This window comes from Lutzomyia longipalpis, chromosome 3 (assembly GCF_024334085.1).
Source record: "Lutzomyia longipalpis isolate SR_M1_2022 chromosome 3, ASM2433408v1".
Classification (NCBI taxonomy): Eukaryota; Metazoa; Arthropoda; class Insecta; order Diptera; family Psychodidae; genus Lutzomyia; species Lutzomyia longipalpis.
Window position 1 is genome coordinate 19,644,640 of NC_074709.1, and position 70,206 is coordinate 19,714,845.

The 70,206-nt window shown below is 36.1% G+C and overlaps 11 protein-coding genes across 11 annotated transcripts in view; 2 read left to right on the forward strand and 9 right to left on the reverse strand.

Moving 5' to 3' along the window:
- LOC129792292 (uncharacterized) overlaps positions 1 to 742 on the forward strand; it is a 1,119-nt gene extending 377 nt beyond the window's left edge. Inside the window, exon 1 of the mRNA XM_055831200.1 lies at positions 1 to 742. This exon is cut by the window's left edge and continues 377 nt beyond it. Within this exon, the coding sequence (XP_055687175.1) occupies positions 1 to 742 (742 nt within the window).
- A 27,728-nt stretch (positions 743 to 28,470) lies between these two features.
- LOC129792505 (alcohol dehydrogenase 1-like) lies at positions 28,471 to 29,377 on the reverse strand. The gene is made up of 2 exons (XM_055831603.1): positions 28,693 to 29,377; positions 28,471 to 28,635 (listed from the first exon to the last, which is right to left on the reverse strand). The coding sequence occupies exons 1-2, from the start codon at positions 29,337 to 29,339 to the stop codon at positions 28,518 to 28,520; spliced, it is 765 nt and encodes a 254-aa protein (XP_055687578.1). The 5' UTR covers positions 29,340 to 29,377; the 3' UTR covers positions 28,471 to 28,517.
- Positions 29,378 to 29,905: 528 nt separating this feature from the next.
- On the reverse strand, positions 29,906 to 30,732 carry LOC129792293 (alcohol dehydrogenase 1-like). The gene is given in 2 exon segments (XM_055831202.1): positions 29,906 to 30,023; positions 30,089 to 30,732. Coding segments are annotated over 2 exon segments (762 nt in total).
- Positions 30,733 to 31,543: 811 nt separating this feature from the next.
- LOC129792506 (alcohol dehydrogenase 1-like) lies at positions 31,544 to 32,530 on the reverse strand. The gene is made up of 2 exons (XM_055831604.1): positions 31,806 to 32,530; positions 31,544 to 31,751 (listed from the first exon to the last, which is right to left on the reverse strand). The coding sequence occupies exons 1-2, from the start codon at positions 32,456 to 32,458 to the stop codon at positions 31,634 to 31,636; spliced, it is 771 nt and encodes a 256-aa protein (XP_055687579.1). The 5' UTR covers positions 32,459 to 32,530; the 3' UTR covers positions 31,544 to 31,633.
- A 426-nt stretch (positions 32,531 to 32,956) lies between these two features.
- Positions 32,957 to 33,956, reverse strand: LOC129792507 (15-hydroxyprostaglandin dehydrogenase [NAD(+)]-like). Its single transcript, XM_055831605.1, has 2 exons — positions 33,252 to 33,956; positions 32,957 to 33,188 (listed from the first exon to the last, which is right to left on the reverse strand). The coding sequence occupies exons 1-2, from the start codon at positions 33,902 to 33,904 to the stop codon at positions 33,071 to 33,073; spliced, it is 771 nt and encodes a 256-aa protein (XP_055687580.1). The 5' UTR covers positions 33,905 to 33,956; the 3' UTR covers positions 32,957 to 33,070.
- A 1,995-nt stretch (positions 33,957 to 35,951) lies between these two features.
- LOC129792508 (alcohol dehydrogenase 1-like) lies at positions 35,952 to 36,825 on the reverse strand. The gene is made up of 2 exons (XM_055831607.1): positions 36,169 to 36,825; positions 35,952 to 36,107 (listed from the first exon to the last, which is right to left on the reverse strand). Exons 1-2 carry the CDS (start codon positions 36,819 to 36,821, stop codon positions 35,990 to 35,992), a joined length of 771 nt encoding a protein of 256 aa, XP_055687582.1. The 5' UTR covers positions 36,822 to 36,825; the 3' UTR covers positions 35,952 to 35,989.
- Positions 36,826 to 37,298: 473 nt separating this feature from the next.
- LOC129792509 (alcohol dehydrogenase 1-like) lies at positions 37,299 to 38,301 on the reverse strand. Its single transcript, XM_055831608.1, has 2 exons — positions 37,594 to 38,301; positions 37,299 to 37,532 (listed from the first exon to the last, which is right to left on the reverse strand). Exons 1-2 carry the CDS (start codon positions 38,244 to 38,246, stop codon positions 37,415 to 37,417), a joined length of 771 nt encoding a protein of 256 aa, XP_055687583.1. The 5' UTR covers positions 38,247 to 38,301; the 3' UTR covers positions 37,299 to 37,414.
- Positions 38,302 to 38,931: 630 nt separating this feature from the next.
- On the reverse strand, positions 38,932 to 40,560 carry LOC129792510 (alcohol dehydrogenase 1-like). The gene is made up of 2 exons (XM_055831609.1): positions 39,884 to 40,560; positions 38,932 to 39,797 (listed from the first exon to the last, which is right to left on the reverse strand). The coding sequence occupies exons 1-2, from the start codon at positions 40,534 to 40,536 to the stop codon at positions 39,680 to 39,682; spliced, it is 771 nt and encodes a 256-aa protein (XP_055687584.1). The 5' UTR covers positions 40,537 to 40,560; the 3' UTR covers positions 38,932 to 39,679.
- A 6,085-nt stretch (positions 40,561 to 46,645) lies between these two features.
- On the reverse strand, positions 46,646 to 49,090 carry LOC129792511 (uncharacterized). Its single transcript, XM_055831611.1, has 4 exons — positions 48,930 to 49,090; positions 47,792 to 47,922; positions 47,584 to 47,725; positions 46,646 to 47,390 (listed from the first exon to the last, which is right to left on the reverse strand). The coding sequence occupies exons 1-4, from the start codon at positions 49,058 to 49,060 to the stop codon at positions 46,697 to 46,699; spliced, it is 1,098 nt and encodes a 365-aa protein (XP_055687586.1). The 5' UTR covers positions 49,061 to 49,090; the 3' UTR covers positions 46,646 to 46,696.
- Positions 49,091 to 51,341: 2,251 nt separating this feature from the next.
- LOC129792512 (uncharacterized) lies at positions 51,342 to 56,463 on the forward strand. The gene is made up of 2 exons (XM_055831612.1): positions 51,342 to 51,414; positions 51,508 to 56,463. The coding sequence occupies exon 2, from the start codon at positions 51,522 to 51,524 to the stop codon at positions 56,103 to 56,105; it is 4,584 nt and encodes a 1,527-aa protein (XP_055687587.1). The 5' UTR covers positions 51,342 to 51,414; positions 51,508 to 51,521; the 3' UTR covers positions 56,106 to 56,463.
- A 7,197-nt stretch (positions 56,464 to 63,660) lies between these two features.
- On the reverse strand, positions 63,661 to 66,410 carry LOC129792513 (organic cation transporter protein-like). The gene is made up of 3 exons (XM_055831613.1): positions 65,546 to 66,410; positions 63,988 to 64,817; positions 63,661 to 63,910 (listed from the first exon to the last, which is right to left on the reverse strand). The coding sequence occupies exons 1-3, from the start codon at positions 66,273 to 66,275 to the stop codon at positions 63,749 to 63,751; spliced, it is 1,722 nt and encodes a 573-aa protein (XP_055687588.1). The 5' UTR covers positions 66,276 to 66,410; the 3' UTR covers positions 63,661 to 63,748.
- Between the last annotated feature and the right edge of the window lie 3,796 nt (positions 66,411 to 70,206).

Sequence of the window (70,206 nt, forward strand, 5' to 3'; positions counted from 1 at the left end):
AGGTCGGATTCTCAATTTTGCATCTCTCCATCCAATGAAACAAAAAATTAACACAGCTGAGGGGCTCATACACAGAGTGAAGTCTCTCACGACTGATCCTCTCACCAATACTGATGCAACCATCACTCATTTGCTAAAAAAGAACAACTATCCGCAACACTTGATTGTGAAGCTGCTGGAAAAGCAAGGGGGAGTGAGACAGAGAAATGGAGTTGATGACTCTTTCAACACGATCGCTGAGACCAAATTCTGCTCAATGACTTACATAAAGGGACTAAGTGAGGGGATAGCCAAAACTATTAAGAGACACTCGAAGGATGTGACGCTTTGTTTCAAGGCTGACAACACCTTGGGACGTTCATTCACGAACATGAAGGATCGTACCCCTTTGCTGGAGAAATCCAATGTTATATATCGCATTCCTTGTGGTGGCTGTCGTAAATACTACCTCGGCAGGACCTCGAGAAAATTGGGTACAAGGATATCGGAACATGAGCGATCTACCAGGGATTTTTCTAAGATGGCATCTTCTCTTGTTTCTCACATGCGTGAGGAGCATCATAATTTCGCCTTCAATGAAGTGAGTGTAGTGGACTCCACCAATAGATCACATCAACTCAACTACATGGAAGCCTTTCACATCAACGCTCACAACCGCGCGGGGATGTGTGTGAACCATCGGCATGAGGGCAATGACCTCAACCACATCTTCAGTGCACTCATCCCATTGGCCGCAACTTGACGTCATGTCATCTGCTCCTCGACTTGGCGTTTTCTTTTTCTTGTGCAGTTCCTTCTGACTGTGTTATGTGCATTTTCTTAATTTTCTTTTGACAAAGGTGTCACAATACAATTGTAAGTGCACCTGTGTAGCTACATTTTTTTCTTTTTTCGTTCAAAACTGTTTGAAATTAAGTTTCAATTTTTGTGATTTTTTTTTTTTTTTTTTTTTTCTCTTACAATTTAATTATAGAGCCTGATTGTAGTCAATTTTTTTATATACATGAGAGTGACTGTGATAGCCAACCCTCTTTCAGCGTAACTGGTCCTCTCGGCATAAAGGCTCACGAGAGAATGACCAACGCATGATAAGCACCGCTAGGGCAACGCTTATCAACCATCACAGCCCTCTCCCAAAGAGGTTTACACACACAACAGACCATGGCACGGGATAATATTTTTGGCCTTCGGTCTCAATGCCTACAATTCGGCCAGCCCTGACATTGTTGCCGTCCCTTGGCAACGTCATGAGTCTAGGGTGGCATGTATGGCAGTTAAAATGTTGGCATTAGGGTCCTCACTAATGCCTTAACTAACTAACTTCTACTAGGGTCCTCACTAGCAGATCGCACTAGTTCCAAACTAATGCTTTCCTCAATTTTCCTTCAACTAGGGTCCCCCCTAGGAATTAACATTAGGGTCCACACTAATGTATTAGACACTCATGTTATCTACGAGCGTCTACCAATAGATTGCATTAGTCTTTCTCGTTGCTAATGCTCACTTCGTCTACTAGGGTCCACACTAGTAGATCGCATTCGACTCATGCCAATGCCTTGGCCAGTATCCACTAGGGTCCACACTAGCAGATCACATTAGGGTCCACACTAATGTCTTAGCCAATATCCCTCATCCACTAGGGTCCACACTAGCAGATTGCATTGGACTTTCACCAATGCTTTGGCCATCATTCGCTAGGGTCCACACTAGCGGGTTGCATTAGGGTCCTCACTAACGCATTGGCCAACTTCTCATGCTCTCTATTACATATTCCCAACTTCAGTCGTCACCATCGTCATTATCTCCTTTTACCATCAGCACTGTATTACTTTGTGCCAAACATGACGAAATTGATGACCGTAGCAGAATCTTTCAGATTATTCCTCATTATCTCAGAGTCATCCTAACCTTTCGGATTCATTGATGACTCTCCTGTACTTTTCGACAATCAATTCCTGTACAAAGCATGAGGTCTACCAATGCTACGTTTTCTGTCCTTCACCACAGGAGTGCACTTTATCTTTCAGCCGGTTAGCAACACGTGCTATCTAATTTCCATTCTCTTGGCTCCGATTAGCTGGCAGTTTTCCCCACGAGTGCTTGAAGACCCAAATCCACTAGATTAAACTTTTCTAGTATGGACCGTCTTCCTCCTTGCCCATTTGGGTATCTACCAGAGATGTCTTGAATTTCTCCTTAATCGTCAGCTACTCATTTCTCTCCCAGAGCGGCAATAAAACTTATCGAGCCTCATCTGATCCCAGTCGTAGTATTTGTCACTACATGTCTTCCTGGAGGAAACTGACATTCTCTTTATCTCTAATGTCAAGGAACTCATGCGGCCATTCGATTTGCCATTCTTGCCCTCTGCCCTCTTCGTTTGAGGTGGTTAAGTTTCTGACTGATATTCAAGAGTCCCTTTGGCTCCCGTTGTAACAACTCTTCCACACAGAATGCCTGTTTAATTCACGAGCATTAATTCACACGCAATCTCAGCTGATTCTCCGGTGTTGCACCCACAGCTCCCTAGGGCCCGGAAATACTTAAATCCTTCTCATAGTTCTCAATCAATTGCTTATAGCAGTCACGCTCCTTGGTCAACAGGAGCATTCTCTTCTGCAACGCTGACTAATTCTCTGACGATTCACACGGAATTTTTGAAGCTCCGCATTAATCTTCAGCATTCATTCTGTGTACGCAAATCGTGATTCTGTACCTTTAGACTCTTCCCCTGTGTCTTGAGGTGCTCAACTTCATTCTCAAGATCCACTTGCTTTGAAAGTCGTGCCATCGCCGATGTGGATACCTCTTTCCATTCCCCTTAGCCAGAAATCTCGAATTAAAATTCCCTTCAGACGCTTCAAGTTCCTCCTTCACTCTTCGATTTCTGCTGTAGTGTCTCATTGAGGGCAAATAGCCGGGTATTCTCCTCCTCCACGCCCGTCATTCACTGCACAACCTCTCTCAATTGTCGTTGTAGATCACTCACATCATTATTGTAGTCACTACTCGCTGTCTGGAAGTTCTCCTCCACCGTTTCCAACTTGCTTTGTAGCAAATGAATAATCTCCTCGTGCTTTATTCTCTCGTACTTGTTCTCATTTCTGCACTACACGGGACCTTCCTTGGAAATTGCCTCCCTCTTCCGCAAATCCGCCAAGTGCTTCTCAACTTCATGGTATTCGCTCTCAAAAACACCCTACTTGATCCTTAAGCCCATCAATCTTGGACGTATAATCCTTCTCCATGTTCTTCCGGATGAGATGCTAGTGCTCCACTTCACCTTGAAGCTGCGTTATATTCGCCTTTATTATTTTCATCTCCCAACGGAAGAATGCGCACAACTCCACCCGTCGAAGTACCTGACCATTTAGCGGATGATTTGTGATCAGAATTTATGCACCGTTCTTTCATCCTGGGCGTGATACACGCAACATCCAGTTTAGCATCACTACCGCCTCCGCGGCACGTTGAGCAATTCCCAGCAACCGCCAAACAACACTAATATTGCGACCCAATTTCCGTCATTGTGATGCTGGAACCGCGGAGGAGCTCTCTATGGTGACACTAGCAGTCCTCCGAATGTCATTCCACCCGCAGCCGACGATCCTTTCCTTGGAGATTGAAGAGCTTAAGTCGCTATTGCCGGGGTCTCGGGATTTCTGCGCCTTTAACTTTCTGTACACATCACTACACAACATGAGGATCTTAAGGAGGGAGTTACTTTTGTCGCATAGTGCTGCACAACGGTATCGCAGTCATACTCAGTAGATCTTCTAACTGATAAACATCCGCAGTCTCCTGTTTATCACACTCGAGGACTCTCCCGAAGTCCGGAACCGTCGCAAAGAGCACATCAATACATTACGGGACCTAACCACGGGATCACGAGCCTTACAGGGTGTCACAGCGCCAACCGCTGAATCTCTCGGATATTCCGCTTGTATTCTGCATTCTCCCATCTGGAACAGCTGCTACTGTGGAGTTGGATTCCGTTTTCCTTCTCTGTGAGTGGCATCTGGTGGTTTGATTTTATTCAGACACTTGTGAGACACGAAGTTGACCGTCCTTGCAACATCTTCCTCGGATGAGTGTGAGTCATCCCGCACTCTTCATCTGTGCCTATTAATTTCTCGTTTACTTTTCTGTCTCAGTTAACGTTTGAGACTATCTACCGTGCTCTTCATGAATTCTTATTGGATATCTGACATCTCTTGGGTGGCTTGCATGAACTCCGCTCTATTCTCTTCTCAGATTGGGAGTTTCACAATTTGCTATACCTAACACTGTGACTTAAATGATACATCTCTAATATACTCATTTGCGAGTACATCTTATCGTCTAATAAAGTGGACTAAGAAAGTGTATCCCGCACTTTCGTGAACACCGATACCTCATAAGAGTGCATACATAATCACCCTAAACTTCCCCCACCTTAAGTTTTGTATCTCAAGATGCTTTATGGGGTTAGTGATTATGTATAGACTCACATAATATTTCATGGTCAATCTTATAATCTACTAGGGTCCACACTAGTAGTTCACATTGGATCATTGACCAATGTTCTGACCAATTAGTCCACCACCAATCATAAATATGATTGAGATAGACTCAACATTATAATAAAAGCTTGGGGAATTCATATAAAACTTAAGTCGCCAATGATTATTCTTGGCTTTACACTATATTTCCCCCTTAAATAATTAAGTCACATACCTTTATTTTGATGAACTTAACTGTATTTTGCTTCCGTCGTCGTTCCTCATTCTGGTAGCTCTGTAGAAAACCCCGTTGATTTTCTTGCAGCAATTCTCAGCTGCTCCGCCTCATTAGACACAAACGAGGCTGCTCATAGCCACCTGAAGAATCTGGAACGCCCGTCACCTGCAAATAAAACTTGCCACCTAATTTTACTAATCTTGTATTTTATGATATGGATTTTCCCGCAGACAATCTGCAAAATCCTTCCTACAAGATCAATCACACGTGATACACACACACATTCAATTGGGGCCCCCAATCACACACCATAAATGGCACACTAAATAATTTAGGTAATAAAATAGGCTCACTTGAGCCGTATACTTCACCAAATTTTTACTTGTTGTCTCACACCATCTTCCTGGTGATCCGTCTGCCTGTCAGTGACATGCTTCACCAGTTGACGTACCACGACCTCCACGCTGCTTCGGGAAGGAAGAGCCTTTTCTTCACTGATCATCTTTCTAACTCTGGTGCTCTCGCCATGATGTTCTCTGGTTCACTTACTGACGTTTTCCGGCACTCAATGGAACATTGATGCACTCTGGATGTTACTACGGTTGATCTCCCTGCCGTTTAGTGAAGTTGGGCTGCGCTGATCTCATCTCCTCTCTTCCAAATTTCTGAACAACGCGCCAACATTATTCCTTCCAGCCGATCCCATCACAAACTCTGGCTCTATAATGCCAATCCACTAATCACGTCCATGTACCTTCACAGCACTCCATTTTGCATTATTTTCACCTGTTTCAGTATCATGCACCATTATCCACAAGCAATAGGATCACTCGTAACATTTTGATGCCAACGTTACGCACGAGATACTTCCTTGGACCCACAACGGGAGCAACGTCTACCTAATTGTAGCTTGAGACACTTTTCCGTCTCCCCATCATCCACAGATCATCTTGTTCCCTCTCAGAAGCCTCCAGACTCTCACTCTGATGCTTCCGTGGCGGTCTTGAGGGTGTTTTGGATTGATCTGCTTTACTTTTCCCCGTTGGACGGCTTTTCACGGATTTTTTTTTCACCCTCACCTGATGGCTCTCTAACATCTTATCGCATCTCCTCAAGCATTCATGCGCCAAACAACCCTTTAAGGCACATGATGTGCACTTATTCCACCGAAATTGTGCACTTTCGTGATTTTTCTGTCTCCTCTGCACATTTTTCGGCACATATCGGTGCTCACGGCTGGAAAAATAAGTAAATCCGCTGGTCTCGCATCGTGCATTTTTCTTTTCCTAGCACGGGACATTTTCAGGGCCAAATTGCTCCGCATTTCTCAGAAATGTAATAGCCGCCATCTTGCCTCGTGATCACTCTCAGTCGGGCCCCATGAAGTCTTTTTTATTCCTCTGAACATGCCCCCATGATCCTCACATTCCTCACCCACTTGTCATGGCGTGTCCGGACATGTTGCGACGTGACACGGAGCACCTGCACTTTTCATGCTCACCTGGAGATTCCTTTCTTTTTTTTCCTCCGGTACTCATCCATAAAAATGGGCACTTGAACACACTAACTTGCTGGGAAAATCTTCCAGCACTTCTTGGGCTTATGGGGGCTCATTTTTTTCACACACTTCTATGGATACAATATGGTTGTATCCCACTTCTGAATTTGTAGTCAATTTTTTTATATACATGAGAGTGACTGTGATAGCCAACCCTCTTTCAGCGTAACTGGTCCTCTCGGCATAAAGGCTCACGAGAGAATGACCAACGCATGATAAGCACCGCTAGGGCAACGCTTATCAACCATCACAGCCCTCTCCCAAAGAGGTTTACACACACAACAGACCATGGCACGGGATAATATTTTTGGCCTTCGGTCTCAATGCCTACATGATGAAGATCATAAATTGATCGCAACGTAGCTACTTATGTAATAAAAAACACCTGAGAACAGACTGCAACCGATTCTTTTCCTACATATACACCTCACAGTCGTTAATACTTCTATCAGTGTTGTGTAGTATTTGTTTGACTATGTATTGCAATGTTTAAATTAAATTATCACTTCAATGGTGAGTTTAGTGGGGAATTCAGTGGCCTAGTCAAAGAGGGAATTTGTGTGCTTAAAATGCCCTAAAACGTTAGCCCATTTAGGGGTTAAAATAAAATATTTTCAAGCTACAGGAGAAAGTTAAAAAATTAGATATGCCAAACGTTACAGATAAACGTCATATAGTTTGAATAAACGTCAATCATTAGAATTGAAACATTAAAAAAAGAATTGTCAAGCACGCATCAGAAAAGAACATCGAACATTAGATAGATTCAGATTTGTTTGGAGTGGCCGCGACTAAGATCGCTTCCAATCCACTGCAGCTAAAGCAAGCTTATTCTGGGTCAAACATTAGATAAGGAGCAACAATCCTTTTTCATTTTTTAGCCTAACTCTGTGGAAAATTACAAAATCCTTCAAATCTTTGCTGGGGCATCCTATGCAACATAAAATACATCTGATGAACCAGACTAGACATTCCTGGAACGCTGCTAAATAACGAAAATTGAGTGTAACGGATAGAAATTTTTTTCATTTTTTAGTGTAACGGATAGGATTTTTTTCCATTTTTTTAGCGTAACTCTGTGGAAAATTACAAAATCCTGCAAATCTATGCTGGGGCATCCTTTGCAACATAAAATGCATCTGATGAACCAGACTAGACATTCCTGGAACGCTGCTAAATAACGAAAATTGAGTGTAACGGATAGAAATTTTTTTCATTTTTTAGTGTAACGGATAGGATTTTTTTTCCATTTTTTTAGCGTAACTCTGCGGAAAATTACAAAATCCGGCAAATCTATGCTGGGGCATTCTATGCAACATAAAATACATCTGATGAACCAGACTAGACATTCCTGGAACGCTGCTAAATAACGAAAATTGAGTGTAACGGATAGAAATTTTTTTCATTTTTTAGTGTAACGGATAGGATTTTTTTTCCATTTTTTTTAGCGTAACTCTGCGGAAAATTACAAAATCCGGCAAATCTATGCTGGGGCATCCTATGCAACATAAAATACATCTGATGAACCAGACTAGACATTCCTGGAACGCTGCTAAATAACGAAAATTGAGTGTAACGGATAGAATTTTTTTTCATTTTTTAGTGTAACGGATAGGATTTTTTTTTCCATTTTTTTAGCGTAACTCTGCGGAAAATTACAAAATCCTGCAAATCTATGCTGGGGCATCCTATGCAACATAAAATACATCTGATGAACCAGGATAGACATTCCTGGAACTTTGCTAAATAATTTCATAATTCCAGATTCCTTTGTTTTTAACTATTTTACTTAATTTAAACGTTTTTTAAGTAAAAAAAATATTTTTTAAAAACAACATCTTGAATAGATTTCTTAATACGTCCCTTGGGGAAATCTGGCGTATAGAAGAATTCTTAAAGTGAGATTGTTTGAGCGTTTGAGGATAAAAGTTGTTGCAAAAAATATTTATTTAAGAATTTTTTTTCAACTGAAAACAAAAAAAAAAATAAAAAAATGGCAAAAAAATTATTATATTGTTCTAAATTAACATTCTTATAAAATCTAATTACATAAAATTAGTGAGCATAAATAAAGAGTTATTTGATTTGAAAATTTCATCATTGAAAGCAAAGAACAGCATAGGTGGAAAATTCCATAAAATAACTCTACTATTTCCACTCCGAAGGCACTCGGCACAGCGTACAAGTGGATGAAAGAATTTTAATTCAATTTGCCGTTAAATTAAACATGAAAGTGCATTAAAGTTAACACATGTAAGTGGAGGTAAAAATTCAAGTGTCTGAATGTAACATTTTAGCATATATTGCAGCATACTCAGGGGTGGATAAGAAGGTGGAAAAGAGAAAAGGACAAAGTTTCCATTTTGTTCAAGTGGACACTTTCCGTATGTTATAAATTTAAATGCTCTTATTGCCTCTTCAGCCTTCGGCTCTCACGGCCATTGACGCATCACTGGGGTAAACCCCACCCACCCACGCAAATCTGAGGGTGTGGGCGATTATTTTGATATGCGGTGAGCACTGAGAAATGTGCGGGTCCATGTTTTTGGGATCGTGGATTGAGAAAACAGATTTTCAACAAGAAAATTTCCACAAATTCCAATTTTGAAGCTTTATTGTGTTTGAAGGTGTGTGCGGACAATGGCCCTGGTGTGGGCCCGATGTTTGGGTTTTGCAGTTGAGGTGTGTGTATGCTTTGCAAAAGGTAGATTAGAGTGGTGGAGAAGGTCAAAATTAAAGTGGTCTCCTGTCTAATGTTGTAAATATATTGACGGTACATTTGGCACGCAGAGGAGCTTTTTGGGGTTTGGATTTGTTGGAAGTAGTAGGGGGGGGTTGTGAGTGGAAATGATGAGCCAGATATCCATGTAAGATTTTCAATCCTTCTCTCCACATTTGTTTCGTTTTGCTCCTTTTTTGGTATATTATTGCCAGCATTCAGAGAACAAGCCCGGATATTCCCCTAAGAATTAAAGGCAGATTTTAATGTACTGTAAAGTGGGGTGAATTTGGGCAGTATATAAAAAGAGAAATTTTTCTTTAAAATTAAATTCAAAAGGATTGATTTGATTGTCGATAAATGCGCTAATAACGTTAGTTTTTCGTTAACGTTTTAACAAAAAATTAGATTTTTAATAATTAATTGGAAGAAAGTAAGAAAAAACGTCGTTAAATGGCTTTTTGATAATCTACAAATTGATTTGTAATGTTTTAATGATTAAAACTTTGATTCCTGCAAAATGACTAAGAAATTACGTTAGAAAATGACGTTAGAATTTAGTTAGCTAATGAATAAATTCTGATCATTTTTAACGATAATCTAACGTTATTATAACGTTAATAAGTATAGTCAGAAAAATCAAAGTTATTCTGTGTTAGGTTTTAACACTTATATAGGATCGAGGTTCTTAACCTCAAAAGTTTGACCTTCATTTTATCTTAAAAGAACATTTTTTTCCAAGTTTTCTTTCGACGTTATTGAAGTTATGAAGCTTTCCTATACACCGCTGTAGAATTTATCACGAAATCTTAATATATAAAGCTGAAAAGTTTGTTTGTCTGTCTGTCTGTGGCACATGAACTCCTCCGAAACGGCTGGGCCGATCTTGATGAAATTTGGTATGGGGGTAGAGGGAGTCAATACGAGTTGCAAGCGCTATATGGGATTCCGCCCCAACCCCCCTTTGTAGCGCCCCCACAGAAAAACTAATTTTTCCCACTTTCTACCTGCTGAAGGGTCAGATAACGGGATTTTTTTATTTTTAGAATTTTTCGGGGTACCGTATTATTCATCCCCCCTACTAATATACGCCCCCCTTTTATAGCTTAAAATGGAGTTTGCTCACACGTGATTGGGGGCTCGGGTTGACTAGTGTTAAATAAATTTTAATTCTGTGGCGATTGAAAAAAGTCGAATTGGCCACTTTGGCCAGCAAAATTCTCCAAGGGTTAAAAATAAATCATAATTGATTCATTTCTTAAAAAAAGTCTTCTTGACTATTCAATATTTATTTATTCCTTTATATCTATCTATACACAAAAGTGTAACAAATCATGAGCTTTTTCTCAGATTTCTCACAACATTCCTATCTTTCATCTTATTTTTGTGAGTGTATAAAAGAAGTAAGAGATACAGAGGTACTAAAAAGGTAATACCATTTAAAAAATCATCTTCCTTTCTTTCAACTTGCCCCTATCGAACCATCAAACTATCTCTTGATCACTCCTTTTCTTTCCTCTTTCCTCCCACATTTACCCTCAATTGTCTACCTTCGAGAAAATCTAAGATTCACATACGGGTTGAGCTGGAATGGAGAAGGTACTTGAGGATTTTCCGGCGGGGAAAGTGATTGACATAAAAATTTATGGGCTCATTTAACCTATTCCACCTTAAACATAAATTTGTCGATTTTCATATTAACCCACATCTCCCGATAGCATAATACCTCTCAAAGGGATAAATCTTTCCCTGAATCGCTTGAATGGAGAGCTTTTATTGGATTGTATCGGTGGCTATCAATAAAAGCTAGCATGTATAATAATGTTTAGCGATTTATTCTTTACGGGGCCATACAAACCGGATGTATGGAAGGGTCAATATGGTGGGAAATTCATTGTGTGCTGGGAGTGAAGTGAAAGTTTCCCATATATAGCATATGCTCCCCCTCCCGCATTGTCTGCATTTTTAGCACGTCGGGAAGAAAAGGTATATGTATGATATTTTTCTGCATGGATCTCGGGGTTAAGGGTTGAAGAATGGGCGACGAAGCTTTGGTGGAACGCTCTGAGGAAAATGGGGGGAAATGTGGTGAAGGAGAAATCCTCTCATGCTTTTTGATTCCGACGCTTATTTAATTACAGTCATCTATCTCGCAGGAAAAGGGATGTGACACTTTTGTGTGAATTTCCTCCCCTTATATATAGCAAAAGGGCTTCTCCACGCGGAGCTTTTCGTGGCGGATAGAAAATAATCGCGGTGAGAAAATGGAGGGGTGTGCAGCAGCGGGTGGGTGGGTGTGTTTATATGGTGACAATGAGAAGACTTTTATCACACGATGGATACGAGGAGAGTCTGGGGAAGGTGCTGCTACAGCAGTTTGGGAACGACCAACCGCAAACTCACCGGTAAATTGAGGTTTGTGGGGCATTGTCGGTGTAATCTCTTCTGGCCAAAAACTCATTTCCACCCCATCCATTTTGCCACCCAATGTTTTTTTTTCCTCATCGTCACAGCTTTTCCTTTCACTTCCACCCTCCCCCGCACAAACACACAAACAACCCTGATGGAATATAAATTTCCTTTCGGCGAGTGCGTGACTTCAAAAAATATAATTCCTTTCAGCTTTCACAGACCTTCCCCCGAATAACACCCCCGCGTGCTTTTTCCCGCTTACGTTGTCTCCACAGAGAGTGAAAAAAAATCTCCTTTCTCAGAGTGGATAAGTTTTCCATGCTCTCTACTCAAAAAAAAAAATGGTGCAGTGGTGGATGATAAAAAGCACCCAAAAAAACACCGAAACATTTTTCTGTCACAATTTTTTAATTAAATTTTCATTTCCATGTCTGCCTTTTGTCGCTCTCGTTAATCTAACACTTGATATAAAAGAGAGCAAATATAAACATTTTCCGCTTTTCACCATCATCCTCAATTTTCAACCCTCAGGCACTTTTCTTTGCCTCCACTATAAGATGGTTTTCCGCGTGAAAAAAAATTATTCTACTGAAAGTCATTTCAAACGAGAACGAGAAGCGGATTAAATGTTGCAAAAGAAGTGAAGGACATTTTTCTTTAAAACCAAGCATACCCTTAATTAAAGGGAATATAAAAGGGGAGACTCGGGTGGATTTAGTGACGGTCTATTTTTGTTTTTAAATTAGTTATAAAAAGCTCGGAGAATCTTATTTGTTATTCCATAAAAATGTTTCAGTTTGATTTTCAATAAAGCTGCTTCATCATACAAAGTTTTATCTCATAAAATAGTTTTTAACGACTTAGGATAGTTTAGACGCGGAATATTTTGGAAAAGCAAAAAAAAATCATCAACATTTTTCATGGTATTACGGGGCTATTATACTTAAGCCCTAAAGTGCTTAGAGCATCATAACTTCTACATGAGTACGAGAGAGATAACATGCTGTTTTATCTTGTTCTTCCACATGTAAAATCATAAGCATCTAGTGCTTAGAGCTTATGTTTGATAGCTTCATTAACCAGGATATTATAACGTCAAAGCATGAGTCTATCAGAATTGCTTAACAGATTTCTGTATCTTAAAAAACTCACGACTATGTACTTAAAAAGCTTAAAATTAAATTATGAAAACGATATAATGCTCTAAGCATATGCTTCTTAACATGTTGCATGTGTTTATGTAGTAATTTATTATTATAAAAAAGTTGTATTTTGGAATTTGTCTTTCCTTGAGACAAAATACGACTGTTCGCGAAATTCCCCGAATTATACGCGATAAATTACACTTTATTACGGAGCAGGCACGTTTGCATCCGTATTCCTTGCCTTCCAAAACCGATCTGTCATTTTTGCCGCCAAATCATTCTTTTTTCCCTACATTCTCTATTTTCACCACACGAATTCACCACTTCGAGTGCGCGCCAAATTCAAATATTATTTTATTTCATAAGTTTTCCGAACAGTCCCCTCTTTGAGCGGAAGCATACCGCTGAGCATCAAACATCTCTTCTTTTCGATTTCCACAAAAAATGGAAAGATTTGGCGGTCCTGCTTTACTACTTATGATCTCCTTTCGATAGCTCGACCTATTCATTGTGTAGCGTCCTTCTCAACTGTTTCCTTTGTCAAACGCTACTATCCCTAGCTGACAAAAAATTCCTCTGCAACTGCTATTACCTCATAGTTCCTGTTGACACTCTACAACTAAATTCTTCAGCTTCCAGCCACTATTGAGTTCCGCTTCCATTGATGTTACTGCTTCTCGACAACTTCCAGCTGTCGAATTTCTAATTCGTAATTTATCCACTATGTCTCGATGTATTCAGCTCAATGGACATTACTGACTCCACGAGCTCTAATATGTCTCTTTTGCCCTTAGAAATCTTCTAGAACCTCAATTTATAGATCTACCTCATGTGATTATTGTCAATTCTCTAGCGATAGCCACAGTTACGCTATGGTCAATCTTATCCACTGCGTACTTTGATATCATCTACAAGGGCTGCCACTGTAACGCCAGTGCCAACCATACTTAGAATTCTTTGACATCCTCTTCTACACGTTTGACGCTTTGCTAAACTTCAGGCTCCACTTCCCAACCTGCAAGATCTTCTTACTGCAACATTATTTGGAGCGATCCCGCCGAATCGCTACTCGGGAGGTCTACTCACCGACCCTTAACATCTTCCTAAAGGCTTCATATGAATCGCAGCATACTTCACCATCGGATTTATTTTCTAAAAACATCAGCCTACGAATGCAAATCTGCTTAATTGCCTTACACGCCTCCAGTCTGAACCCTACGGGAAATCGTGCAACTCGTGTCACAAATGCTACTTCCATCCGGATCTGTGACTTAACACCTTGTCATTTAATTACCTTCAACTACGGTTTTCTTCACTGAATGTTTCTTACGATCAACGAGATGCTAATTCTGCCTTTGTAACTTGTCTTTACCTTAGCCTCTTTTTAGATTTGCTTCGACACCAATATCGGCCATTCCGTTCAATCTGAACTCGCTGAATATGTATATAATTAACTCGAGCAATACTATAATCGACTGATTCCTTCTTCCGATCAGAACATAAATTCTGCTGACATTCGCACTTCTACAATCACCGGACTCCCTGACTGCGTCAGCCAAATTCGGTGAGGCAAACGCTACCACAACTTCTGACAAGAATTCTTGATCACGTGAGCAACTCGTATCACGTCCACTTTAAAGAAAGGTGACACTGCTTAAACTTGATCAACCCTATCCAGGAATTCATTAAGTTCATAGCTTTCTCATTTCGATGGTAGAACATTCAAATGACTATAACAGCTTTCATTCTTCCACTGCGGCTTCATTCCTTTCTCCGAATACCTCTATTAATTGCTACAACTCCTCCAATAACAGTTCACACTGCGTCTCTACTGGCTAAAGCTTATTCATAACACGATCATCAGCTGTTCTCAGACAACCTGGAGAGCTTCATCTCCTCATTAGACAGACAATGGAGATTTTCGTATATCCACCCGGAACATCACATTCCTATTCTATTCTAACCCGTGGGGCTTTTGATATTAATCAAGAATCACCCTTGGCACGTACGACTCTTCCAAGCACTTTATCCCTTTCGTACTGCCATTATCCAGTTCCTTTAGTGAATCAACCTCTACGTATGTATCCTTGATGACCGTCCCTTGTCCCCCCGTGGGCGCATCTGCATATCCCTTTGCGACACTCCTTACTTCTCCCTCGTTGGGAACTTGTCCCCAATGAAACTTTCATCAGGACATTTTCAAAACAACACCATCGACCTTAAACTTAATAGTCACTCGTGACATTAGATCTCTAATCGTCGATTGCGAGGCTGATCAAGTCAGAGTATGAGCCAGAAAGTGCAGAACCTGAACCTTGTTTGCGAAATCTTATGCAGACGGGACACCTTAAACATCTGCACTCGTTCAACAATCAACATATATCGAGTGTATCCTTCTCTGGATCATATGTCTTTCAATAGAACACGACTAATATGCTCTTTTTATTTCGGACACCACGATGCAGTACTTTTACTATAATTTACCTTCTTGGTTTCCATGAAAAGTAACACTCTGTTTGGCCAATGCTTCGACTCTTTCATTCGATTCTGAATTCAATCTATCCTTTAATGTGTCAAATGTCCCCTCATGCGGTTAGTAGACTGCAAGAGCACTTGAAAACCCGAAGGATATCTATTAAACCTTTGACGAGTGAGCTTCGAGGCCCACATGAAACCTTCACAACGACCAACCTATGATCGCTGTTTTCAGCTGCAACTTATGGTCAGTACTAAGACCAATCAACTTGATGTACCAAACTGCAATGGCACTGAAACGATCCTCTTGGCTAGCACAGAGACCCTCTATTGCTCTGAAACGAAGCCACTTTTCCATACGTTCTTTCAAACCGACGTTCAATCAGTTGTCCTTTTTCTTGATTTGAAAGGAAACACTAAACAAATAAGTTTCCAAGGAAACTTCATGACCTTTAAACTCTTTCCCAGTCCCACAGGACACATTGTGGCCAGTACATAGGCCCTCAAATATATTGCTGAAGGTATTATGAATAAAAAACGAAAGCCCTCAATAATCCATCATTGAGAAAGCAATTTCCCAAAGAAATACGATGACCAGCAATTAAGTCCTTTATATTTCCATAATGAATAAATGTGTTCCCAAAGGAAACATCCTGCTCAGCACGACGCCCTTTAAATGTCCGGAACTACGGACAGATTGTACGGTTAGCAATAAACCACCTTAAATGTTCAACACTATTAACATTTCGTTCCCGAAGGAACTATTTGTAAGCTTCGTAGACCTTCGAATAATCTTTTTTCAACATCAAAGACTAGTCGAAACCTTCAACCTTCGTAGGACATATTATGGCCAGCGCTTAGGCCTGTTGATGTCCAGCATCGATGACAGTTTGTTCCCGGAGGAACTGGTTTGGCCTGCACCATAGCCTTTAAAAATGTCCAGAACTGAGGACAGTCTATTCAAACCCTTGTTTTTTTTTTTTTTTTTTAAACCCTTTTTGGCCTGCACGTTGGCCGCTTGAATTTGTCCAACACTTAGGACAACCTATTATAACCTTTATTGGCCTGCACGTTGGCCCCATGAGTTTGTCCAGCACTTAGGACAAACTATTATAACCTTTATTGGCCTGCACGTTGGCCCCATGAGTTTGTCCAGCACTTAGGACAAACTATTATAACCTTTATTGGCCTGCACGTTGGCCCCATGAGTTTGTCCAGCACTTAGGACAAACTATTATAACCTTTATTGGCCTGCACGTTGGCCCCATGAGTTTGTCCAGTACTTAGGACAAACTATTATAACCTTTATTGGCCTGCACGTTGGCCCCATGAGTTTGTCCAGCACTTAGGACAAACTATTATAACCTTTATTGGCCTGCACGTTGGCCCCATGAGTTTGTCCAGCACTTAGGACAAACTATTATAACCTTTATTGGCCTGCACGTTGGCCCCATGAGTTTGTCCAGCACTTAGGACAAACTATTATAACCTTTATTGGCCTGCACGTTGGCCCCATGAGTTTGTCCAGCACTTAGGACAAACTATTATAACCTTTATTGGCCTGCACGTTGGCCCCATGAGTTTGTCCAGCACTTAGGACAAACTATTATAACCTTTATTGGCCTGCACGTTGGCCCCATGAGTTTGTCCAGCACTTAGGACAAACTATTATAACCTTTATTGGCCTGCACGTTGGCCCCATGAGTTTGTCCAGCACTTAGGACAAACTATTATAACCTTTATTGGCCTGCACGTTGGCCCCATGAGTTTGTCCAGCACTTAGGACAAACTATTATAACCTTTATTGGCCTGCACGTTGGCCCCATGAGTTTGTCCAGCACTTAGGACAAACTATTATAACCTTTATTGGCCTGCACGTTGGCCCCATGAGTTTGTCCAGTACTTAGGACAAACTATTATAACCTTTATTGGCCTGCACGTTGGCCCCATGAGTTTGTCCAGTACTTAGGACAAACTATTATAACCTTTATTGGCCTGCACGTTGGCCCCATGAGTTTGTCCAGTACTTAGGACAAACTATTATAACCTTTATTGGCCTGCACGTTGGCCCCATGAGTTTGTCCAGCACTTAGGACAAACTATTATAACCTTTATTGGCCTGCACGTTGGCCCCATGAGTTTGTCCAGCACTTAGGACAAACTATTATAACCTTTATTGGCCTGCACGTTGGCCCCATGAGTTTGTCCAGCACTTAGGACAAACTATTATAACCTTTATTGGCCTGCACGTTGGCCCCATGAGTTTGTCCAGCACTTAGGACAAACTATTATAACCTTTATTGGCCTGCACGTTGGCCCCATGAGTTTGTCCAGTACTTAGGACAAACTATTATAACCTTTATTGGCCTGCACGTTGGCCCCATGAGTTTGTCCAGTACTTAGGACAAACTATTATAACCTTTATTGGCCTGCACGTTGGCCCCATGAGTTTGTCCAGCACTTAGGACAAACTATTATAACCTTTATTGGCCTGCACGTTGGCCCCATGAGTTTGTCCAGTACTTAGGACAAACTATTATAACCTTTATTGGCCTGCACGTTGGCCCCATGAGTTTGTCCAGTACTTAGGACAAACTATTATAACCTTTATTGGCCTGCACGTTGGCCCCATGAGTTTGTCCAGCACTTAGGACAAACTATTATAACCTTTATTGGCCTGCACGTTGGCCCCATGAGTTTGTCCAGTACTTAGGACAAACTATTATAACCTTTATTGGCCTGCACGTTGGCCAGCACGTTGGCCTTAGGACAACCCTTGAAAGAGTAAATCTCATTTTATTTATAGTTAGTACCTTAGCAGGCACTCAATAACCTTTCAAAACATGATTTTTCATTCATTTTAATAAAGCGCAAAAATTAATAAATAATTTTACGATCGCCTTTTTATAAATTATGAGAAATTGAATTTTAATTTTCTCAAGTTACCTTTCCTTTCACCTTTCCTTTCTATATGCAATTAATAATAAATGCATCTAAATTATTTCAACATTTGTGCCTAAATTAAGGCATCCTTTCCAATAATTCAAACTCTGGCTGTAAAATCGGTTATTTTACACAATTTTTACTTTACTTTTTATGGGTGACGTCCCCTATTAATTTTTTACTTCACTGACAAAAAAGTGAAGTCCCCTATTAATTCCTCCGTGTCAAATTTGCAACATAAATTGCTGCCAAATTTGTCACTTTGGAGTCTTTTACTCCTAATTGTACTCACAGATTTACCATATCACTCTCCGGGAGTGACACACTTCCTTATTTGCGGCCCCACAGCCGCTCCGAGGACCCATTGTGGAATTTTTCTTCTTGGAATCGAACTGCAATTCTACGAATCATGAGGACGCCATTTGATTTTTTCTTAATCAAATTTTCTTCCTCAATTCTCCCCCCAATTGCAGCCGATTCCAAGCACCATCACTTCACTGCACTTCCATAGGTCCTGGTTCTTGCGAAGGACCATAAATGTTCGCGAAATTCCCCGAATTATACGCGATAAATTACACTTTATTACCGAGCAGGCACGTTTGCATCCGTATTCCTTGCCTTCCAAAACCGATCTGTCATTTTTGCCGCCAAATCATTCTTTTTTCCCTACATTCTCTATTTTCACCACACGAATTCACCACTTCGAGTGCGCGCCAAATTCAAATATTATTTTATTTCATAAGTTTTCCGAACAACGACAAAACACTTAAGAAATGAAATAAGAAAATGCTCTAAAACCAATGCAGCATATGCTATATGATTTTAAATCCATTACAAAAAATATTAAACGATTTTTTTTTAAAAATTTTCTTCTGATTAAAAACAGCCAAAAGAAAAGTTAAAGTATAATTTTTAAGAGAGTTATTCTAGATTCTATGTCCCTGAAAAACTATATTAAATTCAATAATTCCTATTTTGCGTTTTAATTTAAAAAAAATGGTTGTTAAATTTTTGACCTTTTAAACAAAATTCGTGGGTTCGAATATCACCATTTCCCCCGAAAAAAACATTTTTTCCTCCACAATAAGCAATTAATATACGTGAAATTAATTTCAATTTGGATACATTGAATTGGAAAAAAGTAATTAAAGTAATTAAAATTGATATGCAATCCGAATCATTCTAATATTCCATTCCGTCACCTGCTTCATCCATTCGTGTATTTGCTTCGTAAATCCTCTGCAAATAGGGGAAATGCTGTTCCAGTCGACTATTTCGCATTATTGCGAAAATGTAATGAAAATTGCAAAATGCACACGTATAAAATCCAATTGAATGGATAATCATAGAATTTCTCTGGTGAGATCAAATGATACGGATGAGTAGAGATTGAATGCGGGATTTTTTTTTCATGAACAACACACGTACTTAAAAGTCAATTTAATTAACTCACGCTGTTGGTGTATCATGACAATAATTCGCCACATGAAACGCAAATAGCGCGGGGGTGCGGGATATCAATCGGATTTCATCACAACGAAAATTCTCACATGGGGGGAGGTTTTTGAGGCGCGTACACCCTGCCTAAATGTTTTGGCAGGAACAAGAGAAAAAAAATATATGAGGATATAAAAACGAGCGGTGAAATCCTCTAAATGCTCTCAATGCTGCGGGCAGAGGTACGTGATGATCATCTATATGAGGAAACAATATTGTTTGAGATTCAAAAAAAAATCACAGCACTTCAATTTTGATGCATAAAATGAACATACATAATAAAAATCGATTTATTCCACTCCCCTAATATTAAATAAATTATAGCATAGAGTGGGAGGGGGGCCCCGATATTGTGTGCCGATGAAAGAGCATCGTTTGGTGGAATTTCCTTCTTTTATAGGCTATGCCAGAGCATAGAGACTTGGTTGCACTTTAAAGAAAAGCACAGCACGGGGTGGAAAAAGGGTGTGTGTGTAGAACGAAGTCAAATGAAGTTATGATGCTGATTTCCTTCTTAATTAACTTCACAATGTGCAGCCACCCCTTTGAAGAAGTCTCTGTGCAATATCAGCCGTGCGCTATACGAAGGAGGTCCTCCGAGGAAAACTCCTTCAACACAGTGCAATGAAGAATCTCATCCCGCTCGTCCTTGGCTGTATTTGACTCCTTCAGCACGATAACTTATAAACTTTGAACTCCAATTAACTTAAACCAGAGCCTTACACAACATTAAATTCTTCCTCTCTGGCTAACTCTTATTTATTGACTTCCTCACCACTCCACCACTGCGGTGAAAAGGACTCTCGCTCTCCCTTTGAGTGCAATGTAAAGAAAAGTAAAATATTAACCCACAAATGCTGGAGACACTGCAAATAATGAGATTTTGGAACGATATAAGATTTTTCTTGGATGCCTGACATTTCATGATTATCAAGGAAATGCACGAGCCCTTAATTAAGCTTAAAACAAGTCCTTTCTTATGATTTAAAAATCAAAGGATTTTTTTTTGCTTATAAGAAAACACTTTGATTGAGCCAATAAGCGCTCAATTATGATTGAATCCATCTGATTGATCAATTATTGATTAATCAATTGAGCCGGTCAATCGATTGATCAACTATTGATCGAGGATTGATCAATCTCTGGTCAATTTTGATTACTCAATAATTGACTCTCAATGTGGACAGAACATAGATTGACACAATTCTAAATCAATCAATTTTTGATCAGGAATTGATCAACTATTGGCAAGACTTTGTTTTTCAAATTCTTCATCAATCAGTTGGTTAATTTTTGCTTAATTATTGATCAAACAATTTTTGCGAAATTTCACTCAATCCCTTTTGAATCAGTTTCCATGCGCAACACAGATTTTTATTAATTGATCAACAATTGAGCAATTATTGACTATCAATCAAATTAAACTTTGAGCATTTATTGCCTCAAACAGATTGATTAATAATTGATCATCTATGCGGACTTACATTGACTCAAAAGATCTTAAAAAGAATTGAAAATGATGCAAGATTTGTCATATATTTTTCACTAATCTGGAATCATTTGAGAAGAGCCTATATAAAGATTTGTCTTAAAATTCAAACAATAACGTCATCAAGTTGTTTTTTGTCTCTGTCAAGGCATGAAATAGAAAGAAAAACCTTTTCAAAAATTATCGATGAAACATATACGTAAATGTTTCAAGCATAAGCACATAAACACAATGATGACGTCATTGTTTGGATTTTTATCCAAATCTTTGTCGACTTTATTCAGAAAATCTTGGGGGAAAATGGAGTCTTTTTGTCGATTTCTAATTCATTATTGAATTTTCACAATATTACGTATCCAGATTATTTCCTCGAATTATGAGACCATATAGAAACGAATAAACTCCTTTACAAAACTAACTTATTCTCTTTATGAAAATGTCCATTTAATGTTTTTTTTTTTTAATAATTTGCAATTTCAAACTTTTCATTCAATTTTCCTTCTAAATAATTTGCTTCGACGACACTATTGGGTGAATTGTGAGCAAAATCTCGGAGCGTATCAATTGAAACTGGGGGTGTATGTATATGCGATGCAATTGAACGTAGCATATGGGTGGCTATAGTGGAAGCACCCCCACCCCCCAGTAGAAAGCAGTGTTGTAAATGCTTTTTTCCCTCCTGCAAAGTGATTTAAATCCGAACGATTTGTAGTTGAAAATCGACCAGAGGTTTTATAATGGTCATAAATACTTGATTCTCCTCTGCCTGAAAAGTGTTGAAGTTCGCCACAGCAAAAGGGGGTGGTGGGAAGACGAAAAAAAAGTGCTACATACCCGATAGTGGCCAGACTATCGCAATGAGCATGAAAATGGGCCAATGAGGAAGGTTTTCCAAGTGTGCCGAATTGAAACATGGTGAGACAGAGGTGTTTATGGGTTGTTTAGAATTTCCCCGCTCGTATATGGGGTGGCTCGATGCTGCTCTGCGAGGGGTGTGGGTGGGGCAATGGGGGGTATTCCTGGACGCGGCCAGATGCTGAGATTTACGGCCACGTGGAATGAGATTGTGCTGTGAAACACAAATCTAAATTTAAAGTTCTCCACCCGCCATTTTCCATGGACATTCACGTTCACTCCTTTTTTGCCATCTATCGCCCTCCGCAATTCCCGCATGGTTTTGCCCAGCTTGTGAATTTTGCAGTTGTAGTGGGAATTCCACCATATATCACGCAGATTTTTGCCCCATGGACGCGCAAGCATTCATTTTGTAACTCATAAATGGACACCGTGGATGAGGCCAGCTGGAATCCACTATTTTAGCGCCATAATCATTTGGATTAGTAATCGTGATTGAGGTTTATAGTAGAACTTGTAGGGGAGGGAATGGTTTAAATTTCACCTTTTTGTATTGATTTATTTGAAATTTTTACGATTTAAGCTATGAGTTTTGGTATTACTGAAGGGTTTGAGTCTATGCTAAATACTTTTTTTCTTTTATTTATTCATTTTAACTCATTTTTAAAGACATGGGATGATGATGTGGGCAATAAACTAATTTTTGGATATTCCTTTGAAATATAAGCCTTCTAAAAATCAGTCAGATTGAGAAAAATTAAGCTGTTTTGTGAAAGTGTTTGAGTCTGTGCTGAATAGTATTCTCTCGCTAGATGGCGTTTAAAAAATAGCAATACATTATTCACTCATGTTTATTCATTTATTTAATTATTTAAATTAAATACGCTTTCAAATCCAGGTTGATAATAATTTGACTATTTCGTAAAGAAGATACTGAAGTCACTGAATGGTTTTGCACTGAATTAAATTTTTCTCAATAGAGGGCGTCTAAATGTTGGCGACACATTTTATTAAAAATTCATTTATTTTAAAAATCAAATTTATTAGAAAGTTAGCTGGACTGTTAAGATCGTTAAGATATTGAAGGATACGAGTCTGTACTTAATATAATTTACTCACCAGAGGGCTACCAAATAATGATGAGACATCTAGCGGTTAATTCAAAATACAATATCTGGCAGAAAATGAAACTTTCTCTCCTCTGGAGAATTCAAAAACTCATTTTACAGAGAAATTCATCATGATAAAGAATCTTAAAAAAATGAAGAAAAATCTACAATAATTTTGCATTCAAGAGTCTTAACCCAAAAGTTTTCCATTTTATAGCGATGAAGGCTTCGCGAATTTTTCCTCCTTCCAACTGAATCTTTGGTTGGATAGCGGGTTCCTCTTTTTATTTTTCAATCTATCGACAAGACTTTTACACAATTTGTATAAAAATGTAATTGTATTGCTTGGGTGAGCAGAGAGAAGAGGGAAAATTGAATTTTCCAGAAAATTATGTACATCCTGGGTGGTGGTGATATTTTTCAGAATGATACACAGAGGCAAAATATCACATCTCATTTCTCTTCAGCACACCATTGTGAGATAAAATTGTGTGCAATTTGGTGTATTTTGTGTTTTCATACCATGAAATTGCAATCTATAATTTAAATTTTCATTCCATGTAAGTCTCCTCATGCAAGCCTCCACCATATCTCCTTCCATATGGACATTTTGCTCCCCCCGCCCCTCGGCAACCCTCTTCGGGGTTGATCATGAGGGCTGGCAGGAGAAAAAGCACCATATACACATTTATTTTGCAGATTTCTCTCCCTGTCTATGCAATATTTATTTCACAGAGAGCGATACATTATATGAGGAATTTATTTATGATGTGTAAAATATGAGACGCGAGGTCGTTGCATTATTTTCTTTTTATTTATTGCAACCTCTTCCCCCCACTTTGTTGCAAATCAATAAGACCCTCTTCGACCCCCATTGAAAAATTCTATCGTTTGTTGGTTTTGTGCCAAAAAATTTTCCCATTGCATTTCGCGGTGGAGATGAGTGAGGGGAAAAAAAGAGGCTCCACCAAATATGCAAACAACTTTATCTTCTCATTGGGCGAAATAATACCACGGTGTGAGCTTTCAAAAGGATTTCCTCTTATCCACTTGATATCTTCATTCACCCCATTGATGTTATGATTTTCTCACATTGCCCCCGCGCCACCATTCATGCTCTCTCACAGATATTATTTATTGGGATACCATGGATAAGAATGACGATGAGAGTCACTTTGAATACATCACAATTCCATATAATATATTTGTATCGAAGGAAGCGGAAAAGGGCTTTTGGAGCTTTTCGAATTTTTTCGCAAAGGGGTATGTCATTGCGGTGAATGAATGCCTTTTTTGAACTTTTATTTTTTTGGTGTTTTTTTTTCTTAATAATATTTCTTGAAGCTTGATAAAACAATTAAAATCCATAAATTGGGGTAAGTAGGATCACAAAAAATAGTTCGGGAGACCAAAACTACGACTAGTTGCTCCTGTTTCGATTTTAGCTGCTCAAAAAGGCAAAAATAATAATTAGAGCTATTAGGTGAAATACCTGCGGATGATATGCACGAATTAATGTGTTAAATGTTCCTCAAGTGGGTATTTAAAATGCGTAAAAATTAAGCTTTGAGGGATTCACGGCACTATCAACTTAATAATAATAAAAAATCAACTGTGCGGCCAAATTGCACGGGCTGGCGGTGTTGTATCCGGTGCGTGGGGAGATTGATGAATGAGATGAAGAGAAATTCCGGGAAGAATATCCTGACTAAATACACTGATTGAGACTCTCCTGGTCTCACAATGAATTCTGTGGGAAACTCCTGTCTCGATGGCTTAAAAATAATTTTGAAAAAAATACGCCATCCCTTAATACCCACACAAAACACAAACACATATACAGGGTATTCGACTCTCCTCGTGTTTTGGACACTTTCGGAAAAATTGATTATGAACCCTACACAAAGGCAGATTTTAAATGTTTCTCGCACGCTATGTATTTTGTTATTGTCGTGTATAAATAATATTTTTTCACTTTGTCAGGGGACAATCGGCTCCATCTCACTCCAATCAGCGCACCTGCGACAGAAAAAAATCTTCTCTGAAGGACTGCTGGTGATTGGGATGCATAGATCTCACCAGTTAATTGATAGAATGTTGTGGAGTTGTTGTGCCGCCATTTTAATTTTAATACCTACTTTTCCTGTAGGTACCTCTCAATGAGATTTAAGACGACACTTCCTTGTGGTTAATTTTAATTTTTGTTTTTTGTCGTACTGTATCTCTCAGCCTGAGTCCTCATCAGCTTTCTTTCCCTCGCGAGTTGCCACAGCATTGGTCTTTTGTGGCTCGCTCACCGTAGGTGTTAAGGAGCGTTAATCCGTTTAATCTATATTCCGCCATCTGGCTCCGAAGGTATGATTTTAAACGTCAAAGGCTCGAGAAGGATCGTTCACTTGATGCTGCGAAAACAAAGGGGGTATTATGTAACTCACCGAGTGCTGGGTGGCCCATAAGAACTACAGCAACCCAGCACTCGGAGAGTAATATAATACCCCTCAGGGAGGGTAGCAGTAATTAAAAAATTGTAGATGACCGAGAAGAGACGTCGCTTGTATCAGCACTTGTAGTAAAGACCATTGAATAGTCTTTACTACAAGTGCTGATACAAACGACGGAGAGTTTCGTCGCAGTTGTTCATGGCATCAACTATAAGTATTTTGCTTACAATTACTCCGAGGGCACCTGTAAGTTTTGAATTTAAGCGCGATATTTAAATGTCAACGTCAGAAAAGCGATTAACTTTATAGTAAAAATATTAACCTGCTGGCCGCCAAGACCTTGGAGCTTCCTTAGAGCGCCAAGGTGGGGTCGTTGAACGACCCCAAGAAGGAAGTCGATTTTCTCATAAACTATAAAACCGGGAACTGTCGGGTCACTACCTTTAGACTCCTTATATAGTCCTCTTGCCCCTTGCATCACAAATTCGCCACCCGGAAACACGCAGAAGAAGATATTAGGGAAAAACATTTTTCACTCCTTTTTCACACTTTCTTCGTGAGAAATTTGCCACGAAGTTGACCGCAACTGCTATTTTTTTTCACTACTTCCCCACATTCCCCTCACTTCCCGCACCGTGATAAATGGCAATATTTCTCGAATATTCTTTATTGTTTTGCACATTTATATGCTTCTAATTATGTTTTATGTTGTTTATGTTACTTATTCGCGATAATTCTGACACTGAGATGGTAAAGTGAGAAAGTAAACACAACCCTTCAACCCCCTTCAACCATATGATTTATGATGTGACTAACTTCATTCTAAGAAATTTTCCGCAGCATGGCCGTTACACCAATTTTTGAATTCCCTTCTTCTACATTTTCCTTAATAACTTTTCTTGTGGTGGACGGATTGAGCTGAAATTTTTACACAACCTCCTCAGATAACCAAAGAACTTATTTCCAAAAGATGGGAATGGTATCTTTTATATTTATTAAGTTATAGCACGAAATATAGGGCTGGGGTCGTTCAACGACCCCGCTTGGCGGCCTAGAGGTTAAAAAATAAAAAGTACCTCAATTTATAATTTGACAGACCCCTTTGCTTTGGTATTTCCCACTATATACTAGGGGTGCAACATTCCAAATTGGGTGAGTGTTGAGAGATGAAAGTTCAGTGCGGAGAACATTGTACGTACAAGGGTAGAGAGAGGACGACAAAAAGAGATAAAATGTTTCATACACATCACGTATGTTTTTTTGTACATTTGAGTGATAAACTTTTGAATTATGACATCACTGTGCGAATGAATGAAGGTGCAAGAGTCCCTTTTGGCTCTTTCACCACCACCGCTCTTCGACATATATTTCACATGTGAGAATGTCCCCAAAGTTCTCCTCTCCTGTCTCACCACTCTCTTCCACCCCCATCATCACCGGAATGTGAGATATGTGCCGGCGAGGTATACGAAGATGATCATTTTGTGGATATGTTATGAAGCGTGTTATTGATAAACGGCAGAGACACTATAAAATATTGTATGGAAAAGACACCAACTGGCAGAGCGGGGTGAAGGTAACATTTTCATGAGATCATGACACATATATAAGGAATGAAAGGGGGGTGCCTTTTGTAAGGGGGAGTGAGTGGGTGGGTTGAATATTGAAAGACATTTTTTTTCTCCCACATATTACATGCAAAATTCTCAAGCATTTGTCGCAAGCAATAAAATTTGATGGCACTTTCAATGATGATGAATATTTCGTTTTATTGGCCACTTTTACTGTTTCACAATTTTTACCCCCAAACATGGGGCTCCTCCTTCATTTAGTCCGTATGTACTTGCATTAGAATCATCCTTATATTTTATGCTTTTTTATGGGTTATGCAAAGGAGCTAACATGGCTCATACAAGTGGATGCGAATGGATATTGGAGTGTACTTTTGCAAACTTTAATTCCAATGAAATTTATATGAAGTAGGAGGGAGAAAAAAATATTTTTTCGTGCAATTTTCCGAGGCAAACATTTTTTTTTAAACCATTTCTATTGATATTTGATTAACTGGCTTTATGGTGAAATTAATTAAATTGCTGAACAATAGTGAGCCCTGTGCATAAAAATTGCAAAAAAAAGAGCTTTGTCATTTTATGGTCGTTATGTATGTAAAGGGAACAACCCCTTTTTGTGCTCTTTTATTCTTGTGCACAACATAAGCCAAAGGCCATGCAATTCACGTGATAACTCGCTGAATGGGTGAATGCATAGGAAATTAGTCACAATAAATGCTATTTTAATGTAATTTTTAATTATTATTCTGTACATTTTGTTTGTGGGAACATTGTAACAGAAAAAAACACATTTAATTACTCCATTATTGGATGCAAAAATTGCTATTTTTGGGTCAATTCACGGTAATTTCCATTTATGGGCATGTTCCTTTTTTTCCATTTCCCCCAAAACACGTCATATATGTTCAAAAATAATCAGTGGGAAAATGTACATATATGTTTTGTATGTATGAAATTTTTCACCCTAAAACACTATCATCAACATGAGAAAATGAGAGATGAACATTTTCGCAAACCAACACTCATCTCTGCCTGCGTGGTACCCACCACACTCGGAAAATTCAACAAATATTTGCCCTCGAGCACAGTGTTGGTCATTTTTCAAAAGTGTCAACGGCACAAGTTCACAATCAATCATAGTTTATGAGGCTGCAACTATATATTACAGCTAACGTATTATTGTGGTCTTGTTTTCAACACAAAACATACCGCCAGCAAAAACACTTGAGTATTACGAGCAACATGGGAAGGTATATGGTACCAATTCAACTGAATGAAAAGTTCAATGGGAAAAAAAGCTTGAAGCTTTTATTGCTTGTTATGTTTAGCCCTTTTTTCCACTCTCAAACCTTCCCCCTTTCACTGCGACATTCTCCTCGCGCAATGTCCCTTCATTGTGCTTCAAAGAACATCCCAGATGATGTATTAATCCGCTGTGAATAGGTCCTCTTAGTAGTGTTTTCACTGCACTTTAAGTTGTTCTATTTGTCAACTTTTGAATTTATTTTTATGGAACTTTTATAAAAAGAGAAGATCATTTAGGCGTACGTATTATTTATTTAATTAAGACAAGAACAAAATGATTTAGAATTTTATTTCAGGAACTGGAGCTTCCTGAATTTCATTGTCTTCAATAATCCAAACACTTCCTGTTTTTCCCTCCAGAATATACTTCACTGATGCTTTTCCAACAGCCTCAGGACTGGAAAAATTGCAAAAATAAATAAAAATTCAGCTAATAATGAAATTTATAAATTACCTTTGAACTCCATAACTATTCAAGAGACTTGAATCCTTTTCTTTCGACGTAAGAAACCCAAATTCGAAAACGTTGGCAAATAGTTTCGTATCAGTACATCCTGGGCAGAGAGTTAAGAATTTAATTCCAAGGTAATCTCTTTCGTGAGCTAAGGCACGAGTATAAGCCACGACTGCGTGCTTGGTTGCTGAATATGTAGGGGCTGTGCTACATGCATTGAGACCAGCAATTGATGCGATGTTTAGAACAACTCCACCCATTCCTCGTCCTGTGTCCTTTCTCATGTACTCAATCGCAATGATTGAGGATAAAATGACTCCAGTTAAATTGACATCAATGACAGTTTTGGGGATATTTTCATTGAAAATTCCAGCACAGTTGACAACGATGTCCAAACTCCTGAGATTTTTCGTGAAGTCCTTAAAGCACTTTTCGAGTTCTTCTTGCGAACTCACATCAACTTGGAAGTAACGAATTGAGGCTTCTGGATAATTTTTCCTCCACTTGGCCACAACTACAGGCTCCACAGAGCTAATGTCAATGGCTGCAAGATGAGTTACTCCATTTTTGAGAAGTTCCACGCAAATGGATTCACCAATTGCTCCCGTAGCTCCAGTAATGAGAGCACTTTTGCCATTTAGAGACATTTTGCACAACCTTGTGGCTCAAGAAAGCAATTCAAACTGACTGTTAGTCCATCATGTAAGTCGTCTTGATATTAGTCAAGTTCAAGCAAATTCTTGATGACATTGAATTTTTTATAACATAATGATAAGGCAATTAATCGCTCCCAAAAGAGTCTTACTAATTGAGCATAATATTAAGAGATTATTTCGTTTTCAATGTTTTGGGGTTGTTAATAATAATGTAATTCAACATATAAGTAATAAACTTGATATGAAATGTTTTGCAATTTTTATTTATTTAGATAAAAGATTTTTTTCTGAAATGTTTCGATCTTTGATTATAAATGATGAATTTGTGAAAAATTCTTTCTGCTTAGTTTTTTTTGTTCCTAAAAGATCACTGAAGATTTAAGAAGACTATTAGTTTTTACACAACTTATGAAAAAACCATTAAAGCATACGCAGAAGAATTGGCAAAACAAATTCTCATGTAGGCGTGGTTTTGAAATTTTATTAATTTATTCAAAACTTTCTAAATTGATTTCTTTATGACAAATGGAATTTTTAATGAGGACATTCTAACTAATTTAGAATCTTATTGTAGTTACTGGAGCCTCCTGAATTTCATTGTCTTCAATAATCCAAACACTTCCGGTCTTCCCCTCCAAAATATACTCAATGGATGCTTTTCCAACGACTTCAGGGCTGAAACAAGATGAGTGAAAAATTTTCAAACTGTGTGCGTTTGATAATGAAGCTTCTAAAATTACCTCTGTACTGCAAAATTGTTCGAGTGAGTTGAATCCTTTTCTTTTGTTGTTAAAAAACTAAATTTGAAAACGTTGGCATAGAGTTTCGTATCGGTGCATCCTGGGCAGAGGGTCAAAAATTTAATTCCAAGATAGTCCCGGTCGTGAGACACTGAACGAGTAAAGGCTATGACCCCGTGCTTAGTGGCGGTGTAAGTTGGGAGGGTGCTGAAGAGATCCAGGCCAGTAGTTGAAGCAATATTCAGGATCACACCACCTTTTCCTAGTCCGGTGTCCTTTCTCATGTACTCAATTGCAATAATTGAGGACAAAATAACTCCAGTTAGATTTACATCAACGACCTTTTTGGGTGTTTATTCATTGAATACCCCAGCGCAGTTGACAACCACGTCTAAGCTGGAGATGTCCTTTGTAAAGTTAGCATAGCACTTCAATAGTTCTTTCTCTGAGCTCACATCCACTTGGAAGTAACGAATTGAAGCTTCTGGGAAGCTTTTCCGCCATTTAGCCACAACTGCAGGTTCTTCCGGGCTAATATCGATGGCTGCGAGATTTGTTACACCATTCTTGAGAAGTTCCTCACAAATAGCTCCACCGATTGCTCCAGTACCTCCCGTAACTAATGCACTTTTGCAATTCAGCATTTTCCACAAGTTTATGGTTCAAAAATTAAATGCAAACTGACTGCAGTGCAGCCTGCATTTATAATGAACACATTGATCACTATATATGTACCTATGTATATTAATAATATTTTATATTATATTATGGTTTATCAATTAAATATATTATTAAAGTGTTTATTTAATAAAAATACTCCAATTAAATTTCGTATGACACGACATAATGATAAGGTAGCTGACTTCATAAAAATTTATGTAAATTTCATTCACAATTAAGTATCATCAAGACAGTATATTGCACTCCTTATATTTTGATAAATTTTATAATAAAATAAATACAACGTTGTTTTTATTTTATTTTAAACATAATAAAATAAATATGAATTTATTTATTTCCTTTTGAGATTGTAATATGTGTGCAATAACTTGGCGAAAATTAGGGAAACATGCTCTATGTTCGGCTTTTTACATTTGATTTTACAGATTTTACAAGAATCAAATATAATTCTTTTTAAAAATTTTAAGGCTTTTTAAGGATTTAAAAGGGACATTTCTGTTCAACATGAAAACTAAAATATTCTTTTCATAAATGTTTATTAGAAAGAATTTTTCCTATTTATTAATTTTTTTTCATTTTATGTTGAATACAAAATTTTAAAGAACGAAAATTCTTCTAGAATTCTATCTTGGGTAGATTTTGTTCTGTAAGCCTGTTGTCCTTGATCAACCAAACGCTTCCACTTTTTGCTTCGTTAATTAGTTTGTATCAAGATTATAGACTCAGAACTATCTTTTCTAGGCAAGGTTAGACTTCGTGAAAATTAAGAAAAACTTGAGCATTTTATTGTTAAGTATTTATTTAATAAAAAAAATCTCCTTTCAAAGAAAATGCAAAAGACTAATTACAGTTAAGAAATGCTATCTAAAATCTGACTGCAGGTAAATTAATTTCTGTTACTTTTCCTAGATCTGTAACCCAGACACTTCCGCTCTTTCCCTCCAGCATAATTTTCATCGTGGCCTTGCCGACTTCAGAGGCACTGAAAGAAAAAAATATTACAAATGAGTTTTTAGAAAAATCTTTAAATAAAAACCTTTGAACAGGATGACCAGTTTTGAGGGCGTCAAGTTTTTCTTTAGTTGCCATGAAGAAGCCTCTTCCATCTTTGAACTGATCATAGATTTGCGATTGTGTTCCCGCTGGACAAAGAACGAAGAACTTAATTCCAAGAAATTCACGATCATGATTGAGGGATCGTGTGAAGGCGACAATGCCGTGCTTTGCAGCGCAGTAAAAAGGAACCGTACTCATTGGCTCTAAACCAGCCACGGAGGAAACATTGAGAATTATTCCACCTTTCCCGTGACCTTTGTCCTTCCTCATGTACTCCATCGCTAGCATAGTGGATGCAATGACGCCTAAGAGATTTACTTCTATCGTCTTCCTGAACTGATCTTCATCCAAAATTCCTGCACAGTTGACAACAACGTCAAGACTTTGGATATCCTTCGTAAAATCCGCATAACATTTCTCCAATTCATCCTGCGATCTCACATCCACTTTAAAGTAACGAATTGAAGCTTTTGGGAAGCTTTCCCTCCATTGAGCCACAACAGCAGGCTCATCAGAGCTGATATCGATTGCTGCGAGATTTGTTACACCATTCTTGAGAAGTTCCTCACAAATAGCTCCACCAATGGCTCCAGTTCCTCCCGTAACTAATGCACTTTTATTGACAAAGGACATTATGCAAACAGTTCTTAACTCTTTAGCACCCTTTCTGTCTCAGACTATCTGCTCAACATACGCGGAACATCTAAATGAGTGATATTTTTGGGAATTTCTTCAGAGCCATAAAGATTATATAATGAAGCACTGATTATTTTTATATATGTGTACATTATCTACTTATACTATTTGCATTTTATCAGTGTTTTTTGTGCAAATATTGGCTTATCAGACCAAACACAAAATTGCCAGGTTAGTTCAAACTTTTGTATAAGGACGGATTTTATATTGCTGAAAGGGCTACAAAAATAAGCAGAAAGTTTAAAAAATTTATTCGAAAACTTTTCGGCCACACACTTTTTATGACAGAACGTGCTACGGGGTAGACTGAGCTTGGCCTTCGCAGAGTGCAGACGCGTGCAAATTGGCTGTGAGACTTATGATCAGAGGTTACTGGGGGAGTTGTTCACATAGCCCCCATGCGGCACCATAATTAAATATAAGTAAAAATAAATATTTTTCTTAAGTTTTTTTTTACAGTTTTATTTCAAACTTAATTTTACAAAGTAATACGTTAACTGAATAAACACAGCTACTCTACAAGAAAATCTACTTCCTTGAGCAAAACAATTACAACACAATTGCAGGCAAATTAACTTCTGTTGTTTTTCCTTCATTTACAACCCAGACACTCCCACTCTTGCCTTCTTGCATCAATTTGATTGTTTCTTTAGCCACTTCCGCTGGACTGAAAGAAAAAGTTAATTTACTGCTCTAAGAGAATTTTTTTGTTAGAAAAATCAAAATTTACCTTTGGGTAGGAAACTTATTTCTGAGGGCATCAATTTTTTCTTGCGTTGTCATAAAGAATCCTGTTCCATCTTTGAGAATATCATAGAGTTGCGATTGTGTTCCACCAGGACAGAGAAGCAGGAATTTAATTCCAAGATACTCCCGATCATGGCTGAGAGCTCTCGTGAAGGCGATGATGGCATGTTTAGAAGCGCAATAAAATGGAATCATGCTCATGGGCGTAAGCCCAGCTACAGAGGAAACATTGAGAATTATTCCACCTTTACCGTGACCTTGGTCCTTTCTCATGTAATCCATTGCAAGCATAGTTGACCCCATAACTCCATAGAGATTAATTTCAATTGTTCTTCTAAAATTATTCTCATCAACAATTCCCGCGCAGTTGATGACAATGTCAAGACTTGGGATGTTCTTTGTGAAATCTGTATAACACTTCTTTAGTTGCTTCCGAGAACTAACGTCTACTTGAAAGTAACGAATTGAAGCTTTTGGGAAGCTTTTCCTCCATTGAGCTACAATAGGAGGCTCATTGGAGCTTATATCTAAAGCTGCTAAATACGATACACCATTCTTGAGAAGTTCCTCACAAATAGCTCCACCAATGGCTCCAGTTCCTCCCGTAACTAAAGCACTTTTATTGGCAAACGACATTTCAAAAAGTTCCTAACGTTTTATCACCTTTTTGTCACAAACTCAACACGAGACGGTTCAACAGCAAATGAATGATATTTATTGAAAATTGCATATAAATGGCTCAAAAACAATGTAATAAAGCTCAGGTAATTGGTTTCATTGGTATAAATTTCTTCCCTCCGTCTGCCAGGCTCACATGCTGTACTAGGGGGTCTCTGGGGGACCACAGATATTTTGTACTTTTATGTGTTTTATTGTAAGACGTTTAAGAAATTAGAACGCAAAATCGATCCACATCAATGCCATGCAAAATGCAAACTTTACATGGCATTGATGTGGATCGATTTTGCGTTCTGTGTATTGATAGACTTTGTATTGACGTTATTTAAGAAATTAGTTTAATTGTCTGTTTTATATTAATGAAACGTCACAGAAATTAATGAAAAGAACACGTAAAACTTTGAGTTAAAAATAGAATTCAAATAGGTAAACAAAATATAATTTTTGTTTATTTAGTTTTATCGTAAAGTATCCACAACTTTCATATTACTTAATTTTACAAAGTAATATGAAATATTAATAATAAAATTCAGTAATAAAAAAAGACAAAAAGTAACCCGAAAGGGTTATAAAAAATTTTAAGAATATTGTCTTTTCAGGTTTTTAGTGTTAAAGTCTGCCCAAAGAGCACGGCAAGAAAATCTTAATAAATAGCGATTTTGGTACCAAAAAGAGCATAAAATTATGTTCAATGATACTCAATTTAATCCTTAAAATATGTTTCAATGATTTCTTTTGTCTATCTTTTGCGAAAAATTGTAATTTATCAAAGATTTCGGATTGTTTACAGTCCGTAGCTTGTCCGGAGAACATCTTCCCGGATACATCCAAGAATAGGTTAAGACAAAAAAAATTATTTTAAAACACATTATAAATTCATAATTTGATTAAATTTTAACATAAATTTAGAAAACTATCAATAAAATATTAATTATGGATTAATACTCTGAAAATGATTTGAATATTTTATGATTATTATAAAACCACGTGTTCTGATATTTTAAAACCAAAATTCACGCGTGCCACGCCTGTATTTTGGAACCAACGTTGAGCCGTAATCTCTAAATTTTTTGGATCCAAAATTCACGCGTAGCCACGACTCTGTGTTGGCACCAAAATTGAGGCATAAACTCCGATTTTTGTTGGACCCAAAATTCACGGGTAGCCACGACTCTGTGTTGGTACCAAAATTGAGGCGTAGCTACGACTCTGTGTTGGTACCAAAATTTAGGCGTAGCCACGACTCTGTGTTGGTACCAAAATTTAGGCGTAAACTCCGATTTTTGTTGGAACCAAAATTCACGCGTAGCCACGACTCTATGTTGGCACCAAAATTGAGGCGAGGAGCAGACTGATCACGACTGATTTTGTTAATTTTATCTATTTTACAATTATTTTACTCTGAATACATCTGCTCCATCATATATTAACTAAAACTAATAAAAAAAAATTGCCAAATATTTTTAATTCTTCAAAATATTAGAAATTGTACTTCAGTCGTGCACACTCCGTGAGTTGACACCATATGGATAGGTGTATGGTTATCCAAAATGGCTAGAGTCGCCGGCGTGCTCCTTGGGTGTCAAATGTGTATACGAAGCTTGTGTAATGCCGGCATAGCCAGAAATTTCCAAAAGTCATTATGCTCAATAAACAAATAATGTGATAGGAATTATTTCATTCAATTTTTTTGATTGATAAAGAAAGCTTTTAGGCAATTGCGGTGATTGCACTGCAATTAAATTTACAACATAAATAAACACAGTTTATTAAAGAACTTTATTATGAAAACTTCAGTTTATTCATTGCTTTATCAAGCAAAAGGTGTGTTATCAACAGAGCGAATTGGAAACAAATAGCTTTTCCCGCTTTTCCATTTAAATTAGTTATTGAAAATATGAGACGTTCGAGAAAAACTAACGTATGGTGATTTAAAACAAATCAATATTTTTTATTTAAATTTCAATGGATCTAACAAAAACTAGATACAGAATATGTCAGAATATTTACTACAAAAAAAAGGCATTTCTTTAAAAAGAATAATTAAAATTCAATTGCAGGTAAATCAACGTTTGTTGGTTTTCCTTGCTCTACAACCCAGACACTTCCACTCTTGGCTTCTTGAATAATTTTCATTATTTCTCTGACCAATTCCGTGGGACTGAAAAAGAAAATTAAAATGTTAGCAGTGAAAGAGTTTTGATAAATCTTCAATATCTTACCTTTGGGCAGGATTGTCGAAAGTGATAGCGTCAAGTTTCTCTTGTGTTGTCATAAAGAAGCCTGTTCCATCCTTCAATTTGTCATAGAGCGGTGATTGTGTGCTAGCTGGACACATGACGATGAATTTAATTCCAAGATATTCCCGATCGTGACTGAGAGATCGCGTGAAGGCGACAATGCCGTGCGCTGCAGCGCAGTAAAATGGAAGAATGCTCATTGACCACAACCCAGAGGTAGAAGAAATATTGAGAATTATTCCACCTTTCCCGTGATCTTTGTCCTTCCTCATGTACTCCATCGCGAGCATAGTTGATGCAATGACGCCTAAGAGATTTACTTCTATCGTCTTCCTAAACTGATTTTCATCCAAGATTCCTGCACAGTTGACAACAACGTCGAGACTTGGGATATCCTTCGTAAAATCCGCATAACATTTCTCCAATTCTTCCTGCGATCTCACATCCACTTGGAAGTAACGAATTGAAGCTTTTGGGAAGCTTTTCCTCCATTGAACCACAACAGCAGGCTCATCAGGGCTTATATCGATTGCTGCGAGATTAGTTACGCCATTCTTAAGAAGCTCCTCACAAATAGTTCGGCCAATTACTCCAGCTCCTCCCGTAACTAATGCGCTTTTATTGGTAAACGACATTTGAAAAAGTTCTTAACGTTTTTGCACCTTTTTGTCACAAACTCAACACGACGGTTCAACAGCAAATGAATGATATTTATTGAAAATTGAATATAAACGCCAAAGTCTGTGAAATGAGTAATTCCTATACCAAGTTTTTGTAATACCGACATAGCCAGTCTTAAAGATTATTTGAAATTTCCAAAAGTCATTATGCTCAATAAACAAATAATAAGTGATAGGAATTATTTCGTTCAGTTTTTTTTGGGTGTTAAAGAAAGCTTTTAGGCAATTGAGGTGATTGCACTGCAATTAAATTTACAACATAAATTAACACAGTTTATCAAAGATCTTTATATGAAAACTTCAGTATCATTCTTTTATCAAGCAAAAGGTGTGTTATCAACAGAGCGAGTTAGAAACAAATCGTTTTTCCCGCCTTTTCATTCAAATTGGTTGTTCAAAGTATGAGACATTGGCGAAAAGTTATTAAACGAAATAATTTGAAGAAAATCAATATTTTTTATTTAAATTTCAATGGATCTAACAAAGACTATACAGAATATGTCAGAATATTTACCTACTACAAAAAGTCATTTTTCTAAAAAGAATAATTAAAATTCAATTGCAGGTAAATCGATGTTTGTTGGCTTTCCTTGATCTACAACCCAGACACTTCCACTCTTGGCTTCTTGAATAATTTTCATTATTTCTCTGACCAATTCCGTGGGACTGAAAAAGAAAATTAAAATGTTAGCAGTGAAAGAGTTTTGATAAATCTTCAATATCTTACCTTTGGGCAGGATGCTCAACACCGACAGCATTAAGTTTCTCTTGAGTCGCCATAAAGAAGCCTGATCCGTCCTTCAATTTGTCATAGAGCGGTGATTGTGTGCTAGCTGGACACAGGACGATGAATTTAATTCCAAGATATTCCCGATCGTGACTCAGGGATCGCGTGAAGGCAACAACGCCATGCTTTGCAGCACAGTAAAATGGAAGAATGCTCATTGGCCACAATCCAGCGATGGAAGCAATATTGAGAATTATTCCACCTTTCCCGTGACCTTTGTCCTTCCTCATGTACTCCATCGCGAGCATAGTTGATGCAATGACGCCTAAAAGATTTGTTTCAATGGTTTTCCTGAAGTTCTCCTCTTCCATAATTCCCGCGCAATTGAGCACAAGATCAAGGCTCGGAATGCTCTTCGTGAAATCTGCATAGCACTTCTTTAGTTGCTTCTGTGCGGTCACATCCACTTGAAAGTAACAAATTGAAGCTTTTGAGAAGGTTTTCCTCCATTTAGTCACAACTGCAGGCTCCTGGGCGATTATATCCACAATTGCGAGATTAGTTACACCATTCTTAAGAAGCTCCTCACAAATAGTTCCACCAATTGTACCAGCTCCTCCCGTAACTAATGCACTTTTATTCATAAACGCCATATTGTGTTTAATTCTTCACTTTGGAGCACTTGTCTCTTGGAAGCCGTGTACTGAATGAAGGTTCAACAGCAAATGAATCGTATTTATTTGAAATTTCGTTTAAAAGGTTCAATAAAATATAATAAAAGGCAGATAGTTGGTTTCTTTATTGGCATTTCTTTCTTCTTTTTGATTGCTCAGGCTTGAAATATTACGTGCAGTATGAAATGGGGTCTATCTTTTTGTCGTTTTTAAAAATTAATAAAAAAAAACCTTAGCCTTTTATTAAAACTTTACTGTGAAGTGAGAGGTCCTTTACGGACCCTCTAAATGAATCTGCACTTGGCAAACTGAAGTTAAGATTTTTTCTTATAAATGCACCGTTTTAATTCATTATACTTCAACAACTTTATATAGAAATATTTTTTTATTCAGATTTCGTTTTTAAAGCAAACATGATAGTGTGAAGGGTAATCAAATAAAAATTTGTCTTACAATCTTTCTAATTACTATACAACCTTGAGCAAGACAACTTAATGATGCGATAAAGATAAATTATGACTATTTTTTGTATCTTATTGAGGCATTTTCTCACTTAGCGCTATATGCGCGGTGTCAATGTAATTTCCGTCGTCGTTAGAATATAAATAAAAGCAGGAATATAAGTTTTAGAAGGTATTTTATTGTTGAAAAAATAAAACTAAGATTTACTTTTACAAAATACATTTATTTCTGCCTTTTCAATTTATTGAAAACATTTTTTATGGGAAAAAATCGTTCAAACTCAGTCTCTGATGTTGAATAATGTGGTTATTTGCGCTTTGAAATAAAATATTCCCTATCTTAATTCAAATATTCATTTTAAAATAAGAAGAAGTCGAGTGCAGATAAGGGTCGAACTTGGGCTTCTATCACTATTTCTCACATTACTTGGCCTTTATTTTGGTTAAATACTTCATTTGATTTTGAATGAAATTAATAAAAATGAGATTAATTGTGTCAAAAATATTTTCTTTACTTAAAATTTGATTTTTCATGATTTTTTAAATCGTTCTATTTCCGTACAATAAAATAGCTAAAGGGATTTTGTTATTCTAGAAAAAATTCAGAAATATTCTTCAAGACCGTTAAAAAAATATTTTTTCTTTAAAAACACGAAAGAAAGGAAAGGTCAAAATCTTAGGAGATTTTTCATGAAATATTATAGATCCTGTAACTGATGAATTGTAAGAAAAGAAAAGAAAATATTTTTAATAAAATCGACTATAATATTGCCTTGATTTGTAAAATTAATGGTTTTTTATGTAAACCAGAAAATCTAAGTCTGAGAATAGTTGAACGTTTAATGTAGAATCTTATTTAGTTCCTCAGTGGAGTTATTGGAAAATTTATAATTAAATGAATAATTCTTTTTAACTTTTCGCCATCCCATCACTTCATTACTGAATTTTCCATTAAACTGCTATTGATGTTCCAAAGAATTCTGTTAGTTGTCCATTCTCAATAATCCAGACACTTCCACTTTTGCCTTTTTCGAGAATTTTCATGAGGGCATCTGAAACTTTGTCAGCACTGTTTGCAAAAAAACGAGAAATTTATTAGATCGATTAAATTAAAAATAATATTTAAGGAACTTCTGGGTGGGCTATTTTACTTACTCTTGATACTTGTAGGAAGCTTTAATGCGTTGAAAGGTTTCCTCATTCATTTCAAAGAAACATTTGGGGATGAAAGTTTCAGCAACAAGTGGGGTGTGTGTGCCACCTGGGCAGAGAGTTAGGAACTTTATGCCCATGTTGTCACGTCCATGGGCTAGAGATCGTGTAAAGATGACAACACCATGCTTTGTGGCACCATACGTGGGTACATGGCTCATTGGAAAAACTCCTGCAACTGAGGCAATATTGATAATTGCACCACCTTTCCCTTTTCCCTTATCAGCCCTCATATGTTCCACGGCGAGTAGGGTTGACCCAATCACCCCACAAAGATTCACTTCAACCACTCTTCTGTAGGAATATTCGTTGAATATCCCAGCACAATTTACAACAATATCAAGGCTTGGGATGGCATTCGTATAATCCTCATAGCACTTTTCCAAATCCTCCTGCGAAGCTACATCAACACGAAAATACTTAATTGAACTCTTTGGGAAATTCTTTTTCCAATCTTGGACAATGTCTGGTTCATTGGTACTAAGATCGAGAACAGCTAAATTGGAAATTTCATTCTTGAGAAATTCCTCACAAATTGCCTTTCCTATACCACTAGCACCTCCCGTAACTAAAGCACTCTTCTCCACTAAGGCCATGATTGTTAAAGTGATCTTATTTAGCAGACTGAATGACGAATTTTCATCAACGAGCTTTTATACATTTTATGTAGACGCAATAAAGTAAAGAAAATGTGCAAAAAAAGACAATTTAATTAAAGATGAAAACAAATTAGTTTAAAATATCTTCAAGGTTACGCATTTATTTAATTTTTGTCTGGATTTAATCGTAAAACTTTAGTAGTTTAAGTAGTTAAAAATATCTTATTTTTGCTTTTAAAATAATTGAAAAAAATATTCTTACGAAAGTCTGTTTAACAATAAAATTCTTCTCAATAAGGCAGCATAGAGAGGAAAGAAAAGTAACTTTCCACCAAGTTCTGCATCTCACCTTCCCAACTCGAAAGATTAAAAGAATAAATGGACTTTTTTCTTTCTTTATTTCCTTATTCTTCCGTTAAGTATTCTCCATTGCACTTGATGAAAATCAATTTGCTCAAAAGGAGCAATTGAATTTTCTCTTGTACAAAAATTACCATCTTGAACCATTTACCAACTTCATTTAAGTTTATTTTTAAATAATAAAACTTTTACAACCATCCCCCTCCTCTTCTGCCGCACGGTGTTCACACGAAAGTGGAGGCTGTAAAAATTATTGCTCCAAAATGCAAAATACTCGTCGTGGAACAAGATTCCCCCAGCCATGGGTATACTTTCCACGGCTTTTCATCTCAACTGCGGGAAAACACCGGAGATCAACGGCAATTTCATGTTTGAATGACTAATAAATAGAATGTAAAGTTGGAGGAGAAAGTTTTTGCTTACGAAAACATCTCGTCTTTTCCTCTTTTTTCCGTAAGCTATACGCGTGATTTCCCGCCAATTTTTTGTACCTCTCAAAGAGGGGAAAAGATTCTTCTACATTGGATTTACCTTGAAGACGGTAAAAGTGTCTCTTAGACACTTTTTCCATCTCTTGATTCCATCTCTTTGTCTTTAATATTCAAACCACTGTCTCGGTGGGCAAAGAATCCAAACCTTTTTCCATTTCATCCCCAAGAAAACAATATTCTCAGTCTCGAAATCGATTATAAAGTTTTATTGGTTAAGTTTTTGTCCTGGGATTATGCTATGGGGATGTTTTTTTTTTCTTTCAGCGTGGAGGATGAGAAATGAAGACAAAAAAGTGGTAAAGGGAATATAAATGTGCAAAAAAAGGGGAGAAAATTCTCATCTTACCGAAATCTGCAAATTTGAAATTTAATGCCTCGTAAAATATCCTATGAGGACCTTTTTCATCTCTTCCAATTGAAATGGTGTGTGAATGCTGTCTTGTGGGAAATTTTTATGCATAACTGAGAATTGAAAAAATATGAAACTTTTTCACTTTAGAAAAAGAAAACCCTTCAAAGCTCCATGGGGTTGGGATCAAAAGTTTCTGATGGAGAGCTTTGCAATTTTGATTGGCTTTTTAGGGATCTTTTATTTTGTTGAAAGTATTTTCCTTGCAATCCTGTGAAGAAAATATGTAAGATTTAATAGCAAAAATTTTTTTATCCAAGACACATTTTGTTGCCATAAAATTTATGGCACTCTAGGGATCTATTTTGTTTTAAAGAATAAAAATAATTTAATAATTTAAAGATTTTTTTTAATATTTTGCACAAAAAAGAATTAGATAAAGATTTGTATAAAATAAAAGTTCTTTCACATCTCATAGTCAAGACACAGATTATGCTATAAAATATCCCCCACTACATTTTCTTGAACACTTTCAAACTTTCAAATGAAATTTAATAAATCAGACAGGGGTGCTAAATTTTATGCTTAACACTGTAAATCTTTCTAAAGTAAATAATGAAGCCTAAAATGGATTTATTGGTAATAGGAGTCAAAATCTTGAGTAATTCTGTAATCTAACTAGGGATTTAATCGATCAATATATCTCTCCACTGCTCTCCAGATTTGTACTGCACCGAAAATTCCCTAGACTTCAACACTATGTACACATAATTCACCATAGGATTTAATTGTATAATATGTGAATTGGTCTCAGGAGGGTGCTTGAACTGCAGAAGGATGAGGTATACGTTTTCAATTGTGTCTATGGGAGCCTGAGATTCACAATATACGTCCGAAATTAATAGAACAAACACATGAAATTTCATGCAAATGAGGTCAAAGTGAGAGCGTGAATTTCTCTTCGTGATCATGTGCAAATTTTCCAACCACCCACTGTTACATACCTATAATATTCGCAGATAGAGGTGGTTACATCACTCTCAGGTACATGCAATTGGGATTTGCACGGAAGTTTGTGGGGGTACGGGTGCGTGGGTGATGTTCCACTTGTCAAACATTGCAGCATGAATTGGACCAAACATTGGACCACCGAGGGACCTGTTGTCAAATACACATTGACGGAAAATGGTGACAAATTAGATAATTCCCAATTACCAATAGTGTATAGAACTAGGTGTTTGCCCCACTAAGACTTACTTAGCATTAATTTTATTAGGACAAGCTATTTGGGTATATTATGAAAGCCGTGCCTAATTTGGATAAATAGGATTCAATTAACGGACAGTCTTTGTGAACTTTTTCGTCTTAGGATCGTGAATGATTTTGAATTTTGACGAAAACTATTTTTTATGGTTGGTTCTACAATCAGTCAGGGACGTAGTCAGAGAGATTTATTCTCGTGGGGGTGTTGGGGCGTTAAAATTTTTTAATAAAAGAAAAACGTAAAATTTATTAGATTAGAAAGAACGTTAAGTATCGGGAGAATTAAGAAGATAGATTAACGGTTATTGCATTTAAATTAGCTTTTATCTCGCAGCTATTGACAATTTGCTTATTTCATCATAAAGTTTGAGGATTCTCTCATAACGTTTGACATTTCTACTAAAATTTGACATTTTTAACGATTTACGTTTAAAAATTCTTTTATAATGCCTAAAGTTATTTTTTATTGTGTTTGAATGTTTTCAAATATTTGACATTCTCTTCATTAAATTTAACGTTTTTCTTAACGTATAACAGTTATATTTCTAACGTTAATCCAACGTTCTTTTTTTAACTTTTGATATTTTATTCTTTGACGTTTGTTTTCTAATATTTGTCAGTTTTTTTTATTAAACATTTATCTTTGATGTTTCTTTTTTAATATTCTTAAAATTCTTTTTATTAGTTTTCGTAATTTTAAGCCTGACAAAAAATACTTTTTCACCCTCTGAAGATAGTAAGAGAACCATAAAGTGTTAGATTTTTAAAAGGTGTATCAACACTCAAACACTTTCCCGGGATATTCCATTATTATATGTCTGATTATATTCTAAATAAAAAAACACATAGTCAGGCCCTAACGTCTTTTTTGCATTTTAGGGAAAATCATTGTCAACTCTTAGCTGAATCCTAATTTAAAAAAATAGTAAATTTTTTTGGATCCTATATGAAAGTATGAGCATTCATTTCATTCCATTTAAAGTATTTCAATTGTTTGCTTGATTGACCTATATTGGAACGAATAAACTCCTTTAATTTAAGTTTATAATGAATAAACTTCCTAATTAAATATATTCAATGTTCCGTTAATTGCAATATTGAATTAATGGTTTTTAGAATAATTTGAAATTTCTCAACCATAAACAATATGCTATGTACGGTACATATGTATATGTATATCATGTATAATATATGTAAAATATATATTAGAGCATTGGAAACGTTGAAATTGGGGACAACGCCTAATTACTGCACTTCCCGCTGTTGCCTTTTAGCATCTACTCAATTCAGCAAGTAGTACGATGTAGTACCACAACTGTTAGTTTCCCCATTGTCCAGTAGTGTGAATTCTCACCCCGCACAAGTGACGAAGGAGTCTGTGGGTATTAATTAAAAGTTTAAAGCATGCATCATGAAATTTTCCTCGGTGAAAATCATAATGTTTCACAATTAATAGTTTTCACAACACCAAACACATATTTACACTGTTGCCGCAAACTTCCACAATATGACATTTTATTTGTTGTCCAAATGTTATACTTTCCACTCATTTCTATGCACTCCCACACTGCCCCCTCCTTGGCCTCTTCACTCCATCTCCTCTGTTGCGGATGGGTTGGATTTCCTCTTTCTGTATGACCAAAGTCTGGTTTTTGCGCGGCGGTGGGGTCTGGGGGAGGCCACTCATTTGAGTCCCAGAGACGTTGAGTTAAACCATTCAATGAGGGGAAATCTCGCTTTGCTACACACTGGCTTATGTGTAATTTTCATGCTATGGAAAATATGCAAATAATCAACATTAAATACACTCTGGGGGGATCTTGTGGAATTTTGCGCGCATTCATTTTATCCACTTCTTTTCTCACAGTTTCTCTCGCTATATAAACTTTCTTCGTTCCCACCCCCAACGTTCTCCTTGTACTATGTTGTTTTGTTTAGCCAGTACGGGGTGGTTTTGAAAAGCAGCATCAGGATTAAAGATATCTCTTTTTTTTCTTCGTCTAAACCACCCCATATTGCTTGAAAATCATGATGAAAAGAATAAAATTCCTCTCAATCCTTATTAGATGCCCGGCTTTTCCTCTAAAAGAGAGAGAGAAGGAACAAAAAAAACGTGCTATTTCACCTCAAACATCCCGGAAAAATTCATTTCTTCATTTAACATCCAGCACATTTCAGTGAGAGCCATTTGGTGTGTGAATGCCAACGGAAAATGAGCGAGAAAGTACCCCAAAAGAATATAATGCTGAATTAAGAAAATTAAAACGTATTAAGAAACAACCCCTGTACATCGGGGGAGGGTTGCAAAATGAAGAAATGACAAGAAAATCAACAATTTCACCCCCGCATTAGATATTTTCTCGCCATACCTAAATGTTCTCCATGGAATGTTTCTATGTTGAGGTGGATGAGTAGGTGTGAAGTGACTCCTCCGGGTAGAACAGATCCTTTTTTGCCCCTCCACACCTCTCCCCCATTCCGGGGAAACCTTTAATTACATCGCCAAGAATGTGGATGATGTGCCCATGGTGAAGATACTCAAATGGAGCCATAACAGTGCTCATGGTTGGAAGAAATGTACTGAAAATTCACATACAAGAGGCGCATTTATTGGTGATGCCATGGGAGAAGATGAGATGAAAATGACATACCACGAGCGTGTTTTGTGGTCCAATTTCTGGTACGAATAATATTTTAATTAGAAACACCATCCACCCACCCACCCCCCACCCACGTACACAGTATACGCAAAAATTGTATGAAATTCAACGTGAATTTTCCACTCTTAGCCCCCAAAATATGAGGGTACTACATATAGCGTATGGTGGAATATTTCCACATGGAATTTCCTCTTGAAAGTCACCAGGGAATTTCAATACCGAATTACATGAGGGATAATGACTCCGCTCCGATGTTAATGTTCGCCAAAAATGAATTTTCCACCCCCACACCCACACTCAAACGTCCCTCGCGCGCGCGGAGATTACGTGTCATACATGCAATTCAGTTGTGCTAAAAGATTTTCCAACTCTAGAAGCTTTTTCGATTAAAAGCCCCCCGGGCAAGTGAGGATGAAAAGTTCCCGGGGTTTGAACTTGGTGAGGAAATGTTTGCAATCTAAACGGGGAATGGTGGAGTGCATGGTGGAGATAAATGGAAAAGATAGGATGGAAAAGGAGGTATATATAGTACATCAACCCCCACACTATTTGAGGGATGAAAAAAGGTACAGAGAGTGTGAGAGCGCTATCAGACTCTCTTTCGTGAATTGACGGTGCGTCACGCAATTCAAACACTCGGCGGAAGACGGAGAATAATGGCTGTGGAAGTTCTTCAAGGGATGCCATTGAGGAAATTTCGCCTCCGGCACCTCTTTTCCACCATTGACTGGGATTGAGGGTGAAAAATCACTTCCGACTTGGGCGGGGTAAATGAGCCAATAAAATGTGGAGAGGGAGATTTTCAATTTGTCACATTTTTCAACGACTTATTGTGCAATCATTTGAACGAAATTTTAAACTCAAAAAATCCTTCACTGGTCTGTTCCTATAATTTGAGAATCTTTGTTCGATGCAACAAGAAGTAAATAACAAGAAGTTAGGGATGGAAGGGAAAAGCACAGAAATTTTGGCGAAGGATTTGCTTTTTTTTTTAAACAATTTTATTTATTCAAAAACGATTCTTATCCTTTGAACTACAATTTGCTGTAGTAACTTTCATGAACTACATACTTCCTTGAGATATCGGAGACAGTAGGGCACCCTGCTATGGCCATACAAATATTCAATTCATTTTTAATAATCTTCAGGATAGTTTCAACACCCCTCTGCCCATCAGCTGTCAATCCCCAAATTGCAGGACGTCCAATGAAGACAAGTTTAGCCCCCAAGGCGAGAGCTTTGAAAACATCTGTTCCTTGTCGAATTCCACCGTCCATCATCACGGTGACACGTTCCCCAACAGCTGCTACAACTTCTGGTAGAGCCTCAATTGAAGCTGGTACCCCGTCTATTTGACGAGCTCCGTGATTTGATACAATTATCCCTCTGCAGCCACATTGAACGGCTGTTGTTGCATCTTCAGCCGTTAGGATACCCTTAGCAATGACGGGGAGTTTTGTAAACTCAACGAGCCATTTAACATCTTCCCAGGTGATGGAGTCATCAAATTGCTTATTGACATACTCAAGTAGTCCTGATCCTCCTTCGGAATTATGAACTCCTGTGGCCTTCTCACCTACGAAATTGGCTAATTGCAGATGAGGAGCTAAGGTGAACTTGTTCTTAACGTCGCGTCTTCTCAGGCCAAATAAGGGAGCGTCAACGGTTAGAACTATTGCCTTGTATCCATTCTTTTCAGCTCTTCTTACCAAATTCTTGGTCAGCTCTCTACAAAGTTTTCAATAAAGAAAAGGAGATTGTTAGAACGGTTAGAACAATTGGAAAGTTCTGATCGCGTTATTCTATATTGGCAGGTGAGCTTATCTAAATAATCTAGATCTAGATGATGAGATATCCGAATTGGTTGCATGACAGTTTCTTCGTATATAGGAATCTTCCTTTTAAACTAAAAGGTTAATACCTGTCTCGGTAGATATAGAGTTGAAACCATTTGTTGCTTTCCGGTGTAGCCTCAGCAACTTCCTCAATTGATGATGTTGCAATGGTACTCAATGTAAAAAGTACTCCAGATGCAGCAGCGGCCTTAGCATTTGCAACTTCACCTTTAATGAAAAAAAAACCAAAAAAGTTAATAAGGAGAAATGGAATAATAATTTGAAGTAGTTTACCTTCAGGATGGGCCATTCTTTGCATTGCTGTTGGAGCTATACCAACCGGCATATCCATATTAATCCCCAGAACATTGGTTTTTGTTGTTCTTTCGGAGACATCTTTGAGGTATGTCGGTCTGATACGGATTCTAAAAATATTTAACCGATTAAAGGTTATCTGGAGAGTTAGATTAAGTATTATGTTAACTAGATGTTACTGAGTTCCAGTCACTGTTCAATTAAGGATATTTGTGAATTTGGTTTCAAAAACTTACAAGTGTTAGATCAGTATTGGCTAAGATGCTATATCGGTTTTGAATATCAGTTTTTTGAACTTTATCAATTTTAGTTTCCTATTTCGAGGCCTGCATTGTAAAACCGGCTAAGTCGGTTCGGAGCTAACACCGACTTAGCCGGTTTTACAATGCAGTCCTCGATTTGTGTCTTAAAGATTAAGGACTCCTATCAAAGTTTCCGTAGTGTCAAGCCTGCAAAAGATACAGATACTGATAAATATCTGTTCTGGTGAATAAGACTGTCCTGTATCAGTATTCAGATTCAGATTTGCTAAAAAGGCTTATTAGGGAACAGCCTTAAACGCTACCAATATTGTATTCCAATATAGAACATGAAGTACAGAAAAAAAGACCCTGATCCTGAAATCTGCTTTCAAGGATTTGATCTTGAAATCTTGGCTTCAGAATTATAGCCTAATGTCTTAATTCTAACGCATCACATTTCTTCAATATTAGCATATCGAGATTAGGTTTAAGAACCAAATGAAAAACATCCAAAATATGGATTCTGATAAAAGTAAAGTATTGACATAGAACACTTAAAGTATCGCAATTAAATTCATAAAGAGTATGATACGAGATTAAAAAAAAACTGAGTGCTGTAATGCGATTGATAAGGAAAATCTCTTCAATGGGCAATAATTCAAAGAGACACAACTCAAGATGATTAAAACGTCTCAACTTGATAATGTTAATAATTTAGCAAAAAATATTAATTTTCCGCCTGAAGAATATTAAAAATTAGGTAAAAATTGTACAAAATGCGAAAGAAGCTTCAATGTTTTATAAATGCAACACAAACAACTGCTAAAACCAGATGTTCAATGAAGTTTTCCGGATACATTGAGAAGTTACCTTACCTATCAAATGCCGATTGATTGAGACGCAAAGAATATTCATCTCCAGCACCACTTCTGTAGTAATCCAATGGACCTTTCGGAAGTAAACTCCATGCTCTCTCTCTAAAATCATCCACACTTGTGAGCTCCATTGCTTCGACTGATAGACCTCTGTATGAACATCTCTGCGATAAGGGGCAATAATTTACAATTTCATTCCTGTCTGTGATAAGCATTATAATGCCTAATGTGACAACCAGCTGTGGGAAGATGAGTTTGTATGACAAGCTATTTGCTCTTCATGTGATTGTTTCAAATAAATATTATCTGTTTTGGATGTATTTGTGAAAATTTTAGCTATGAAAAAAAAGTATTATATAGATAACCTTTTCAATATCACTATACTCACTGATATCTCTTAAAAATTTCCTTCATTAACCCATTCGTGACATTAAAAGAAGTCTTTTACATAAAATAGAAAAAAATGAGGGTAAGTGCTTTGAAAGGGAAAAAATGGGAATTGAATAATATTTTCCTTTTGAATGGAGGACATGTGAGGAGCAGTTTGATATTGTAAAACATTTGGGAGGATCAAGGGAGCTGTTCACACCCCATTTCAGCTTCTCCAACGTCCATTTTTGCGGTACTTGAGGGATGAAGAAGCTCCAATTTTTTTGTCGTTCACTTTCCCATGTTGTTTTCCATCCCTTTATGCGATGTCTATCCCAAGAGTGCGAGAAGAAAATTGTGGTGCGAGAACACTTTGAGGAAAAACGCAGAAAATTGTCTGAGACATCTTTCATGTGGAAAGAGATGAAATGGCATGTATGAATGGAATGAAATGGTGTAAAAATTTGCCAGAAATTGATGGCAATCTCCCAGTGAGGCGAGGGCGGAGGAAATAGAGACATCGAGATAAAAAAAAGGGAAGCTGCTCCTCTAAGTAACTACCACCAACATGAAGGAGAGGTGGGTGGAAAAGTTTCCCACTATCGAGTGAAAAGGAATGGAGGGATAAAAAAATCATAAATTCTCTTTGAGCTTGAAAAAAGCATATAGTGGCAAAAGCTCCAGGGCGGTACCAATTTAGCTGGAAGGTGTTGGTGAAAAATTTTCCAATGGATTTTCCATACGATAGAGAGGAAAATGAAATGATAGTCATTAAAAAAGTTAAATTGCCTAACGTGAAAGTTATCTTCAGTGTATATTCAAAGCATTTTCCACTCTTCAATTCCTCACAGCTATGACACCATTACACACTTGAGGAAGCATTTTCACGATCTGCACAGAGATGACATAATGTACAGCAACAAAAGTTGGCAAGAACATGGGATGTGGAGTAACTTTTGCATCTCTCCATCTTTGCTGTCATGGTGAAAATGCTGAGTGAGGCAGGATACCTGAACATGGTCACTAAAGGTTGAAAATATTTTATAAAAGAGGATTAGTCGACCTTTAGGAGTTAGTCCCCAAAGAGGTAACCAAATTTAATTTTTAAATTATCATAGGGCATTGTCAAAGACTCAAGAAAAGCGTGGTCATTTCCCGGAAAAGCGCTGGGAAATATACGAATTTTCACATTTTATGTAAAATCGGGTGCAAACTTTTTTGATTTTTTTCTTAATTTCTAGTTATTCTAGAAAATTCTTTTCTGTGTCATATGAAAGCTATTTAAAGGCCTAACAATATATGTACATATATTCGCGTTGGAGAACAAGAGATAGGCAATTTCCTCTCTTTGATGTTTCCAGAATGTTCTGAGAATTCCCCTAGAAAATAATTGTCCATCTTTTTTTCTCCAACGCGAAAACGTGCTTAACTTTGGAAAATCATTCTGTAGCGAGTTTTCCCAGCGGATTTCCCCTGCAAGTGCTATATCAAATGAAAGATAATTAAAAATGCTACAAAATTAAATAATTTAAAATTGGTCACGTGAAATATTGGAGAAATGGGAAACGAAAGAAAAGTTCAATGCCGGAAAATCTCGCGAGTTTTCCACCGTAGGAAAATGATTTAAATATATATTGTTAGACCTTTAAATAGCTTTCATATGACACAGCAAGGAATTTTCTAGAATAACTAGAAATTAAGAAAAAAATCAAAAAAGTTTGCACCCGATTTTACATAAAATGTGAAAATTCGTATATTTCCCAGCGCTTTTCCGGGAAATGACCACGCTTTTCTTGAGTTTTTGACAATGCCCTATGGTAATTTAAAAATTAAATTTGGTTACCTCTTTGGGGACTAACTCTTAAAGGTCGACTGATCCTCTTTGTTTTTTTTGTTAATAAAAAAATTCCGATGAAAAGCTTGCACTTAAGCGATTAAATAGAATTTGATAACATAAGTACTCCAATAAATTGTAGAATAATCAGGTGATAAAAAAATCGGTATCAATACTTTAAAATCTTATTTTAAAGTCACATTCAAGTTAGTCACAAAGAAAACTTCGTAGAAGTCACATAGCTAAGAAAACCTTCTCTATTTTTATTTTTCAAACTAAAGGGTAAGTTAGTTTAAAAATGTTAAAAATAATTCTAAAAGAAAAGAATTGTGACTAAAATTTCAAATTTTATCTTTTTCATGATAAAAAAAACAGAAAAAATCGTTAAAATGGGTTTCTTGGGCGGAAAATCGTATAAATCCAAATGCTGTGAGGGTGGATTCGAACTTCAGAATCATCTAATGCTCTATTCTTGTGCAAAACTTAGAAAAATGGGGTGCCAGTCATTTTCTGTTGGATATGAAGTTGAAGAGTTCACGAAATTCGACGACGTTGTCTGTGGCTTCGAATTGAACGAAAGTAAATATCTGTTCCCAATCCAGGCGAAATTCGTTCAAAGAAACGAGAAAAAAATTAGTCAATCAGATTTCATCACTAACAAAGGAAAAATTAACTTGAAGAAGCACATAGAAGGCATCATGGACTTTCAACGGCACACACAAGGTAGACAGGTACGATATATTATTGCAACAACTGCCCCAATGAATATGTACATGAAAAATATTAGATTTAAGTCACTTAAAATGAAAGAAAATCAACTGATTGTGAATATTGCAGACCTTTTGATAGATTCAGGGGCAAAAGTGTTGCAAATTGATTCTCAATTTGAAAAATTTGAAGAAATTCTGCAAAAACTTGAAGTTGATTTAAATATCACAAGAATTGCCCTTGATGGTATACTTAATCGTTTAATATTTCTAACAGAAGTGCCAAAGAAAGATAATTTTTTGGAAATCATTAAAAACCTTCTAATCGACGTGAACGTTGTGAATAGAGAATCATTTTTCCAAGTAATCCAAAATCGAACAACAAACTACGTTGAATATGATAAGGCGACACATGAACGAAGAGTTATCAGTAAACATACATTCGATATACTTTTAAGAGGTTCTGTGCTCGAGGTGGATTTAAAAAGAATTTCCGAATCATTTCTCTCTGAGATAGCGTTATCAATTGAATTCGAAAGGCATTTCTTAGAGGAAATATGGAAAAGTTTGCAAAATTCTTCCAAATTCGTAAATTGTGAGGAAAATGTGAATTTGACTGCACTGAAAGTTTGGCATTCAGTCAAAATGGCGAACGGAGACGCCATTTTGGTTCCCATATCCAAACTAAATGACTTCCATATTGAATCTTTGAGTTTTTATGAGGAAAAAGAAAGAAATATCGTAATTTTAGTTGACAATGAAATGAATTATGAAGATTTAGTGAAAAAGCCAAACATTTATTTCGTTGGGAAGATCCAAAAGCTTTCTTTTGTTGCTAAATTACCGTCATTTTCCTACGATGAGCTCACAGTAAATGCAAAACAAGAATTTGAAGAGAAAATTATAAAAATTCAAAATTTTCCATTACAGTTGAAACATATTCCAAAAAATGGATCCAAAGATTACAAAGAATTATTTGAAAAATTCTTTGTTCATTTCTGTGATGGGAAATTGATGGAAATAGGTGGAAAAATTCCAGAAAACCCTCATCCACACATTGAGAGACGTTTTAAAGATGAAATATATGAAGTGAGTGAAAATAAAGTTTTCGCTAAATATTCCAAATGCATCATTATGGGTCTTCCGGGAATGGGGAAATCGTTCACTTTGAAGAACATGACGAAGAAATTTAAACAAAAACAGCCTAACTTTTGGATTGAATTTATTCAACTAAATTTACTTGGAAGCATTTTTGAAAAACTAACAAAAAATAAAAACAATCTTACGGAAGGTGATGCAAAAGAAATTTTTTTTGATGAAATTTTATCTTGCAAAGAAAAATCTTTGCTACTGGAACGGGAACTTATTGAATATTACTTGACCCTCGAATTTCCTCCTATAATTCTCATTTTTGATGGTTTCGATGAGATTATGCCAACGTATGAGAAAGTTGTTTTCAATTTCATTCAAAAACTCATTGGATTGAAAGTTCAAATTGTTATTTCTGGTCGCCCGCATTGTGAAACAATTTTAAAAGACCTCAAAGAATTTAGAAAATTCGAAATTTGTTCGTACTCTAAACGTCAGCTTGAAAGTTTTATTCAAAAATATTATGAGTACAAAAAGGAATCATGCAAATCTTCCGAAGAATTACATGAATCATTTGATTCCTTTAATGAAACCTTGAAGCACATGATTGAAAAGTCAAAAGTACTCGAACAATTTCCACTTTATCTGACTTTACTCTCCGACATTGCTTTCCACATGCAGGAAAATCCTGAAAAAGTATTTGATAAAAGCAACCAAATTGATATTTCGTGGATTTACAACGAAATATTTGAATTGTCTTTTGTGAATTATTTGAGAGAAAAAGAAGGAAATGATCCATTGAAAAATTCAACCAAGCTGAAAAATGATAGAATGAAGAAGAATCTTATATCGCACTATTTCTGCATAGCTTGTATGGAAATGTCTATAGATATGAATCTACCACAACTTCCAGATTTATCTGAGGAAGAAATTCTTGCACCAGGTTTTCTTAAAAAAGTTTCAGTTAATAAGTTTGTATTTATTCATCGTACATTTGCAGAATATTTTCTTGGTCTATGGTTAATAGAATGTTTAGAGAGTAATGTTGATGAATTTTTAAATTCAGTGAAGGAATATTACAAATTCTTCCCAGTAATGAGGTTCCTATGTTTACTGCTGGCAAATAAAATTAAGAAAAATGAAATAATTCTTAATATTCCAGAGAAAAACTGCAAGAGAAGAAAACTGTTTGTAAAATTTTTCAATCAAGTTGCTGAATTTTGCTGGGATTATGAATTAACAGAACATTTCGACGTAATAATTATATACACGGTGAATGAATTTTCACAAGATGGATTAAAGTTCTTAGATAAAAAAAATAAGTTCCGCTTATGGTCACTTCATGACACAAGTCTCACTACTATGAAGATAGAATGGATTTATAAATTGAGAAATAAAGACTTTTCTTATTTCAAATTATTTGAGGAATTTTCACGAAATTTAGAAAAAAATTTAATAAAACAGTTAGTGTTTAAAGACTTTGAAAGTTTCAGAAAGACAAATGCAATTGTTGAAAAATATTCCGATTCATTCAAAGAATTTCTACAAAAGCTCACCGAAGAAATTATTGAACAGTTGCGTAGTTCATGGTTATATAAATGTGACAATTTTTTTTGGTGTATTTGGAAGATCTTTATTAACTCTGAGGACTCCAAGTACTTTCTAAAGGAAACTCTTGAATTACTAAATAAGTTGAAGTTGAATCAAGATTTAAAAGAAAAATGCGATTTTCTTGTTACTATAATAAGTAAAAGTGAAACAGATAAATCTTCAACATTTAAAGAATTTATAAAAGATATTTTTGACATTTTAAGTAGTGATGAAATTTTCAAATTCTTCAAAGTGTTCAACAGAAATTCATTTGTATACAATGAAGGGTTTTATAATTTCAATGAAATATGTAAAAACTATGCACAGAAATTAATTTTAACCGATAACAATTCAATTATTTTTCATTTTTACATTGAAAAAGATAAAGATAAAATGTTAGACTTCGTTAGAAATTTTTCCGATGAACTTTTCACAAATTTAACTGAAAGCCCCCACTTTGGTGGAAAATCTCTTGAAGAATATTACAAAGAATCGGAAGAAAAAGAAGATGTTTGCTTGGATATATTGTTCTTCTGGTACATTCGCTTAAATAAAATCACCGATTTTTTTTGGAAATACCAGAATGGTACAAATATCTCCAGAGCACTTGAAAAGAATTTAAGACTTTGCATATCGTTGGATTTAAATATGAAAAACGAATTTACTGAAGAAAATGTGACGAATGTTATTGATACTTTTTGTCAAAATATTCTCAATTGGGAAAAAGAGAGTGGTACAAAAGTTAATTTTCTACATTGTCTCGCAAAAGCAAACAAAGCTTTTATATGTACTAAAGCGTATTTTTATTTTTTCGAGGAAGAATTTGAGGCACATCGTTGTATGTTACGTCATATTTTTCGATATTTAAAAGAAATAAAAAGCCGTGAAGAGAACGAAGATAATCTTCTTGTTGAGAAGATTTATGAACGTGATAATGATGGTAATATTCCTATTCAGATTTGTGTATTGGAAAATAATTTACCATTCATTGATGTGATATTAACATTCGTAGATAAAAAAATGTGGTATGACTTATTCAGTAGAAAGAACAACAAAAACCAAAATTTCTTTCATTGTTTTAATACTAAAACTTTCACATGGTCCACTTTCATATGGTCCACTTTCACACTCAATGATATTCCTATAATCTCTTACAACTCTTTTTATGAAAAATTATTTTTAGAAAGAGATATTGATGGGAAGACACCATTTCATTCTATTAAGTTTTTCGGATCTCCTTTTGAGGGATGGCTAAGTAATTTATCAAATGAAACTTTTACAAGTTTACTGCAAATTAAGGATAATGGTGGCAATAATATTTTACATTACATGGCAAAACACAATCAAGATTATTCAATTCAAATACAAACATTGAAAACTCACATTGAAATAAATTCTGTAACACATACCCCAATAAAAAATGCTCTAAAATGCAAAAATAACTCTAATAAAACTCCATTGGATGTTTGCAAAAATTGTACTTATTGCACTCCAAAAATTTATCCAATTACTGTCTGTTGTTGCGTATTTGAGACAACTTATTGTGACATGGAAAAAGAATTTCAAAAGATATTGAAAGAAATTTAAATTAATTTAATAATGAAAAAGTAAGTATATACCAAATAAACATAATATAACATATAATTGATGTAATAAATAAATAATTTATTAATTAACATATGTACATAAATACCTAACAAGATCAATTTGACAAAAAATAAAATATTCTAATGTTTAGTTTTTTTTTCATAATGTTATGTGTACCTACCTAATAAATTTTCGTATTTCATAGGTAATACAGAGAATATTTCTTAAATACCTATGTATGTATTAAGAAAAAAAATATACATAATATTTATGTAAATTATTGTACTTTTTTAACAAAAAAAAAACTACAAATAAGAAATATTAAAAATTATAAAATAAAAATCATTATGTATTGGAATTGTTTATATTTTTTATTCTTTGCAAAATGTTGTTTTTGTATGTTTTATTTATTTCGTCTTCAAAAAGCTCCGGTGGCCGAGAGGGTTTAAGCACGACTCTTGGTCATACCTCCCCGGAGATAGAGGGTTCGAATCCCCCTGCGGTTTTTTCGCCGTTCATGGCCCGTGCTTCCTATCCTCTCTTTCCTTTCCATTCCACAGTTCATCCTTTCCTGCTCCAACGCACGTTTGAGTTACTTTGAGGCGGAGCATAACTGCAGCACCATCTATCTGGCGAAAGATGCAACTATAGTGATCGAGTGCCCTGAACTGTCTCCCGGTGGCTATATAAAAGATCGATTGTCAGTGGACTGCATCTAAGTTGTGAAATCCTCCTCCAGTTGCCGGACCTCTGCCGCAGACGGGATAATCTACATAGCACCCCGCAGCCAACACAGTCTACACTACAGACTCCGGTGCGGCGTATCCATTCCACAGATGATCTACGCGCCCACTCTTACATCATACATCGCAAATTGAATTTGTAGATTAAAAATGTATAGGGAAAAAATGTGTAATTAAAAATGGAATGTGAATAAACCAATTATTATTATTATAAACACAGGAAATTAAAATAAAATATAAAAAATTATTAGGGCAGATCTGGGTAAAAAAAGCCAATTTGGATAAATCCTTCTCTGCAAGATCCCTCAAAGGCAAGAAATTTTCCTCAATAGGCCATTTTCATAGGAAAGGAGTTCATGCACGGGTCGCGGAACAATTCTGACCCATTTCATCTTGCAGAGAATAAAAAAAATCATTTAAAAATCGAATGAAAAACTTCTCAATATCTACTGGGATCAAATGGAAAAATGCAAAAAATGATTGCCAAAAAATTCAAATTCAAATGAACGTTAATTTTGCAAAATCAAAAAAAAAGTGTCAATTTTTCTTGTAATAAATGTTTATTATTAATTTGAAAAAGGTAAAACCTCCGCGGAAAATGCGCGACAAGAGTACAAAAAAGTTTTGAAACATTTTTTAGATGTATACAAAAACTGCAAATGGCGACAAAATGTTTCGCATTTTTTGGCAATATTTTTTGCACTTTTTTTTGTGATCCCAGTAGATATTGCGAAGTTTCTCTCTCGATTTTTAATTGATTTTTTATTTTCTACAAAATGAAATGAATCACAATTGTTATGCGACAGAGGTAGTTTTTACATGGCCCGTGCATGAACTCCTTTCCTGACCTACAACTTTGTTTCAGATCACTTTTCTTTATCTCTAAATTTTTTAAATCAAAAATTGTAGGTAATTCAAACACTTCGTAAGATCTGAAGCAAAAATTAACAAACTTGTTGATCAAAAATTCCGCTCCACAAGTTGCCATGCAATGTATTAAGGTAATTCAACCCCTTTAATAATACTGGATGATGTGCTCTGCGCTTGAAGAGTTATTTCAATGCTGTCCAATTTTTTTTTTTCAATCCTCCCAGAGTAAGTTGAGACAATATTCCAGAAGAGCTTATAGCCGCGAGGGAGGGTGGTGGTGTATCTGAAAATCCCTTTGAGCAAGATTATTATTTGCCTTGGTCTGCTGCTGCACACAATCTCCTCCATGGCCTCGGCAGTCGCCATGGGGGTGTGTTTCTCCATCTCTAAATGTACTTTTTGAAATATTACAAAACTGCAGAAACAATAAGTTTGCGCGCCATGTGGCAAAATACTCTCTACTCTCACTGCTGCACATTCAACCCAAAAGCACTTTCCTTGCTTCATTTATACCACTAAATATGGCGGCACCACCAGTTGAAATTACTAAAAGAATGACTTTTAACCAACGTTTTATATCTCTCTCGCTCGCCTCGCCGAAAGGAATTTTAGCAATTTTCATTAATAGTGCTTGAATTTTTGGGATGGATAAATTTTTGCAATTATTTCAAGAATGTCCCCAAAGTGATTTTTCTCACACCCCCTCTCTCTCTCTTTCGGGGAAATTAATTAAAATAGATTTTACATCAGTCGTGAAGCTGCATTTGTGGATCTTCAAGAATATATTTGCAGCGTAGAAAAAAATTTTAATTGGAAACAGAAAAAGGAGATTTTTAATTAAGTTCCTTCCCAGATATTGTAAGTAATTTTGGGTAACAGATTGAATGGAATAAAATTGCAACTGTAAGTGGTTCCATCGGACGCCGGAAGAGAAACAACCCCATTGAGGATTTTCCTTATACACTCGAGACCACTATCTTTTCTTCCTCTTTCACATATACAACTTTCCCACTATCTCACCCCCTTCCTCTGTGTGCCCATTCTTTTCCATTTCAATAAATAAATGCAATAATAAAGGAAACTAACAGCATCTGCCACACTCAATCGTCATGGTGGGAAAATTTACAACCCCCAAGTCAATAGTTTCATCCATATTCCCCCTTTGATTGCAGCAGCACACAGGAAACTCGCGGGAATTTCGGTGGGGTATTTGGCAGGAGGAGCTTTCGCGAGTATGAGGTAAATGGATTAGCTGATTACTCACATGAATTGCAATGACTAAGCGCTAAGCACGATAGTGCAAAATAGCTTCTAAATCTTGTTTTAAAAGCAAAACCGATTGGCAATTCAGAAAATTTGCAGCAGGCGCCTCTACAGATGGAAATTGAGCTTTCATGAGATATGTATGTATGTAGGTATTTTGCATTTTGCTATTTCGTGGAAAATTGCTTCGATATTCACATAAATTGATGTCAAAGACACTACAAGTGGAGTAGAACCGGTAGAAATATTACTAAAATAAGAGCTTTTAATGAATTTCACAGAGTTTCCTTAACAATGAACACAAAGTGCATCATCTACTCGCATTTATAAACAATTTTCCTAAAAAATAAATGTCAGACGGTTAAAAGCTCAGGTTAACGTTGCTAAATCAATCTTAATGTTATATACAGATTTCCTAGAAAGTTTAATTTTTAGAAACTTGTCTAAATTCTATTTTTCTTTCACTGATTCATCTATCGTATAAAAATACTATCGTAAAAAGGAGATTATTCATTTTAAAATATATGGAAGCTAAAATTCTAACACTGCTCAAATATTTAGGAAGTTTGCAAGAGATTCAACAATGCGAATTAGCATGAGAAAATGTGAAAGCTTTAAATAAAAAGTACAAAATAAATGCCTCTATTGTGCCTTTATTTGCATGTTTATGCATAAAGCAAAATGCAGCAATGCTCTTAAGATGATTTGATGTGCAAAGGATTTTAAAAGAGATCATTAAATTCACTGAAGTGTATGATTCATCGAGGAAGGTGTGAAATATATGATATCTGTCTTAGTTTATTTTTTGTATAAAGCATATGCAGTAATGCTTCAAAGATAATTTTATGAACCGAATATCAAAAAAGGAATCGAAAAATTGTTTATTTCCCTATCAAAAAGAATTAATCAAATTAACTGAAGGTTTTGAATCATGGGGAAAGGAGCAAAGACATGTTTTCGATGTTAGTCTGCTTATTATGCATGAAGCTTATGCTGTAATACTCTACTTTTATCTCATAAACGGAATGGAGAGAAAATATTCTTTTAAGAACCGAATAGAGAATCTTATATTATAAATCCATAACTTATAATAGGTACAGGAGGTACTTAAAAACTTCAATCGAGCATTGACACATATGCTTCACATCCTTTCAAATGTTTAATGAGACATCACGGAAGTGAATTTTATCAGACTTTAGGGCAAATCTAATCAAAAAATTCTCAATTGAATCGTTTTTAGAGCAAACCTTAAAATCCTCAAAATGAATAAATTCCTTTACTTTCAATGTTGAATTGCATGAATTCCTCTACAAAATAAAATAAAATTGTTGTTCAAAAGAGAATAAATTCAAAGATTGAAAACCCCTTTCAAAATGTTATCAATGTGATGGAGAAAAGTGCAAAGTTTAGTTGCAAAAATCTTGTTTCTCACCATCATGGAATCTTCACGAAAGCATAAAGTAGAAAATTTAGTTCACTTGCAGCCTCTAGCTCTTTTCTATGTTCCACGACGTACTTCTCACACGAACACTGTCTCTGTAGTGAGATTGTTGTTTAGCAAAGAGAACTACCAACGAGCTTTTCTATACAAAAGTTGAGATCTCTATGGGAGGTTGGGGGTGGAAAAAAAAACTATGATACGTTGAAAAGGAAGGTGGGAAGGTACAAAAAAATAGAATCCCTTCATCCACTTTCCATGCTATTTTTCCTCACTAACATGGCTGAAAGGTTTTGAGGTTCTCTTTCTCAATTTTATCCCCAAAGGGTAAAGTAAAAAGAGATGCATAAATTCTAAAGGGTAAAAGAATGCAAAGAAAAAGTTATTCATAAAAGAAAAGCGAGACATTTTCGTGGTATATTGAAAATAAAATAAAAAGGATTAAGGTAGCTATTGGAGATTTGTGAAAAGGATTAATTAATTAAAATGTAGTTACTTCATTAAAGAATTCTACGAAAATATTAAAAAAAAAAATTACTTAAATTGGAAAGCTTCGTTTTCTTACTCTATATTTTTTCCACTCTCCCCATATGACGGTATTATGTAAAAATTATTTAAAAAATTTATTTTTTATAGAGAGAAAAATTAAATTTTCATCTATGAACTTTTATTATTCCATTAAATTTTTAATAATTCCTTTCAGAGAATCCTTTAGGGGAAAATTGTGAAGATTTTCCGAGAAATCAATATAAGAATTCGCATTAGCATTTCTATTGATTTTCCTCCATGTAAATAGTTTGGGGAGAAAAAAAAAGATTGTTGAGACAGTGGATTTAATATAAAAGGGATTCGCTCCTTTTATTCCATTCGTCTTGCCCCAATAAATTGACGTCTCAATGGGATCAAATCAATTGAGATTCCTGCATTTATTAAGGTGAAATATTTCTCCGTTAATGCCGATGCGAAGGAGTCTTGAATGTGATCGGAATGCCTTCATTTTATCTCGCACATCGCATTTGAGAATAAAGTTGTATAAATAGTCGAAGGAATCTTTAAGGGGTTTTTCCTTCATTTCGCCTCCCATTGCACTGCTATGCAGCTCTCTCTGTGCACACTCTTGGAATGCAATTTGATTCGAATTAAAGTTTCACGTTGCCACTTAATACCTTCGCGTAATTTAATTTTTCTCCACGTACACAAGTCAAGGAGGATAATTGAAATTAATTTCAACAGCGCTCATTTTCCTCCCTTGACGAGGGGTAGATTTTTTTTGCTCTACATACCCTCCACCCAAGCACCTCATCTTTAGTCATGAAGACGAGGATTGTGGTGGTCTCTATGGGAGAAAGCTTTCTCCTGCTGTAGAAGATTCCATGGCAGAAAGCACCCTCATCCTCATAACATATTTACATCTACTACATCCCTTGTATATGTATATATCCCTCATCTCACGACCCTCGGAAAATTTGCCTCGCAATATTATTCACTTAATAACTGTGTGTTGGCTTTTGTTGTGCTAAACTGCGGTTGTTTGTGGTTTTTCCTTGGCGCGAGTGGGTGGCCCCGCTCTTACCTTCTGACACCGCGTGCCCTCCTGGCGGGCACTTTTGCTCTTTCAAAAACCATGAGGTTGAGACACCGCGAACGGCGGCAATGTTCTCGTTAATATTAATAATGATTGTGTACAATATTGCTGAGAGTGTTGCAACGGGGGTTGCCTTTTGCCACCTTCTTAGTGTCAAAATTAATTCCTCTCACATGGAAATCTCAAGTATAATTTAATAGCTTCAGCACTTTGTGGGTAATTCAGACAAATTCCTTGTGGATTTGCAGATATTTTTCTTATTAGTTTTAACGAAGGATTTTTATGTTATTTAACAGGGGGTTTAGTGCGCCTAATTAAATAATCTGCGTAATAAATATTTAATTATTTTGCATAATAAATGTGATTTATTAATTATGAGTTAAGAATTTTTAATCTTGGATTTTTTTGATAATTTTGCAGATCAAAAGAAATAATTTCCAAGTAAATAAAATGAACGGAATCGTTAGAAAAATAAAAAAAAAATGTTAGAATAATAGTCAAGAATATTGAAATGTCAAACTATAGAATACGTTAGAAATTAGCAAAACGTCTCTAAAAACGAAAAGAAATATCAGACTTTAAAAAATATCAAAAGTTTAGAAAGGCAATTCTAACGTTAGATAAGAAACATCAAATATTAGAAAGGGAATGTCACAGAATAAACGTTGAAACACCAGGGCTAAAATGTCAAACAAAAATAGAAAAAGCAAAATGAAAATTAAGAAAATGAATGTCAAACGTTCAAAAGGAAACGTTAAAATTAAAAGAAATGTGAAGGATTTGAACAAAACGTCAAATGAAAGAAAAGAAATGTTTAACTATTGAAATAAAATGTTAAAATTTAAAATTGACGTTAAAGGTTAGAAGAGAAATGTCAACCGTTATAGAAAAAAATCATTAAAATTCGAAACGAAACATCAGACGTTTGAAAAGAAATTTTAAACTCCGAAGAATAAATGTCAATCATTATAACATTAACGTCAAACGTTAGATAGGAAAGTCAAATGAGGGAAAAATATCGTTAAACGTCAGAAAATTAAAGTCAAACGACAAAATGTCATAACGAAGTTAGCTTACAATTTTTAGAACTTTTTCCACACATTTTGCGTAATGCCCTTTAAATCCCTAAATAAAAATAAAAATGAAAAAGAAAAAAAGTTGTGTGCTATGAAACGTACGAAAATCAACGAAGAATTTTTGGCAAATTTTCTTCATACTCAATCAGCAATAAAAATGACTGATTCCTCTCTTTAATGGTCCTGTAATTAAGATAAATTATCTTGATGATTTTTTTCTCCGCATCCAACCACTTTCTTGTTAACAGACTTCACGTACACTCACATACTAGAATTGACGGACGATTCATCATACAAGAGGTGGTATGGCGTCTATTTCGCATCATGTGGGGGGCTGGTAGTAAATTCGTGGTTGAAATTGAATGAAATATTGGGGGAGAAAATGCACTGAAGAGATTGTTGGCACCCTAAAAATTTCACTTTAGTAAATTTATAAGTTTCCTTTCTTCCACCGAGGTGCGGTTTTTTTTGCTTGTTGAATATTCTTTCCAAGATGAGATTTATGTGTCTATCAAGACTGACGTGGGAGCTTCAATAAATTAAATTTTGCCCAAAATTGACAAGTTTCATGCTCATAAACCTTCGATTTCTTCTTCATTCATAAATATTATAATGCAATTTAGTTTCATTTGAATTCACTGGAAATTTTTTTTTACAAAAAGCATAAATTAGGTATTTTCTGGTTTTGGTTTCTTTCCAATTTGTTCAGCCTCTTGGAGTGTATCAGGTAGTGTGTGATTCATTGTTTCAGGTCCAAAGAAAATGGTAACACCTGCAAGGATTGTTAGTACAGCACTCGCAATCAATGACAAGTTATCCACGTATTGTTCCTTAAAAAAAAAGAAAATTAGACATTAAAAAAATATTTTAAAGAAAATATCCAAGAAATAAAAATCCCACAACTTACAAGATGAAGAGTTGCAGGCACTAAAGCCCCTCCGATACTTCCCAATGTGGAACAGAGCGAAAGAAGAGTTAGACGAACCTTTGTAGGAAAGAGTTCAGCCGTATAGACGTATCCTGTGAGTAGAGCCATCGTAACGCACAATTTGCTCAAGATAAGAAGTATAATTTGTACAAATGTCGGAGCATTGGCGGTAAAGATGATGACTACTGCACATACACCAGAAATAATGAAGTTAATGCTGAGTATTAGGCGCCTTCCAAATTTTTCCATTAATTTTCCAGAAAAGCCAGCAGCTGGGATCTCAATTAGGCAAATAAGTATGAAATTGACGTACTTATTGCCAACTGCTGATACCGAATTTAGTGTTATGCAGAAGAAGACGTAGAAAGCAGTAAACCAACAGAAAAGACACTTAATCAGCCGTATTAGGATAATTGGTGATTTCATAACCGAAATAAGGCCAGTCTCCTCAAGTTCCTTTTCTTGCTCATCTTCTACCTTTACCTCCAGCGTTCCTCCGTCAGATTTAGCACGATTGAGCATTTCAACGGCAGCTGGTGTAAGTTTGCTCTTATTCATTCGGGCTGCTGATTCAATAATTTCTGCAACTTCCTTGAGGCGATTCTTATTTGCCAGCCATCTAACACTTTCAGGAATTAGCCACGGATAGGCGATAACAATGAGGGCGGGAACGTAGGCAATTCGCAGTAGCCAGCGCCAATCCTTCGTAAGCATAGCAATAACTCCAAGAAGGGCTTCACCAAAGGCAAAGAAAACATTAAGGATGAAGTTTCCCACTCCGTACTTCTCTGGTCCAACTAATTCCATTCCTAAAAAATTTATAAAATTGAATTAAATTAAAGTTTAAGAGCAAAATTCACTATAAGTAAAGGACAAGTCATAAAACAAAAAGTGTTTATCTGAATGAAAATATTCGGATGATTAATAAAAAGAAATCAAAATATTCGACTGATTTGTTAGTTTTTGGTCATAGAAAGGCACAGATAAGGATGAAAAGTCTTAAAAACTTAAAAAACAAACCTGAAAAGACCTAATTTAAGCCTGAAAACCCTGAAAAGTATCAAGTTTAGGCTTAAAAAATACTAAATACAATTTTTACACTTAAGTCCTAAATATAAGCATAAATACCTATTAAATATACGCCTTAAAAGTACTAAATACAATCCTGAAAATATTCAATTCTTTACTGAAAAAGAACTTAATTCAAGCCTACAAAGTACTAAATTCAAGCCCAAAAAGTACTAAATTCAAGCATACAAAGTACTAAATTTAAACCTACAAAGAACTAAATTTAATCCTGAAAAGTACTAAATTGAATCCTAAAATGTACTAAATTTAAGACTAAAAATACTAAAACAGCATGAAAAAACCACGTTCCAGCCTGAAAAGTACTAAATTCAAAACTAAAAAAAAATATTCAAGGATCAAATTGAAGAGAAAAAATTTTAAAAATGCTCAATTTAGGTCTAAAAGTACTAAAAATTAAAATATCTGGCAGATATAAACACTCCTTGTCATTAAATATTATTCTTCTTACCCAAAATGAAGCCACAGTTGTAGGCACTGGAGCCCGAACCAGCCGCCAGAAATTCCAGTATAACAAACATGACGTAGCTTGAGGAGAAAGATTGAATAAGACCAAAAGTTGCTGCCAAAACGAGTCCTAAGATGAAGGTTGTACGTCGCCCAAAGCGATCCGAAACATATCCAAGAATTGGTTGGCATACGGTATGACTAACAAGATTAATCGTACCAACTAGGGTAAGCTTCCACTCATTTTTGCACCCAAGATCCCATTCATTGATTATGGCATTTTCACCTTCTTCATACACGTGCTCATCGCAACATTCTGCATTGCTTGTGTCGAAGAACTCTGGTTGACATTGATTTCCATCGGAGGCGTTTGCAATGCTGATGAATTTTTTGCAAAAGGAAAATCCATCCTTTTCCCGGGGAATTGTAAAATTCACAAAGGGCTCACTGTACGAAGGATCTGCAGCATCACATTCCGGAATAACACAGCGGAAGTTGAGATCACCTGCGGTGAAGGCAAAGCTCAGGGTATACATGGCCGCCATGCAGATGGGGATGCAGATGATGATGTAGTTAATCAGCTGAAATTTCCCAAAAGGTCCAATTTGATCAATTAAAAGGTCCAAATCGAATTTATTCTCATCACTGCTGGGCGATGTTGCTGATTCTTGGGGAGGTTTTGCATCAATTTCAATTTTAGCCCCATTTTCACTGCTTGATGCTTTCTCCTCCATCTTGATTTGAGGTGAAAGACCCCGATCTTGAGGATCTTAAGATTCAGAAATGGAGTTTTCCTTTGAAAAATTCCCACGTTTCACAATGAAAAACCAAATTCGTTTATTTTCCGACAATCCAGACACGTAAATAAATTGAGAGAATAAAACTTTCCAAGGATAACTTGGAATTTTATTAATATAAAATTTTAACAAAAAAAGACTCTCTGGTGGAAATTCGCAAAATTGAAGTTAATTTTTAATTAAATAATAAAATAGATAAATGTGAAGCTCAAAAAGGACGATATCATTGCGATATTGTGCAATGAAAATATAATTTTCCACTTAGAGTTGGTGAATTTCATATTATTTCAATCAATATTAATAATTGAAAATCATCACGATTACGGGAGTGTCTCATAAATCACAAATATTGGTTCTGTCACATTTCACTCTTGGGGGCGATGGGGGTGGGGGTGGTAGTTTCCCTCCTATATGGCTGCTCACTTTATAAATACTTAATGCCTCAATCTAAAAGGAATTCTCCACTCCACAGTCGCACTTTCGCACACAGGAGACACCCAACATACACGGGCCGTGGGACTTTAAGTGTAATTAATGTCACACCCTAATTTAATGGATGATGTAAGGCGCTATATGAAGGATACTAAATAAAATATTTGATGTCCACTCGTATTCATTGAGGCATCACTCATACCAATAAACACACCAACAATTTTCCATACATGATAAATTTGCTTTGGGTGAAATGAATGGAAATTTGGGTGCGGGGTGCGGTGTTGCTTTTGGATGACTTATCATGGCACAATGAGGATAGATCTGTCCAATCCCTTGGAAGTGTTCAAAATTAATTAAATTAAAATATGAATGATTGTACTATGTAGTGGATACGAGAAAAGGGTTGTGGATGCGTTTCCCTCCATATTTCGATGATTTTCCTGCGATATATAATGCCGGAAAAATTCATTATTTCGTGTAGATTTGAAGAATCCTTGAAAATTAATTTTAAAGGAGTTTATTCGTTTATATATGTATGTGCCAGTAGCTTGAGGAAAAAATCAGGATAAGTGTATAGAAGATCCAAGAATAATAAGAAATCGCATAAGAGATTAATAATTTTTCATTATAAGCAAAAAAAAAAACTTTATAAAAATTCTTACAATAACATCACCATAGAAATTATATTTATTAGAAATACTTAAAACATGCGGGTTGATGTTTCATCAGCGTTTCGACAGGATACTTTTGTTGAAAAATCTTTGTCTGGTTTTTTCCTATTGGACCCCTAGGATAAAGAATTTCAGAATTTTCCTTACAGAAATAATCAAATTAACCCATTCACGTCTGCGTGAAACATAGAAATATTGAAACATTTGGTCAAAACGTCTAGTTTGACTTTTTCTTTGTAAATTAAACGCATTTCGAACTTAGAACAGCAAGAAATTCAAGAAAATCCAATGCTTCACGTTTAAGTCAACGTATGACACAATGAAGGTGAAATGGTTGCATGAAACATTCGCGATGATGTTTCCTTTGTACTTAAATTTTGACATGGTATTTTAGAAACATTTTCGGGAGTTTTTCTCAGCTGATCTCATGTGAAAATGGGAAAATGATTAATGTACAGCAGCTGCGCCATGTCCGATTGTTTCCTCGGATAAAATCCGAACATATCGATGAATAAACTCCTTTTTAAATCATTTAATTCCTCAATAAAATTAATACCGTATTTTTATTTTTTACTATCTCGAATCAATGATCTAAATAAACTAAATAATTCCCTAACCGCATTTTGAATGAGAATTTTCGCTATAATACCTAACAATTATGGTTGTTGCTATTGAAATTCGAGCTACATTTTCCATCCACTTTGTTCCACTTAATATTCCATCAAAAATTTTAATATAATTCAAAGTGGTCCGATTTCAATTGAATTCTGCGAAAAATAATTTTAAACTTTCGTCCTTTGTAAGGTTGATAAATTATATTTTTGTGAAAAGGTAATGAAAGTTTTAAATTTTCAATTCCATTGAATTTCAAAAATAAATTTCAAATAATTACATTAAGTAAGTTAATTCTAAGAATTTAGCGTTAAATCGTGGGGATATTTATGAATAATTCCTTAATCTATGAACTGGTTAAATTTTGCATAATATTTACAAAATTTATTTATGAAAATGTATGAAGTTAGTAGGAAAAGCGGAAGTAATGGAGGTTGGGGGGACATGTGCAAAAAGCTCACCAATATGTGAATGACAAGACATGGACGGATGTTTGCATTATTCAATAGACTGGGGGACTTAATGGACGTTTGGCTGGGGGAACGTAAATGGAATTTTAAGTGAATTAAAAGTTAAATTATTTTATTTTTCCATTTCATGACACTTTTTCCCGTGATTTCATGTCACCTTTCACTACTTCTGCCCCTTCGGCATCATATATCATTTAACATTTGGTCAAAAATCTCACTGTATTCTCATTGCACAACGTGTCTCTCAATTTGCCCTTTTCCCATTTCAATTTACGACAAATTTCCGCTTCGTAATTATTCCAATATAAAAGCATTTTAAACGAGGGAAATTCCCCAAAATTCATGTATATAGCAAAAATCTATCGCCAGCGCTTTTTCTGCGCGCATCAAAATGGCTCAATCAGTGCTCCTCAAATCGATTCATACGGGCTGAATGAATTATTTCCAGACAAAATGGAGCACTTTCATTCACATGTGAATTACACTCTATATGGAATCAATCACGAGATTAGGAGGAAATAAAAATACCATCCCCGTTCACAATTTTATTTATCGTGTTTGGGAGGGTGATAGAAACAACACAGGGTGTGTCCCACGATATGGAGATTTACTACATCACCCCGCCGCAGCACGTCATGGTTCTGTGGCTTGATGTAATAATCGTCAGTCTCGTTTCCCTTTATTATCGCATATTTTTCTCAACTCTTTTTTGTTCTCTTTTATTTCTATCACCCACCCACCCCATCGCGCGCGTCACTCAACTTATGATCATGACACTAAAAGACAGGTGGGTGAAAGAGCACAACATGAGCAATATGAGCACTGAGCAGCAATGGGGGCCATTTTGAAGATGTACATAAGTTATGACTGATATTTCTTTCCACGAAGAAAGCACTAGAATTTGCTAAAATATTAAAATTGTAGACACAACACTTATGTATAATGTTCTTTTAAGTTATGTTGGATATTTTTGTTTTTAAAGAGATATTTAGGAATTTTGCTGTAAATTATTTACATGGTGAGTGGGGGGGAGGACAAATATTAAAAACTTGAGACCCTAGACATCAGCCAAAATTGAAATTTTTATGATCTAAATAAGAAAACTCGCTAAAAACATCACGTCATACGATTTTTGTTCAAATTTCATATAACTGAAAGGTATTTTTTGCTTGAGACCTCAAAATTTTATTAGTTTAGGACCTCAAAGCATGAGACCTTAAAATTATTTGCAATAGAGACATAAAGATTTTAAAAATTACTGCTTAGCGACATAACAACCAGAAAACTTTAAAGGTTTTTGATTGAGACCTCAAGCGGTTCAAAATTTATGTCTGACTGAGACCTCATGAGCGCAATGAATTTTTTTAATGATCTTTCAGCTGGATTTTTTATACGACATCTAAAGGCAATAGAAATTTTTCAGAGACCTCAGTATTGCAAAGATTTTGTCTTAGGACCTTAAGGTTTTTGGTATTTTCTTGACATTGGCATGGCAAGTTTTCTACTATAACTTTATGACCGTTGAACTGCGTAGACTTTTGTTTGAGACCTCATAATTGCAAAAGCGTTGTTGACTTCTGCGATGGTTCTTAACTGAAGGTCACTAATATTCTTAATAGTTTAAAAATCCTAAACTAAGGACTCTCTTGATTCAAACTTCAAGCCATTAATGATTTTTTT

Coding starts and splice junctions, on each gene's coding strand:
- LOC129792513 (XM_055831613.1), bottom strand. CDS start 66,275: ATGGAGGAGAAAGCATCAAGCAGTGAAAATGGGGCTAAAATTGAAATT. Junction 64,818..65,545: donor CAACTGTGGCTTCATTTTGG/GTAAGAAGAATA, acceptor TAAATTTTTTAG/GAATGGAATTAGTTGGACCA. Junction 63,911..63,987: donor TGCCTGCAACTCTTCATCTT/GTAAGTTGTGGG, acceptor TTTTTTTTTAAG/GAACAATACGTGGATAACTT.
- LOC129792505 (XM_055831603.1), bottom strand. CDS start 29,339: ATGTCTCTAAATGGCAAAAGTGCTCTCATTACTGGAGCTACGGGAGCA. Junction 28,636..28,692: donor AATAGTTATGGAGTTCAAAG/GTAATTTATAAA, acceptor CAATTTTTCCAG/TCCTGAGGCTGTTGGAAAAG.
- LOC129792511 (XM_055831611.1), bottom strand. CDS start 49,060: ATGGAGCTCACAAGTGTGGATGATTTTAGAGAGAGAGCATGGAGTTTA. Junction 47,923..48,929: donor AATCAATCGGCATTTGATAG/GTAAGGTAACTT, acceptor AAATATTTTTAG/AATCCGTATCAGACCGACAT. Junction 47,726..47,791: donor AAGAATGGCCCATCCTGAAG/GTAAACTACTTC, acceptor TTTTCATTAAAG/GTGAAGTTGCAAATGCTAAG.
- LOC129792508 (XM_055831607.1), bottom strand. CDS start 36,821: ATGTCGTTTACCAATAAAAGCGCATTAGTTACGGGAGGAGCTGGAGTA. Junction 36,108..36,168: donor TTCGACAATCCTGCCCAAAG/GTAAGATATTGA, acceptor TTTCTTTTTCAG/TCCCACGGAATTGGTCAGAG.
- LOC129792509 (XM_055831608.1), bottom strand. CDS start 38,246: ATGGCGTTTATGAATAAAAGTGCATTAGTTACGGGAGGAGCTGGTACA. Junction 37,533..37,593: donor GTTGAGCATCCTGCCCAAAG/GTAAGATATTGA, acceptor TTTCTTTTTCAG/TCCCACGGAATTGGTCAGAG.
- LOC129792512 (XM_055831612.1), top strand. CDS start 51,522: ATGGGTTTCTTGGGCGGAAAATCGTATAAATCCAAATGCTGTGAGGGT.
- LOC129792507 (XM_055831605.1), bottom strand. CDS start 33,904: ATGTCGTTTGCCAATAAAAGTGCTTTAGTTACGGGAGGAACTGGAGCC. Junction 33,189..33,251: donor AATAAGTTTCCTACCCAAAG/GTAAATTTTGAT, acceptor TTTTTCTTTCAG/TCCAGCGGAAGTGGCTAAAG.
- LOC129792510 (XM_055831609.1), bottom strand. CDS start 40,536: ATGGCCTTAGTGGAGAAGAGTGCTTTAGTTACGGGAGGTGCTAGTGGT. Junction 39,798..39,883: donor GCTTCCTACAAGTATCAAGA/GTAAGTAAAATA, acceptor TTTTGCAAACAG/TGCTGACAAAGTTTCAGATG.
- LOC129792506 (XM_055831604.1), bottom strand. CDS start 32,458: ATGTCCTTTGTCAATAAAAGTGCATTAGTTACGGGAGGAACTGGAGCC. Junction 31,752..31,805: donor ACTGGTCATCCTGTTCAAAG/GTTTTTATTTAA, acceptor TTTTTCTTTCAG/TGCCTCTGAAGTCGGCAAGG.